Genomic DNA, 60,948 nt, shown 5'->3' with positions numbered 1-60,948 from the left:
GTCTGTTTTGTGATTTATTGAAACGTAATGCTGATGTACACAATATGTACTGAATTAGTACATACTTAAAAAAAATTGTACCTCAATAGATCGAGAGTACAATTAACTCAATTCGGACTTGCTCTAGAGCATCTCCCCAGCAACCCCAAAATTTATTTAAAGAAAATTCACGTAAATACCTACTTTTTAGCAAAAAAGACACTGAAAAAAATTGTACTGTGGTTTTTAACGTTGAATCATAACTGACTAACGCCATGGCTAGTTAAATTACCTAATTGTCGCCAGGACGCAAGCGCATCCAGCCGACTTCTCAAACGTACGAAACTTTGTATTTTTATATACAATGGGATACACACATTTTATTTATGTTATGAACTTGGTTTCTGGTGAGAGTTCCAATGTTTTCTTGTCAACCAGCAATGGTGCATTGATCATAAACGTACCTATTTATTTTTAGGGTTCCGTACCTCAAAAGGAAAAAACGGAACGGAACGGAAACTGCTGAACCAATTAAGTTGAAAATTGGTACACATATGTAAGTCTGTAACCCAAAGACGGACATGTAACGTAATTAAATGAATTTTAAACATAGGGGGCACTTTTGGGGGGTGAATGAGACCGTTAAAAAACAAAGTTTTGCAAACTATATCGTGTTATATATCATATTAAAGAGCTCATTGTGAGAATCTCAAATATATTTTTTTTGTTCCAGGGTTCCATACTGAGGTCTTATGAAACAAATGAGTTCTTTACTAAGATACATACAGATTTTAAAATGTGGAACTCAAGCCCTTTCATAAATGATACCCCACACTTGACCTAATAATAGTACCCAGTAACATTGCTGGTTGACAAGAAAACATTGGAACTCTCACCAGAAACCAAGTTCATAACATAAATAAAATGTGTGTATCCCATTGTATATAAAAATACAAAGTTTCGTACGTTTGAGAAGTCGGCTGGATGCGCTTGCGTCCTGGCGTCAATTAGGTAATTTAATTAGCCATGGCTAACTGATTCAACGTTAAAAACCACAGTACAATTTTTTTTCAGCGTCTTATTTGCTAAAAAGTAAGTATTTACGTGAACTTTCTTTAAATAAATTTTGGGGTTGCTGGGGAGATGCTCTACAGCAAGTCCGAATTGACTTAATTGTACTCTCGATCTATTGAGGTACAATTTTTTTTAAGTATGTACTAATTCAGTACATATTGTGTACATCAGCATTACGTTTCAATAAATCACAAAACAGACAGTGGGGTTGCCACGGAGCATGACGTAACTTTTAACACTGATTTCCCAGTGAAAATCGATGATATATTTTTTTTTTACTATTTTTCCTAGAAACGGCAATTATGTGATATATATATTAATTTCGGGCAAAACGAAAAAATCATGCATTTAAGGGTTAAAGCCGGTCAAACAAGTTTGTCAGTAGAAAAAGGCGCGAAATTATTTTTTTCTTTAGGTTAACCCTTGGCGCCTACATATTTTAAATTTGTCGCTCTTTTCTTTACTTATATTTCTCTATGGCGCTATGAGCTTTGTATTAGTCAGCATCAATGTAGCATCTCATTTTCGGTAACTAGCCCGTGCAGAGTTCATAACGGCTGACCGGAATCTCCGAATAGGTATATAGCCAGGGGAATGAGATTGCTCTAGCTAGAATAATCCGGCTATGAAGGCGGTGTAGACGTGCACGCCGAAAAAACAAAAGATTTTGTGGTCATATATTTTTATTATAAATGCACAATGGTTTAAGATTGCACAGTAGCAGCAGCAGCCGGGGCGGTGGTGGCGGCGGCTTCCTCCCTGATGCGGTCCTTCTTGAGGGTGCCCATGAAGGCGGCCTTGTCTGCCGGCGTCTGGAAACGACCATGACCGAACTTGGACGATGTGTCGATGAACTTCAGGTTGATCTTTTCAAGGGCAGCCCTCTTGGTGTGGACGCGAAGAGACTGAAAAAATAATAATAATGTGATATTGGCCTTTTTCATCATACTCAAAATGTGGTGTTTGCACACAAAGATAGTTAATTAGAAAAGGACCAGCTTAATTTCCCCTCAGACTTCTCAGTCTTAGCCTCCCCACCTGTCGAATCCCACGATATGACGTCACCATAAGCGTTCTGGCTCATATATGAGCCGTGGGAGCTGACAGATTAACATGGATATCTTAAATTACTAAAATGATTAATGTAGCTTAAACTTTCTTTAACGCCTATTTTAGTGTCTCTCTGCTAGGCAAAGGCCTCCCCTATTCATCCCTGTCGCGTTATTTGAACCAAACATGATGATCTGATAAGTAACTCATCTTACCTTCCTGAGGGTGATAACGCGTTTCTTGGGTCCCATGCAGCAACCCTTGATCATGACGAAGTCATTGTTGACCTCACCATAGTGGGGGAAACCACCCATGGGGGTGATGGATTTCTCGGACAGGTCGTACTCAGTGCTGGCATTGTTCTTGACAACCTTGCCATCCTTGGTGTGGATACCTGCGGAAATGCTCATAATTAGGCACTGAACATGTCTAGGCCGAGATTTATAGTTTGAATTGTAACATCAGTCCGCCCTAGTATAATCTTCACTTGAGATTCAGGTTCTAACCGTATTTTAGCGTGTAAGTTGGATCATCACTTGTTTTACTAGTAAATAATAGATATTATGACACAAGTACAAAACATGTCGTGTAGGAAGCCATTTTGTTGCCAGCTGAACATGGGTCAACAGTGTCAAGGTCAAGACACGCAAGCTAAAAAAATAATACCAAATTCACATGATCTCTAGTGAAAGTTGTCCACTATGACCTGAATTTCAGCTTGCACAGCATGAAAAAAAACATGCTGCTTACATGCTGTTCACAAAAAATTTGTCTTTGGTGTAATACTAAATGTATGGATTTGAGGGATTAATACACAGACAAGACATCCTCTAGACTGAGCATAGTAACGCTACACCCTCTGCCACTTATACGGTAGTTTTACTCCATCTTCGAATCAATCCCGTGCCGTGATTGGTCCGTGTCTTTGAATGGACCAATCACGGCACGGGATTCGCTCACCTCGTCCCCCCGCACCCCGGTATTTTTGGCAGTATCGGTTTCATTAAATAATTGCTCTAAACTCCGTCTAGAGGATTCCTAGTCTATGGATTAATACCATTAATCATAAACAATATATTTACCTTGTCCAATACGGTAAATCTTCTTGTTCATTTCAGTGCGGTGGTGGTATCCCTTCTGACCAGCACGGGCGACAGTGAAGGAAACTCTTGAAGGATGCCATGCTCCAATACAAGCAACCTTGCGCAGACCCTTGTGCGTCTTGCGAGGCAGCTTCTTCGTGTGCCAACGGGAAGTGACACCTGTGAACATTAACATCAGATTAAGCACCTTGTATTAAGAAAAACATGCTTACCAAATTATAACTACATTTAAAATAAATATCTGGCAGTATTTGGCAGGAATTAAATTATTGCTCAATGTTGATCTAATATTTGAAAACTAACCCACCTTTGTATCCCTTGCCCTTGGTGACACCAATGCAGTCAATCATCTCATCCTGAGTGAACACAGAGTCAATGGGGATGGGCTTCTCCAGATGTTCCCTGGCCCACTTGACCTTGTCTTCAATGGTGCCACCGTTAATCTGGATTTCCATGATGTGAGCTTTCTTTTGACGCTGCTTCAGCAGCTTCATCTGGGTGTGGGCGATGAGCCTCACCACAGTGCAGTAACGGATCATCTTCTTGAAGTCCTTCTCAATGGACTTGCGGCCGAGCTCATCTTGCCACCTCTTGCTGGACTTGGTGAAAGCCTTCTTCTTGCACTTGTACCTGATTGGGGCACAGAGTAAAGCAGCTGGCTGTAAGAGAATCCAGGCGGCCTCATCGTTGAGCGGAGACCACTTGGTAACAATATGCTCCAGGGCATACTTTTGGGTAAACTCTCATCCAGCGATAGGAGAGCTGATTTTGATTGGATTAGTAATGACAACAAAAAGAACAAATCAAATTAAGCTAAGATAACTTGGACTAAAGTGAGGTATTTTTCTGTAGCAGCTTTATGGAATTGGCAAATTATGCAGCTTAACCTAATATTTAATATAAAGTCCGTCAACCAAATCTTGTCAGTAGTAAAAGGCGGCAAATTTGAAAAATCGCGGGTTAGCAACACTGTGTTCAAATAATTCCAAAACGCGTGTCATCTGTGTTTTATCTGTGGAATGTGGATCGTGAATGACAGCCGTCACCTTATTTGTTTTCATTCTGAATCGTTTCTGTTTCAAGAGATATTTCTGCTGTCACCATTAAATACCAATACATTAAATAAGAATAAGCAAAGCTAAGGGGCCTACAATGTACAATCATGCTCGTTGATGGTAAACATTACTGAAACAAACAAACAAGTACTGGAAGAACTCTTTCGAACTTTTAAGATTATGTTCAGTTTTTTTTTTGTTTTAGGGTTAAAAGGCATAAATAAAATTAAAACGTATGCCTAAATCTATCCAACAAGACCATAAATTGTGTCCTGGAAACCGTCCATAGGCCCACATGTCTAATATTTTCAGCAATCAGTTGTGACTATTTACAAAGGTAAACCTTTTAAACAGTATTAAGAGCCTTGATTATATCGCCGTTCTTTCGCAATATCTACCTAATCCATACATGTTTGTTGCAGGATTAAATCTTGCCCAATATAAGGCGTTCGTAGTAGGTAGTATCTCTTCAGACAATACTTACCTATGGCGGTTTATGTACGTGTACAACGCAACCAAGTCGAAAAGTGACCCTTATCTTATTTACCTTTAAATTAAATAAACACCGAAATATCAGTTGTTTTATTTTTAATATGTATATTGTGCAATATATACCAATAAAAAAAAATACACAGGTATGTCATATTCATCCAGAACAGTACACTAATTTACATTAACAAGTGGCATATTATATTGTAAATAACAAATATATGCACTATCTAATTAATATCTGCATTTTGATATGATTTTATTTTAGTAAACTTAGAAGACATAGATAGGGAACAAAGAGAATATAAGCACTACGATAGGTAGTTGTTTTTGATATCTTCAAATTTGTTCATCATTTTGATTAACATTGTTTTAACATCGCTTTTAAATTGTCCGTCCATCGTCCATGTTTCAATTTTTTTCAATAAACCGCGAGTGACAATTTGAATTGACGTACGCAAGGCGCGCTCAGCGGAAAAAAAAAATCTTTTGGTTCGATGTACATTGCTGCTTTTCTTAGCGCAATACTGCTCTTTGAGTGTTGCCCTACTTTAGTTTGCTTTACATTGCTACTGACAAGATTTGGTTGACGGACTATAAATACACGATTTTTGCGAATTTATGAATTAACTCCAGTTACAACACTTATAATAAAAAAAAAGAAAATTTGTCGAATCTAATTAAGTATAGAACTTACCAGTTCTTGTAGAAGCGACGACGGCAGTCCTCAGACATGTGCTCGGCCCACACGGTGAGCAGAGCGCGGAGCCCGTGCGGAGTCTCGATGTAGCCGACAGCGCCCACCGCCACCATGGGGGGAGTCTCTATGATGGTTACTGCCTCTACGATCTCCTTTTTGTTGATCTCTGAAAAGTTAAACGGTAAGTATATTTAGTAGGCCACAGTCAAAATGTACAATCGAATGCTGTACAACATACACTTAATCATTTAGTACCTAAAACCTACTACGATTTAAGAACTGCGTGCATTTCAGAGAAGGAAAAAGCTAATCAACAGATACACGGAAAAAGCACTAAATGCAACTCGTGTGAACGAAAACGTGTAGTAGGCACATAAAACAAAGTTACTTACTTGATCCAGGACGGTCGGGTTCACGGACCACGTGGGTCATACCGGCCTTGTAGCCGATGAAAGCGGTAAGATGCACTGGTTTGCTGGGGTCATCTCTGGGGAAAGCCTTCACCTTGCCACGATGACGACGGGACCTCTTCTTGGGGTAGAATCCCATCGACCCATGACGGGGTGCTGAAAACTTCCTGTGCGACTGAAAGTAACAAAAATAGCATTTCTTTACTAAGATTCACGAAGATGTAGATGACACCTTTAGTGGAAATAGCATCAGTCCGCCCTAGTATAATCTTCACATAAGATTCAGGTTCTAACCGTATTTAAAAGCGTAAAAGTTGGATCATCATTTGAGGACGTGGTTAGCTTTTAAGCTACGAAATAATTAATGAACACTATAGCCGTCATAATACTATTTACTTGATTGCACTTGAAATTTATTAAATAAATAGATGATTTCGATATTTTACGATATAACAAACGGACACTTACCATGTCGTAAGACTGTCACAACGAAAATGGCCGAATGAGAAGTTTCGACTTTTCTATTTCAACTTGACATTTGTCCATAGACAAGTAGATATGCGCGTAGCTGTTCCAACCGCTAGTCATTGCAGACGAAAAAGTGAAACTTATTTTAATGATTATAATTTTCAGTCATTTAAAGCATCCATAAATACCCTGTTAATAAAATTATTATCATCTGAGTATCATCTGAGATTGAGGAAAATAGAAAATTATTACACAAAATGTCTTTCACAAAATACAGAAAAACATTGGAGCTACTCGAATAGTTTGACTTGAGACTGACGTCAAACTCGTGAAATCAAATCAAATCAATGATGACAAATGACATGTTATTGACCAAGGCGAGGATATGCATATGCGATTTTTTTTGTTTATAATTTATTCTTGATTGGACACAACAAACTGGGTTTATTCATATTAAAATATAATTAATAAACTTTGATTGTATTCTTCATTAGTATTATTTGATAATACGCATTTTTCGCAATGAATAATTCCGCTGCCAAGGTAAGGTATTTTCATAATACTACATGTTTTGTGTTTGGGTTTATTGATAAATTTAATAATGTCATATTTCTGTAGGTTGGTGAAATATTCACCGAAGCTGGAGCTGCATTCAATAAACTGGCCGAAATGACGATGATGCTCCATCCTATGGCTGAAAATACACCTACGTATGTTTATAGAATCTATCTTATGATACCTCTTCTATGAGCTTATTACTGGCAATGTGATTGTGATTTTATTGTTGATTTTGAGGCAATCACCAGGTTGGAATTGATACTATTGGTAGATGTCTGGAAAAGGCCTCATGGTTCCCCCCAGTTCTTTAAAACACACTTTGAGAATAACAGTAGAAGTTAGATTTTGGTAATTGATCCCTGGGTATTAAAATGGACCTGATAGTGATTACCTACCTTATACAATTGTTGTCTTGTGTGAGATTTTAAAATATGAAAGTAGTTTATGGAAAAGTGATGAGTTAAGACATTATTAAATTACTTGTTTACTCAATTACACATTTTATACACTTAATAGAAAACTGTATCAAAAATTTCACTAATATCTGGGTCCACCTTGCATTAAAACAATGACATGTATGTTTTCAGTGCACCAGCAAAAACACCTGTGAAGAGAAAAGCAGCGGATGACAGACCAGTTTTAGCCGGCACCACACCACAAACAACTCACAATGTTCACGCAGCACCCATATCACAGCAGGTTAGTGTTTTACTACAATTCAGTTGGTCAGAACTAGCAAAACCATAAAGTGGATGGTAATAGGTAAATCTTATGTTGAAATTGAGGAAAAAGATGTGTAATCCCATTTGTCGATGCCCCACATGAAAGGGGACAGGAACATTTCATTCCCATTTGTCCTTGCCGAGGACCAATGGCAATGGTTTAATTCCCATTTGTCCCAAGTACAGATTGTTGGAATAAATAATTCCTGTTTGGGACAAATGGGAATTTGCCAAAACAAACTGTGAAGCCGTTGTCTGAAATGAAACTCATTTACAATTTAAAAAAAAAGATAATTGGGTTGTTTTTAATTATATTTGACACACAAGATAGATTTCTTACAAAAATCTGTTAATACTTCAAATGTATAAAATTATTTTTAAATTGCTTATACAAGTGCCTGATACTAAGTGCTTCAAGTCAAGTGTTCATAGTGCATTATAATTCAAGAAAAAGGCAGGTTGTTTTTATCTTATCATTCTTATTTAGTATTTTTATTACTTTGAATATGTCATCCCATTATCATTTTGCTTATTAGGGATATAGCTGTTATTTGGTAGTGAAATCAAAATAATTTGAAATTCTGTAATATTCATCATACTGTTTCAGGTGACCCTAAACATGTTGAATGCTCATGAATCAGAAATGGATGGAGATGGCCTCAGCAATCAAGTCAAGCTGGAGTTTGAGTCCAGCACTGAGGAAGTTACTACTTAGGCAAGGTGTATTAAAAAAAAAACAAGTTTTAGATATATGTAGTCATTATCTATTAAGCTGGCCATACACACTAGGGTATGCCTGTGCAGTATTGCCTGTACAGTCAAACTGCACTGGTAAAAATGAGTGTATGTGGCATTTGACTGTGCAGTTTCCTAACTGGCTTTACATGTGCAGTTGAACTGTACAGGCGACACTGTGCAGGCCTACCCTGGTGTGTATTGCAAGCTTAAAGTTTTACTTAACTAGTAATTAGTTAGTAATACTTAATTTTGATAATGGTAGTGCAGTGTTTTCAACCTTTTTTAAAGCAACCCATATGCATGTAAAAAAAATGCACTTGGATCAATGAACTTGTTTTTTGCCATTGTGTTGTCCCATGAGTCATAGCAGTAACAGTTACAAAAAAATCTGCATACACATATTTCTTACATGAGTAGTAGATCAGTAGTAGATAGCCTAAAAAGTAAAGGTCTTAAAAATAGTACAACTGCTTGTATAAGGTCATAAAATTCCATACCATCATTTTAAAGGGTGACCCACATGACATAATCATGGTACAAAAAAGTTGGTTCTGGGCATGAAAAAAGATTGTTGTCATATTCTACCCTCTTCCATTTGTAATGTAACCTGAATTGCAAGTCTTCACAACTCCCTCAGTTCAGTTGACACACAGGTCAACTTTGAGGGACACTGTACCACAACTAATGTAGGATACTTCAAACACATGTACCCCTTAGAAATGAGTAGGTATTATCAATTGAAACTTAGCTGTTTTGATTTCTATACCTTATGATTATTATTATGAAGCCTGTCTGTGCCTGTGATTATTTTAAAGTGACATTGATTTATTTTAAATAATCATAAGTGCACTTGTATTACATACACATTTGGAGAGTTTTGTATATATTTAAACATATTAATGCAGGTCTTTTAATAAATATTAAATTTATGTTAACACATTCACTGCCAGCACGAGCTACATGATACGAGTAGCCACACCATATGTAGTGAAAAGCTAACAAATAGATAGAGAATTGAGAACTAGCAGGTCACTGGCAGTGAATGTGTTAACAGTAAAGAAGCTGAAGTAGAAGTACTGACCTAGAAAAAAGATGACCATGTTTTGTTTAAGTAATTAACTTGTCCGATCCCGCGACCCAAAAACTAATTTTGTCGTTGTCTCCCAGTATGGCTCACATTTGAGCGTGTGGGAGTTGAAATTTTGAATATCGTGGGAAATCTGGAAAATTTATTTACGGCTCCTATTTGAGCCCTTGGGATATGACAGGTTAATATTGTGTGATGTAGGTACTCAAATGTTTTGTAATAAAAAGGTTTATATTTATCTTACATTAAAGAAAACTAAAACAATAGTTCTCTTTATCCATAGTTTTTATTATAAATAAATAATAAAAATGATTATTATCTAAAAATAATTTTATTTATTTTGTAATCAATCCTTGTTATCATGAAAACTTAAAATTTTTCTATTCCATGATGGGTTCAGAGAACCACATGCTCTCTCATGTGTGCCTTCATTAACCTTATTTTCTATGAAAAACTCCACATCACTTCTGATTTTTAATGAATCATATAAGGGGAATGTGCTACCAGATTTTTTCAATCTTCTTTGAGCATTCCTGTAACATTTCCAAGGTTGTGGCTCTATAATGATTGATCTAGATATTTTTTTGATATAGTTGATAAAATCTATTAGACCATCATCTCCATTATTAAGATGTATCCACATTGTAACAGAAAAACAGAAAGTTACATCAAATCTCTTTTTCTGATAGCCTTTTAAATAGTCTTGAATTGATTTCTGATCACTATCAGACATAATATTGCAAGTCACAAATGTAATATTAGGGATCTGATTGGTTTCTTGTGCTCTTGCGATCAGTGTTGGGTCAATATCAACAGCCAGCATATGTATATCATTTTCTGGGTAAATTGTTTTCAAGTATTGATATAGGTCTTTTGTAAGTTCTCCCGTGTTACAGCCGATGTCTAGGCACAAGAATGGCTCAGCAGCAGCAGGTGCGGGGAACATTTGTTTGTTTAGGTTATTCGTTCTGTGCTCCACATTATGGAATGAGTAATAGTTGATAAAATTACCAAATTTTACAGCACCTGGATCATTACCCAGATGATTTAGATCTTCACTTGTCATGATAAAAAACTTATTTGGATCATTTGGATATAATTCTTGAGCTGTAATCAGTCCGTATTGGTATGCGAGTCGTAAACCTATCCTAATTTAATAACCTGAATATAATATATAAACGTAATATTTCCAATTTACATTAGAAAACTGTGTAAAATAGCTTTCCAAAGTTTTATTGTAGTTGCGCTAGACTTAACTTGACATTGACGTTTACTTACTACATTTCAAATACTATCAGATATTATTAATCGAATATGACTAACATCCAACTAACATCCCTTCCCAAGAGTAGACAACTTTTATCTCGTAGCTTAACTGTTTTATTTATAAAGTTTATCTTGTTTTGATTAAATTATTTAGACTGATTCGAAAAAAATGTAAATCAGCTATTACTTATGTACTTGAGGCGGGCTCGAGGCTATCATAAGAATTGAACGTACCCACTTTGACAGTCGCCCGGTGTACGTAGGCGAGTTTCGTTTCACGCAAAGCGAAGTTAGAGTCTGTGCGGAAAGAGAAGAGTCGTGGAATGAACTGGGCTCCATACATTCCACGGCTCTTCTTTTTCCGGACAAACTCTAACTCTTGCATATTCGTGCGATAGAGAGGTAAATAACGAAATTTCAATTTTCGCGCTAGACTCTCTGACCCGGTTCCAAGGAGCATTTGTATTATAATTTTATAAAGTTTGTTTACGGAAATGACGCCGTTACCTACTCGGAAGATGAGCAATACCTACTCTTCTTCACCAAGCAAGCAGGTCCTGTATTTCAGCTATTAGAGCGTTTTCACATTGTCCGATTCGATATCCGATGTTGGATGATCCTTGGAGAAATTCAGCTGCTAAGTAGGGAGTGCCCTACCATCAAGTCCTTCATTTTTGGTTGTCATGGCCATGTCATGATGTCCGCGCGAAACCGCCTTTTTAGGGTTCCGTAGCCAAATGGCAAAAAACGGAACCCTTATAGATTCGTCATGTCTGTCTGTCCGTCTGTCTGTCCGTCCGTATGTCACAGCCACTTTTCTCCGAAACTATAAGAACTATACTGTTGAAACTTGGTAAGTAGATGTATTCTGTGAACCGCATTAAGATTTTCACACAAAAATAGAAAAAAAACAATAAATTTTTGGGGTTCCCCATACTTCGAACTGAAACTCAAAATTTTTTTTTCATCAAACCCATACGTGTGGGGTATCTATGGATAGGTCTTCAAAAATGATATTGAGGTTTCTAATATCATTTTTTTCTAAACTGAATAGTTTGCGCGAGAGACACTTCCAAAGTGGTAAAATGTGTGTCCCCCCCCCTAACTTCTAAAATAAGAGAATGATAAAACTAAAAAAAATATATGATGAACATTACCTTGTAAACTTCCACCGAAAATTGGTTTGAACGAGATCTAGCAAGTAGTTTTTTTTAATACGTCATAAATCGCCTAAATACGGAACCCTTCATTGGCGAGTCCGACTCGCACTTGGCCGCTTTTATTAAAAGGTGTCCAATAATAGACGATTTACCCTCCACGTTATAAAAATTATGTTAACTCTCGTCCAAAGTCCTTGTGGTAACATATTTGATTTAGCAAGCCTGTAATTGATATCGATACACCTATCAATAACCACAGAATAGCAGCATAATGCACTAATGATAATTGAGCAATCGCCTGCAAGCGTAACTTTGCTATTTCCTAGTTTCCTGAGTCATTACACCTACAAAATACCAAACGTATACCTGCCTACTTATAATAAAAACTCAATCCATGAACGGAAGAACACTAAGGCAATCGTGCGAAACTGCATGACGTTCTGCACAGGAACGAACTGCGCATGCGATCGAGAACAGTTAACGTTACGGAGTTTGCCCACAATGCCCACTGCCATGCTTATCATTATGTCGCGACTACTTTCTTGTACTAAATCTGCCCAAATAGAAATAATTTGATTTTTATACCGATGTGAAAGGTAAGAACTACGAACGTGTGCGTACTGGATAGTGGGCGGCGTCGCAAACAAAAAAAAAACTGATTAATAAAAAAAGATCGCACTACAGTAGGTAATTTTTAAGCCAGTGAAATGAAACATAAAAAGTTCTGAATTTGCAAAGCGTCATATACTCGTACATAGTAAAAGCTATTGGATTTTGATATGTTGTTGAGATTAAGACGACTAAGCTAGGAGGCCGTTAAAGTGTAGGAGTAGGTATTTTGTGTGTTCTGGCAAGAAGTAAACCATATTGTAAATTGATTTCTAATTACATCTTTAGTTGCACGTCTTGTGGAAGAATGTGACATATTAATCATATTCTATCCGCCATTCTCTTCAGCAAAAAAGGAGTGCTAAGTTCCGTATGAAAATGAGAAACACAGAGGATAGCTGCGCGTGGGCCGGCTCAAGCATGATTACTTGGAAGGAGGGTAAAGCCCTCATTTCCACAGACGTACTTTTACGAACGTTTCACATGCCTGTCTGTATGTCACAGGAATTTGGCATAGGTACGGAAGATAGGGTTGGTCGGTAATATTATTAACTAGAATGGAATTTTAACCTCTTTACCCATACCTAATCGAGAGCAATGGAAACACTCGAGTACTTATTTTTCCGCATAAATATATAAAAAATCGCTATAGATACTGATAGATAACGCACAGTATTCAGTGCTCGGAGTGTTCATCGCAAACCAGGTATATCTCAAATAGAACAAGATTTACTTGTTTAAGTTGTATATGTACCTACCTACTAGTAGTATTTTGTTTTTCTAAATAATATTCATAACCGCAAGCCAAAATTGTTCATTGTAATGCATCTTGTAACTTGTTCTGTTATTTGTTATATTTGTTTTCGCGATAGGCTATTCAAGATATGAGATGAGGTACTTTTAAGTACTTAAATATTGTTTTCTTGGCCGGTAGACTATTTACAGAGTGGTGATTGGTGAATAGAATGTTGTAGAGCTCCACAAAGAAAGGATTATTTAAGATCGCACGAGAAAGTCGTGCCATGTACTTTATATTCCTAAAATGCTTATTAATGATTCCATCAATAGGAATGAAAATACATAAGAGTTTATTAGATCTATCCATTTGAATTTTTCAGGACACTTTTTATAAAGCAATTTTTGAAGCATTTAATTTGTAGTTACGCGCGTAGCACGATTTTTTGTTAGATGCGGCATTTACTTGCGCCGTAGCATAGCAAGGGCGTAGCGTCGGATATCCGTATGAATTTTCGCTACGCAACGTAACACTCATGATATGTAGTAGTCGATTTAGACTCTCGCGCGAGCCACGAGACGAGCCGCGAGCCGCGCCACGAGACGCGAGTCCACCGTTTACACTCGCGTTCGGCTTGTCATTCGGTTATAAACCTTATGCCGTGCCGTTAGTGTTTAAATTATATTAGCTCGACGAGCTTGCGAGCCACGAGACGAGCCGCGAGCCCACCGCTTACACTCTCGTCTCGTGGCTCGGCTCGCGGCTCGTCTCGTGGCTCGCGCGAGAGTCTAAATCGACTATAGGAGTGGCGCGACAGTTACTCGCCCGCAAGATAGACTACCCGTCCCTCTCTAATTAATACCTACAGTGAGAAAACACCGGGTAGTCTATCTCGCGGGCGAGATACTGCCGCGCTACTACAGTGCTACTTAGGCCTAATGACCTGGACACGACTCACAGTGCGTCTCACGCGAAGCAATAAGTGCGAGGAGATGCCTAATGCTACGACTCGCAGTACATTTCGCGTGCATCAATCAGCGCGAGCTATCGTGTTAGCTATATCCATATCAATCATATCACATTCACAACCCTAACAGATTTTAATATTAGAGTCCCGCTCCAATTTCGACAACGGTAACTATTTAGAAAAACCCTCCAGAGTTTGAGTTGGTTAGACTTGCATGCAGTTTAGGTAAAACTCATTATTTCTACTTATGCCTATTCAGGCAGGATGTGCTGAACATTCAAATAAATCAATAAATGATTGATTGATTGGAACTTTGCAAATATATTTTGCCTTTGAAAGCCAACTTACCTTTGAAAGCCAACTATGCGGCATTTGAACCCAATGTCAATTTGCATCTATTTCCTCAATATCTCAAACGCACAACAACACAACACCATAACACCCCACGTTGTTTCAATGATGATATACCTCGTATCTACAGCTAATGACCATTCTTACGGAAACCTAAATAACTATATAGCTTAACGACAGTGCGTTAGTATTAATGGGTGAATCCGCCGACACGGTTCGATTCCCTATGGCTTTTACTTTCTTTTTGTGGATAACAGATACAGTTCCTTATACGTATGTAGCGTTTGGAGCACGTACGTACTTACGTCCTCGGCCGCGCGCCACCGGCGCCGGCGCCGCGGGCACGCGCCGCCTGGTCCCGGAAATCCACTTGCACCCCGCGTAAGCGCAAGTTACTGATCGATTTAAGTACGACTCGATGGTACGAGAGCAACGGAGGATTGAACGATCCTCGTAGTGCACACCAACTTACCTGTATGTAATTATATTTTTCGCACACACTCAAACGCGATCTACTACACGAGCTGTAGATATAAGTCTTGCTTTTTGCCAAGCATTCTATCGGAGAAATTCACTTGGAAAATATTTCTCGATCATTTTCAAGTTCAGTTACGTAAGTACGCGTGCGGGAGAATTGGTGCGGAATGGCGGATGTTTGGTGGTGCTCGACGGCGAAGTGGCGCGCGGTTATAAGCTCGCACCCGCTCCTCCGGCTGTCAGTTGCCGATAGACCACCCTCGCAGACGTTGATTTCTAGTTATTAGTGCAGTGTGTGAACATACGTCAAAATAACAAAATGTGTTCCGCTTTTCGGATAGCCGTCGTGTCAGTTATCTGTGTGGTCGTCGCCTCCGGCCACGTGCACGGACCCCGCAGATCCCGCCGGATGGATGCCGAGGATTATGCACAAAACGAAATCGACAGTGGAAGAGCCGAAGAGAGCTCGTGGTGGCCTTCGGCAGAGTTCGCCGTTTTGCAGAAAGTTTATGACGACTGCAGTGCGCAAAAGCACCTGACGATGTGCTTAAAGGGCAAAGCCCTGCACGCCCTCACACGGGCCGTGGAACAGGTGAACAGTGAACCGAGTGCTCAGATTACCGTGATGTGCTATAAGAGTGTATTGTAATGTTTTGTTGTATTGTACAGGAGAGCGTGCAGCTCGCGGACGGGCTCACCCTGGTGAAGCAGGCGGACGCTCCCGCGGCGGTCGCGGAGCCGCGCTTCTTCCCTGGCATGTCCACGGAAGACAAGCTCGATATGGCTCTGCGCACTAAATTCGAGCAATTGATGAACTCGCACACCATTTCGATGGATTTGGCTTCGGAGGGTAGAGGTAGAGGTGAGTACAGTAATCGGGCAATCGGGGTGGATTTGATTTGAAATAAATTTGTGCTCACACGAAAATTATAATTGTGATTCAGGCAAGAAAGTGCTCCCCTACCTGCTGCTCGGTATCTTCACCACCGTAAGCGTGGTGGGAGGCATCGCCCTCAAGACGCTGGCCGCCATCGCTGGCAAGGCGCTGATCGCCAGCAAGGTCGCGCTCACGATAGCCGGTATCATCGCCCTGAAGAAACTCTTCAGCCACGACGGCGCTCCCGGCGAAACTACCTTCCAAGTGCACGCTGATGGACATCATAGGTAACACTAACAATAAATACATTATATTAAGCGATTATAAATACCTACTGGATGTATAGATTACACACAATTTAGGAAAGTATTAACTGCTCTGTTGTTGGGTACCTATTTTTAAACAATTGTTTATACCTCTCTCGAATCAAACGCAAAACCATATCAATTATATAAATACTCGTAAGATGGCAGCAAATTTGTCGCATTTTTACGGATTCCGAGGGTTTAGCCAAGATGCCATTCGTTGGCGCCGTAGCGGACAAAACGCTAATGTCTCTCTGTTTCACTTAAATATAGAAGAGTGATAAAGAGACATTACCTACTAGATTGGCTACTTGGCACAGCCCCCAGGCTGTCAAACAGCAATTAAAACGACAGAACTCCTACTTTCTAGACAGGGAAGGTGTAGATTTGTGCAAATCTTGGGCGGTAATCCAAATAATATCTCAGTTTTGTTTTACTTTATATCATAATTTAGGTATTATATTTGATACAATGTTTTATAATTCTTTATATTTCAATTCTAGTCTTTAATTCGAAGGCGGAATATGTACGTGGTGAGGCCAGCGAAAGCAAGCGCGGTGGACCCATACCGATACTACGGCGAGCAGACGACGTCCACCGCCGCCGCCAGCGCGTAGCCCGCGCCGTCTCACCCGCCCTGACCCGCCGCGCCCTCGCCCACACAAAAACCTCAAACCAAAGTACCGTCCATGCTATTGGACATCCTACTTAGACGATTGGTCGTCCGCTCTCGTTGTCAAATCTATGTCAATAAATTATTTAGTGTAATTTATTTATTCGTGACTACGGTTGTATGTTTAAAGTTAAATAATTGCAGAAGTGATGTAAGAGATAATAAAAACATGACACTGAATATGGTTTCATTTTCCGGACTGTCTTGTATGTAATTACAATAAACTCCTGGGGACGTTTTGTAAAAACTAACGAATTACTTAATAAAAAACTTTTTGCGCAGTTATTCTTTAATAATTAAATCCGAAAAGCATCTAACAGTGCATAATAAGTGATGTTTAGATAAGCATGGTTTGTTAGGCATGATAACAGCACCGTACAAATATGGGGCGTTCACTGTCAGTGCAGTAATTAAAATGTTGTTATTAACCTTACTTGCAACTTGCAATTATGCAGTCACTGCAATATCCTATAACTAAATGATTTCACTATTTCCACCGGTAAAATAAGTAACTTTCGTTGGCGAGTAGACTTTTTGGACATCTTGAATTTTGCGAAAGGTCCGGGATGGACCGGCTACCGCTTATAAGGCTGGTTTGAATACGTGCTTTAATTGATTGCATTAACCCGCTTTCTTTATTCGCTCTAGTGGAGAGGAGTCCGAGAAATATGTCGAGATTTTCCGTTAATGTGGGTGCACTGGGTACGAACGTGGAAAGTGGAAAGTTTTAATCGATTCACTGCACATGCACGCATAGTGGTGCAGCACGTAGCTTGTTATGATCTTTTCTGCCTTATTGCGCATCGAGGTAATGCAATTTATTGCTTTTCACGCTAGGTTTGCTCTTGATTTTGCTTATTCAATGCGAAGGTTACATGTTAAGGTTTAGGAACAATGTCCTGTTTGCTAGTGGGTACGTGGGTGTGCGTAGTAGGCATGGTAGGCGATGTGTGTGGTAGTGACAAAACAAGTAGTTAGGAACGCTGCCTAATTACAAATGAATAGATGAGTGGACTAGTGAGCTATTTTACAGCGAGGAGAGCGCTGCACCGGTGTGACGCGGCGCAATGTTTGTTCGGCTGCGGAAGGTCAGCTCGTTGATTAGTCTAGCGCCGGTAAAGGCCGACCACAGGGCGCGTTTGTGCGCCCGGACTGCTGTTTATAATGCAGATATGTGTTTGCCCAATCGCTGCACGCTACGCTGGCTATATGGCATCGTTAATGTGGCTGGCGTCTCTTTGCATACGCAAATATAGGGCGGGCGGTCCAGCGCTGACTAAGCGGTGCGCTGGCGGCCAGTGTACAGCGACTCATTCTCTATACCTCGCATTTTGCTACTTAAAAAATAGGGTGTTAGGTAATGATATTCATCCTAAAGTAATCAAAAAGTTCATATCGTATATTTGTCTCGTAGAATAATCAGATCAACAATGCGGAAAATTTAATAAGTATCCCGCATTCTATAAGTGGCGCATCTAATGTAAGCGACATTAATTGTTAGTTATGGTAGGATATATCGAGGTCCGGCATCACACCAATGCACCTAGTCGCGACAGCCATCTTCCCCCGAGACCTCGGCACCTGTCTGGGCGCCTGTCAGCTAATATAAGCTGGTGCTAGATGTAGGTGTCGGCCACAATCTGCGGGCTTCAATACTTGATGTCCATCTGCGCCTCGAATTAGGCCAACCGCCGCCTGACTGACTCGAGATTACTGATGGATGAGCCGTAATAGCGGCTCGCTCATACTATTACCGTAAATTATCCACTTACATTGTGTCCATAATTAGATGTAATGCCGCCATATGCTAACGTTTGTTGGCTAAAATAATGAAAACATTTCATAGCTTCGATACCGTCGTTATTATGTTTTATTTTATATGTTAGCTGCCGGTCCGCACGTGAGGTAGGATATGAGGCTGCGGGCGTCACTCGTATCGTAGAGCGAAGTTACTTTACGGGCGAATGGTCAAAGTATCCGACATAAACCTATTTTGTTCTCTTCTTATATTGGATGTACGCTCCCTTCTTCGCCCGCCTCTCCACCGTCCGCTGTCCTTTGGAACAGGGCTGAATCAACTTACCTTTAGATATATAAATTTAATTATAGTAGGTAGTAACAAAACAAAAGTACTTTTTTAAGAAACGTACCTATAGGTATCGTAAATTAAACTGTTCCGTACTTATAAGGAATACAACTTTAATAAACTTAAGGAGCATGTGCTGTTACTGTTAGCTAGGTCTTCTATCTTACCTACCTACCTATCTATCAATATAGTAAGTATCAATATTTTATTGCCCCTAAAAAACTATCAGACTTCGTGAACCTTAACAAATTATGAACCGCAATACTTATACTACTCTTATAATGTTAAATAGGCTTTCTAATGGAGTTTTAAATAAATTGGTCGGTACGGCGAGAGTAGCAACCCTGCAACAGCGGGGCGGGTCTCTGCGCGGAAGTTTTGCCCGGAATTATGTTGGTACGTGCCAAAGCCATTATTGCTCGAGAAAAGTTCATCAATTTCATTTCTAGCCCGGCACACGTCCCGGCCGCTCCCACCTTCCACACATGACTGATATACACGACCTTATTCCAACGGATATTTTAACCATCAGAAAGGAACTTCCTAATTGAATATGTCGGCATATCACAGGGATTTGAAAGGTTTTGATTGTGTTTGGAAAGCCGGCTTGGTACGTGGGTTTTATAAAGCGACACGAGTATTTATTTATTTAAGCGGTATAGCATAACATATCTTGATACCTACCTTTTATATTAGATACTTTTTCTATCCGTACTTTTATTTGTCATTTAAAGGGTCGTGCACACACCTTTAAAACCCTACTTTATAGTTGTCAAGACAAGTCTTTAGTCTATTCCCCAAAAAAGAATTTGTGCATACACGAAGTATCTTTTTGGCGATTTACGATACTTCGTGTAATGACCACTTAAAAAATATTGAATGAAATACAGTGTTTCAACCTTATTTTAAACGTCATCTCTGACAAATAAGTGAACCATAGAGATGTTTTTTTTTATTTCATTCATTCATTCATTCTTTTTCCGCCCGTACCCTCCATTTTTGCTACTTTTTGAATTAAAAATATTTGTTAAATTTACAATTTTATTTCAAAGTAAGTGCTTGGTCGTAGAAAAAGTATTGTATGCAACGTTGTTTAAGAGCCAACAGGAGTGGTCATTTCTCCATACAAACGTACTCGACTGTTTCCTCCGTGGGTTTTGAAGCTAGAGCAATGATTTTTTCAACACAGATTAATATCGTCAATATCTGTGTCGGACCGTTTTGCTTTTTTTGATACTTTTGTTTTTTAAGGCGCTAGAGTCCTTCAAAAAAGGCCAAAATGGCCGAATTGACTATGCCGCAATGAGATGCGTGGTATTCGAAACTGATATTAATTAGCCAAAAAAGCAAAACGGTCCGACACAGATAATTCATAGTCATTTAGATTTCCAAATTTGGTTACGATTGGTTAAGTTTTGGAGGAGGAAACAGTCGAGTACGAAACCGCGATTTTTGAGATTTGTACGCAGGATTTTTCGCCTTGTCCTTATCACACTAGTTTTAGGAGCCGCTGCCGTTAGCGAGACGGGTATATTTACCTAAAATATTTAAATCTCAGCTCCTGTTTCGTCTTAACTGAGTCAAAAAATGCTCGTGGCGTCTTTATTAACAATTTTCGGTTTCGCCTCAAATTGTTACTCACGCCACTCGCCTTTCTTGACCTCTCTTAAACAACGGTTGCATAAAATACTATAATAAACGACCAATTGAAATAATACTTTTAACGTATAACCAGAAAGTATAGTTACTATAGATAGTATAGTTAGGTACAAAGTAGATATTTAGCGTAGATTGGCCGGCCTATAACAGTGGCAGTAACTGTTATTTTATAAATGTTGCTATAGCTGGTCAACCAAATCTTGTCAGTAAAAAAAGGCGCGAAATTCAAATTTCCTATAGGACGACATCCCTTCCCGCCTACATTTTTCAAATTTGCCGTCCTTTTCTACTGAGAAGATCTGGTTGACCAAGTATAATATGTAAACGCATGCAGCATGGATATAACAGGGCCTAAATAGCAATTGTCGTTGAAGTGTTTGCAAGTCTATTGGTTCTCGAATATCAAAACTTTGCAATTTGTCGCTGAATTTGATTGTTGGCTGCCTAATCGAACTTCAAGATATTCACAAGAGACGACACGTATTAGATCCATTCTAGATACGTTATAGTTTAGATTTCAACTAGTTCTCTTTTGCAGCGCAATTCGGGCAACCAATGTCACTTTTACGTTAGATAGTGTTAGATATCTATTGGATGTGAATTGTCGCTCAGGATCGTGAAGGATCGCGGAAATGTCAAATTTGACAGGTTAGATCTTAAACATATCGTTATCGTATCTTGGTGATGTCTAAAAGATATCGAATAGATGTCTATTTCACAATCCGAATCGGGTCTTTAGTGGTAACTAACTACTATCATTTGCAGCTATAAATAGCAACACGAGTGCCGAAGCAGAGACGACTGCACATGCCGTATGATACGACAGCGTTATAAATCCTCGCCAAGTGGCGTGCTCGACCACATGACATATCGAATGCCAGCACAATCAAGAGAAACTGGACATATTATAAGAGAAACCAGTGCATCTAAAACATTGGTGTTCGTGGGTGACAAAAATTCAAAGCATTTGTTCCAGTAAACTATATCTATTCAGCAATAGGTGCTAATGAAGAAAAATATAATCTGAACTCGTATTACGAGGTCTAGTCTTAATAAGGACGAGTTCAGACTATATACCTGGTAAATAGCTTTAATAGACAGTAGGAACATGTTCCGGAAATCACTGAATAATGATGAAGAAGTTTTAGACGACACAACATTTTATGTTAGAGTCTGTGCGGAAAGAGAAGAGTCGTAGAATCTATGTTTATATGCGTTCACTGATGGGCCCCCTTACATTCCATGACTCTTCTCTTTCTGCACAGACTCTATATATATAAATTTAACGTAAATTGAAATTATGAATGAATGAATGAATATATATTTATTTCGTGTAACACATGGACACAATTTTATTAGTAGAGCTTACAAGCTAGGGGGTTACTAGGTACAAAAATTTAAAACAACACAAAGCTGATGGGGGAATGCAATCCCTCACAGTGCGTCAAGTAGGGACAGTCAACCCTGTCCGCTATCATTCGAAGGATGCTGTTGGGACTGCCACGCACACGGCGCACCAGGGATGCTGCGCGCGCACGCATGGTAGCATTATATTGCATTACTTTGATTACCTGCTTTAATGCTATAGAAAAGTGCAACTGAATGAAAGTCGGCGCACGCGCCGTCTGAAATGGAATGGTTGCAATCATTTGTGCAGTTCCAATCGATAATAGTAGACTTCACTTTCTAATGCTCACATGAAGCACGGGCATTTCACGTGTTTGCCGCATGCAAAAGATCTGACACGCGAGATAATTTTCACCTAGCATAGATATATTGCCAGATACTTTAATCGTTCGTAAATCGTGTGAAAAATACTGTACCTACTTAAATAAAACACAAGGTAATCCCTTTTTGCATATTTTCGTGTTCTTATTTACTTTTTTTTACCGCCTTGAGAAAATCTGTACCTAGATTTGTTTTTGCCATGAAATGTTAACGTTAGTAATTATCTACATATTATAATCTTATTATAGTTGTAGGTACTGAAACGTAAAGCAGGATGAGACAATTACAGACTAGAAGACGTGATTAATTGGAAATCGATATGAAAGTGAAGCAGATATAAGTGATGTTCAATGGCCTGTCCTAACGGTGCGGTGGTCGGGCATCAATTTTCTAGACGTGTGCGCAATAATGGGAGCATCGTGGGCGGGGCGGCGCGTGCGCGTGATCTTGCGCGCAGGCGTGGACAGGAACTGTTCTGAGGCTCGCATATCTGGAACAACTGTTTGATACTGATGATAAAGTGAGATTATTGAAGTATGAAATGTCTTGTTTATAGTTCTAGTATTTTATCTACCTATGCTTTTAGTTCGGTATTTTTTATCTCCCTTAATCTGAAAAATCACTTTTAGTATGTACCTATTATATGTAGAGCAAAGTAGAAACAGTTATTTGTTTTATAACCCCGGGCAAAAATGTTGTTTAACCCCTCGTGCTAATATTGATATCCACACAAGCGAAAGATTCCAAAATTGAACCACGAGCGTATCGTGTGGTTCGAAAAGTGGAATATTGAGCGTTGCAGGGATTTCAAGGCACGAGGGTTCGCTCTGCCATCCGCTCGCTCTCTGCATCGCTCTTAACCAACTGAGCTGCGGAACCCTGAGGCTGATTTCTTTTAACACTTCAATTCTAATACCAAACAGGATTTTTTCATAGAATCAGGACATTCTTTGAAAAAGATAATTTTACTTCTCAAACACTCAATAGAAAATACAAGTTTATGAAATTGTGGTCACTGCGTACATTAATTGCGTATGTATTTTAATAATTAAAGTCGTTTAAGAAGCACATAGCCCATGTCAAGCACTCTTGACCAAAGTGTCCAGACTAGGAGAATTCTTGGAGAAGTCCAATCGTCTAAGTCACTCTAACAAATTAGTAAACCTCTAATCCTTGCTGAGGGAATCAAATCCCAAAAAGCGGGGTTGTTAAACATACGGACAATAACAATTTTAAATGGATGATTTAATTGTGACAATCACAGATCATATCTGATCTGTCTTACAATTAGTTAGCCTCATTAACAAAATGAGCAAGTTACCTATTATAGTTTGTCAAAGGACTGTTTCATTTCAAACATCATAAAACATAAAGAGAATCATATTGTCTTTGTCTTACACTAGTACTAGCACCCAAAATAAAAGGATGAGTATAGTTTTTTTGTTCTTATTTACTGACAATTTGGTTTGACCAACTATTCAATCGAAACATCAGATTTCGGGGAACACAAGTTTACTTACGTGAATAAATAAGGTACCTATTAAAAAAACAATCATAGTTTGTAACGACGTTTTTTTTCCACTAATAATTAAATCTTTACAATCTTTGCAAATATTCAGCAGCTCGAACAAGGGTACTTTGTTACTTAAAAACAGTGAGCAAAATCGCATTTTGCTCACTTAGTGAGACAAAATGAGCATAATGCGATTTTGCTCACTCAGTGAGCAAAATGCGATTTTGCTCACTGTTTTTAAGTAGCAAAGTACCCTTGTTCGAGCTGCTGAGGTGAAAACTTAATTGTTGGTATATCTTAAGAAAACATGAGTGAATAGAGGTAAGTGATGAAGAAGGAATACATTTTTCGGGTTCTCTAATATGTTCTCACTGCTGAGGTGAAAAGTTTTGTGAACTACACGAGATCAAAGTTATTTACATCTCGTGCGCTTATGAGTACCTTACTACGCTCAAGATTCTAAATTAGATTCACTCGCTACGCTCGTGAATCTATTATAGAATCTTTCGCTTGCACGGGACTCAAAATAAGCATTCGAAGAAATATCAAACTTTGATCTCTTGTTGTACAAATAACTATTTTACTATTATACAAATACCTGTATATACTATTTCATTACAAAAAAATAATTCCTATCAGTTGTCGAATTTATTACCCTCGCAAAAATAATGCCACAGACGTCAAAGTCAATTCTAAAATATGTGATATCGTGCGCCGTAGGGAGCAGCAATTAGCCGTAGCTCTGGTCAGGTGGTCGAGCTCGCGACTGCACCGAGCACCGACCCGACAAGACCTCCCTCGCAGCCAACAAACCTTGACTGATGCTTCTACGCACAGCTTCACCCTTATCACCTAGCTCCAAAGTCTATATTGCCTAGAATCAGGTCCACTTTATCGTTGTCCGAGCAGTACACCCCCGGCCGTTAGCCCGGCCGTCATTATGTGTCATTAGTTTTGCGACACTGACCAAATGACTGGTCTGCGATATCGAATGACTCATTCTATCCGTGATTAGTCTCCGTGGTTTTCTCAATGTTCATGTATAAAAGTAATTTGAACTATCTCGTTACGTTAATACGAGCGCGGAGTGAAAGAACGGTGGCGTGACTGAAAGTAAAGTTTTACGCTTCTTTCCAATACTTCCTTTACTGGTACGGACAAAGTGCCAATATTGCGCGTGTAATTAGAAATTTATAGCAAGTACGGCTACTGACAGGTAAGTTAAAAAGAAGTCTGAATATAAACCGTACATAGCAACAAAAACACATCACACATAAGTCACCCATTTTCATTGCTCTAACTAAAGTTACACTCCCGGCCGAAGTATGGAAACAAGCTTATATTTCAATAGGAAAGTGTGGTTTTTTTAAGCGATGGATCTACTCATTAACAATTTAAAAACAAAAGAGTAAAAATAATAATATAACATTTTAAAAGTAGGTAAGCTACTCAAATTCTGGCTAAGATAGATGCTAATTCAACATTTAGTAAGGCAATTATAAAATATCCAACTGTTTCGGTCTGCTCAGCATTCTTTAGAAGTTTAGCCAGTAGTCAGTACATATTAAGTCAACATCACAAGAGGACTGTCAAGACTCGTGGTCAAAACCATTTGTAGCAGTTTTTGAGCAGAAGTCCGTATATTTCTACAGCAATGGAGTAATGTCAAATGGAGTGTGGAGTAATCTACAAAATGGCAACAAGTTACCGAACAAAATGGCACATACTTAACTAAATTTAAACTATGTTATGAATGTTTTGGATTTCTACATAAAATACGAAAAAGATATTTCCCCTACAATTATTTTGTACTATCTTGAACTGATCTTATCTTAAGTCAGCCTACTTACGTACCTTAAAATATTTGTAATAATGATTTAATTTGTGTGTGTCGGTAAGCTTTCTGCAAAATTTAGAATTTAACTTGTATTTCATCTGACCCAAGGGTCACCCAGTCTTATGTGCTCAACGAGCGCTCCGCCGCCCTAATTATACCATAAATTTCACTTCCAGGATCAATGAGATGTTATTGGAAATTTTCCATTAGCTCTTCCATTGCTAGTGGGGATACATTACTGGCAATAAGTTAATGAAATTAGTTTTGTTAAGTTTTAGATTACGATGTTTGGTATTTAAGATTGGTATTAGGTATTGTCCAAATACTTAAACGCGTTTTAGGTTAGGTTAGGTAGGCTTAATTGACTGAGTGCTACAATTTTCTTTTTATATTCAGAATGCGCTTAAAACACGTTTACAGTAGGTAGTTTAGTACCTAAGTTCCGGAGAGTTACTCATAGTTAGAATAAGCACTTTTTAAAAATTGCAAAAATCAAAAAAGGAGGGATTCCACAGTGATATATTATCACATTTGGTTCTTCAAAAAAAGGTGTGTAGGTTGGAGGCGTCTCTGATTAGCCACCAACGTGGTAGATACTTAAGCTCTTAGTTTATCGCACCTCCTATGGCATGTAAATCCAGTAGCCCGTATAGTTAGAGCGATTGGACCGCTGTTGCAGAAAATAGTAAGTTCGAATCTCGATCGAGGCGCTGAATTAAACTATTTTTCATTTAACACATTCACTTCCGCGCGACCTACGCGCTACGAGTGTAGCCGATAACACGTACATATTTCCGCATCGTAGCGAAAATCACCTACAAACAGAGAACCCGTCTAGTGACTTGGCAGTGAATGTGTTAATCCATTCAGCGCTAATCACGGTAGGTTGTCGCTTTGCTTCTACGACGCATTTTCGCTACTTACTACGAAACCCATGGTATCGACTAAGACCGTAGCTAAACGGTGCAACATGATGATAATGCATCCTGTTGTCCCTCATCAGGGAATTAGGGCGGTCAGAAGGGATTTCCATCGTTCACGGTCCTGAGCGTCCTCCTCCAGCTCCGCTAGCTAAGGTTAGCTGAGGCAGCTTCCTTTCCAACTGTGCGCCTCCAGGTGGGACGACGGCGACCCTTGCCCCTTTTTCCAGAAATTTGCCAAGTCAGCCCTTGCTAGGATAGGTTGAGAACATCCAGTGAATGAGTTAAAATAATATAATTAGCAGACTGTTCTTTTTAGTAGACAACAAAAATACTACTTAGTAGGAAAGTAACATTTTCAGACGACAAAGGTAAAATTCCCATATCAAATTGGTTCCAATGTCTTTGTTTTTCTCTTTGATCACGAAGCGAACTCTTGCAAGACCACTCTATGTTGATGTCTGTGTGCCTAATAGTTATGTAGAAAAAGAGATCTGTTTACACTAGTTCTTTGTAGGATAAAATTCAAGGGTAAAGGCCTAAAGCAGTGCGACTTTAAATGCGGCTAGTAGAATTTTATGTTCGGGTAAAATGTAGTTGGTCGGGTTTCACTGAATAAAAGTTGTCACTTCTCTTCTCGATTAGACTGGAGCTTAATTCTGGTTGTGACTTATATGGGCCAATACGACCCCGACTTAGTTTTTGGCTGTACCAAATTATGGTCGTTTGTTCCAGGGTTGTTCGGGTTCTTGAGTCATATACTTACAGGTAAGTTAGGTTTCATTTAATGAAAAGTAAATTTTTTGTTGCATCATAAAATAAAATAAAAACCGGCCAAGAGCGGCCAAAGCACATTGTCGGACATGTCCCAGACGAGAGCCAAAAGTCACGAAAAATGTGACTTTTTTGCAATACTGTTTTTTTATATCTTATGTTCCTAACTATTGGATACAGAAAAGACAACATCGAAGCTAAATCTGGATATATCGACAAAGACCACGCCGCAGCCACGACACACAAGCAAAATGAACAAAGCGAGTTGTCTAGTCTTGCAGCAGTAGCGATTCACTTTAAAGCTCGGGCAAGGAAGGCCGGCTTTCAAACTACTCATATTAAGTACATATTTCACTTATGTAGCTTAGTGCCTCGCTGAATATGACTTGTAGACGTTTCTTCAACCGAAAACCTCACTTTTGACACTCGAAACTCGAATTGGCCTGTTGGTGACGTAAATGATGGTGCTGATAAAGTGGAAATTTAATAATCTCAGTAAAGCGACGTGACTCTCATGACGTGAGGCCAATTCGAACTTACATTTTCATGTCAAAATAATGTCACTTTGTTATCATTCGCTTATGTGTCTCCATTGTGTCAATACACGTATCAACAAAGAGCGAAATTCACGCGCGAAGTTAGCAAAATGACATAATTTTGATACCAAAATGTAAGTTCCAATTCCCTCCTTACCTATTTGTTACTGAGGATCGGCACGATTCGTGACGTTTCTTCAGCTAGTTGAATCGCGAACCTTCTCTGCATTATAACTATTGTTTTAAGTTCATACAAATATATATTTCATATGATAATAAAAAAATATTAGACAATATAAATCCATCAGAGTCTGTAATAAAATATAATTCGGAACGGGAGAGCAATGTAAAGTGTATCTGAAAGAAAGCGTTTCATTCCCGGCGGAATATAATCGTCCGCTCGTAATTTATATTGTCTGCTGCAGAGGCGAGTCCCGCTGCACATTCATTTATTTTATGTGCCATTTACAATTGTCGGTCGATGGTCAAGGGAGCGGGCGACCGAGCCGAGGGCCGAGGAGGCTGCAGGGAGACCGGACGATGCCTTCGCATTATAAAACGGTGCGGTCATCTGCGAACGCCGTAATGGTATTTGTAATAGTAGCGGGCCGCATGAATTGTGACGGCCGGCGAGCACATGGGTCTGATGATTTATTTATAAGATTAATTTAGACCGCACGGACACCGGACGCCCGGACCGGAACGCTCCAGTAAACTGTTTCCTGACGTAAATAAATAGAATAATTTTGGAGGGATTTTTGAGAATTTTACTTTAATACATTTTGAAGGTGCTACATGATACATATATTATGCTTATGAGTCAGTTGCCCCATTTTAACCACTTTAACTACAATCGGTTTTCAAATGGTTTTGACTAATTTTATTTTATCTTATTCCAATATGTTATTCCAGTATTCCAATATGCAAAAAAGCGCTGGTGGCCTAGCGGTAAGAGCGTGCGACTTGCAATCCGGAGGTCGCGGGTTCAAACCCCGGCTCGTACCAATGAGTTTTTCGGAACTTATGTACGAAATATCATTTGATATTTACCGGTCGCTTTTCGGTGAAGGAAAACATCGTGAGGAAACCGGACTAATCCCAATAAGGCCTAGTTTACCCTCTGGGTTGGAAGGTCAGATGGCAGTCGCTTTCGTAAAAACTAGTACCTACGCCAATTCCTGGGATTAGTTGCCAAGCGGACCCCAGGCTCCAATGAGCCGTGGCCAAAATGCCGGGACAACGCGAGGAAGAAGAAGAAGAAGAAGATTCCAATATGTTTGCGTTAATGATAAAAAAACAAAAAGTAAATAAATTATTCTTCAATTTAATTTTGTTTATGTCAGCCGTTGCATTTTTCGTATGAAATTGGAAGCGGTGGCGGCGGCCAAGAGGCTGAGTGGCTCTGTATTCTTTTGTTTTTTAATTAGATATAACGGCGCGGGTGGGGTGGCGCGTCCCCCTTGCCAAGTTCTGATGGAGGTGCTTTCTTGTTAAAGGCAACCGGCGCTCGCCTCCTACGTGCCTCGGCCATTCATTTCGTAGAAACTTATAACCTGACCCGCGTACTTATGAGCGTCGCCAATAAATATAGCAATGACCGGAGGCGAGCGCGGGCATCCCTGTCGAGGGCAGCCTCGAGCGGGCGTAGGAGCGGGATGGCGAGGCATTGTTAGCTAAATATCTAGGTGGTCAGTTGGGCGGGCGTGTGGGGGGCTCGGGGCAGCTAGAAGACGGGCCGGTGGGGGCGGACGTGCCGGGCCCGGCGCCGGCCGATGTATTGAGCGCGTATTGCAGACGCGGTCACGCGCTGCAATATTGCGTTCGCTCTGCGATATTGCCCCTCGGTAACTCAATTTGATAAATTGTGCAAACTTCTCTTGCGCTGCGCTGCTATAAGCTCGGCGGATATTGTGCGGTGGTAGGTATTGCTGTCGATGCACGATTACAACACTAAATCCTTCACTATTGAAATTGATGACTAAATACTAACCAGGTATCTATGCTTGGAGTCAGCGTGTTACTTATACTTTAACATTGTACATAGGTACCATGTTATTTTTAAAATAAACATAGCACCAATTAAAAACGCGTTTTTTACACGTAGGGGTATGTTTATGTTGCGTATGATTCGACCATGTTTAACGCATGTTCTATGGTCGGATCGCATGTTCTATGGGCCATGGTATTATGATTTGTACGACAGGAAATGCACGGGAAGTTCTTAAAACTTCTAATTACCACGGGTATGCACATAATACTATAATTATGCATGCATAGGTATGCAACTAGTTGATTTTATTCTATCAGCTTTCAGGGCTTCTTACTCTGTTTGTTGAAAGGTTTCATGAAATTAAATACATAAGTACTAAATTTGATTTACACACAAGAATGTAAAATGAAAAAATAAAGACATTTCTTTAGATGTTTTTTGATTTGGTGATATTTCTCTATTGACTCCAGCCAGCCTATTATGGATAGCTTTATCCATCTTTATCCACGTGATAAAATAACTGTCACTGTTTAACACCGTGGGAAAGAAAGTGACGGACACCGTTTTATCACGCTGTCACGTAGACAAGAACGACCATCATATCCGTACAGATATGTAGGTGGGTAGATAGATACTAACCATTCTACCTATTCATCATATCAGCCTTTTATCGCCCACTGCTGAGCATAGGCCTCTCTTCGAGTACGCCAAATTCTATTTATTAATACAATATAACACGATGTTCTGGAACCGTATATTCAGCATCATCCATTAATGTTTTAATTATAGTGGAACCGCTATAAAGCCTATATATTGAATACCTACAGGTATCGTTATCGAGAGTTTTCTTTTGATCGCAACGTCGGGCGCGCGGGGCGCGCGGCGTTTACGGCAGCGAGGCTTTGGCTGGAAAATGATTTATTGTTTGTAGAGCGGCGCGAGCTTTCTCAAGCAGATCCAGTCCACTGCAGATATGGGCGAGTATTATATTGATCCGGCTCGGGCGGTGGTCGGCATTTCCTACCGCTCATACTCGGCGCGGGGGCGCGGGCGGCCGACATATTTATTGAGGCCCGAGGGCGCGATGCGGGAACACACGGACATAAAACTTATTATAACGACGCAGACCGACTCTTACGGTGCACAAACCTTTAATAAGGGCGCGCGGGGTGAGGCGGCTCGCCTCGCCCAATCCCGGCTCGATATGATATTATATCAGCCATATTAGCCAATCGCGGCGCGTTATGATATTGTAGGCGGGCGGATGCGAGTGCAAGCAGCAGTTTTTCCTTGTTGGGCGGGCGGTTTTATGATATTCGGTTATGATTATATTATATTAACGGGGTGCTTAGGGGGTGTATCCTCCAATCCAAAGCCTTAACTTGAGGTTTGTTTGAGTTATGAGTTAAATAAACAGATTGTCTTGGTACTTAGGTACTTAGACACACTTTTGATTGTTATTGCATTTACATGTATACGCTTGTTTACAGCAATGGTAATGATAGATATAAACTAATAGGTATATCACAAATATTAAGTTAGAATCACATTAGATACTGCAGACAAGCGGCTACGCGAGTCTAGACTAGTGCCGCAGCCGCCGCGGATATGATCTGGGGTGTCATCGGCAGCGAGCGTGCAATATCGCATTTTCCATTTCCACAAATGCGGAGCGTGGAGCGTTTGATTTTATTTTCGCCGATTTTGCAGAATCGTGACCTGAAACGAAGATAAGGATTTGTTGCGCAGTTTTCATCTCCGCCTTTAGTTGTGCGAGAAATGATTAAATAGACGCCAACCTAATAGTGGAGTCAATATAAAGTTAAAGTTACATTAATTGCACAGTCAAATGTTTCTACACGGGTGAATTATATATCATATTGAATACCCGGCTGCGAATTAAGAACTTGATATCTGTTCCCGTTTTTGAGAAATAACATTTTTTTTATTTTTTATTTTATACTACCTAAACAGTAATTTCACACTAGAGATTTTTTGAAGAATGGGCTATGAAGCTTACACGACTACACGGTCAGAATTTCTCCCGACAATAATATTAATTATAGATTTAATGAAAAAAACAATAACTTTGTAAGTTTTTGATGACCGAGAATATCCCACACTGAGAGAAAAGTTTACTATTGTGGTTAATAGTATTTGTTTCGATCATGTTTAATTTATCTGCCTGAGGAACTGCTATATTCGCAGAATAGCAGCATGATATTGGAAACAAACAGCAAATAATGTTCTACACAATTAATGGACACTTCTAGTTTTTTGACAGTAACTGTACAAGTTATTGAAGAATAACATACTTATTTTTCTCGCAATTATTAAATCAATTTCCAGCATAAAAAGTCAATGAAGTATGCTGTATTTCCAGGCTTCCACAGAGGCCAAGTCAAACTTTGTTTAAGATGTCAAAAAGATATCATTTTGTTATCATTCGCCCAACCGTCTCGCTCGCACCAATACATATTTCATCTAGTATGAGTGAAATGCACGCGCGAATGATATAAAATGACATCTTTTATAACAAAGTTCGAATTAGCATCAAGGTATATTAGGAAAATATACCTTATGACTTATGGCATTGCGTTAAGGTTTAATAATTCAATGCATAAAGTGTCTGTGTTTATGTGAAAAATGATAGGTGTCAATTTTTATATCTATTCACAAAACGTTTAGATTACAGGATGCACAGTCAGATATAAATAGACCCTTGAAGTCTTACAACTATCTATGATACTGGATCTCAAGCTTATTTGGTTAGTAAGTACCGTCCACCAAGTTATACTTCGAATAGCCACCCGGACAAATTCCAAAGCTAATTTCGAATTTTAAAATTTGACAATTCACGAGAAGAGTAACGTAACGTCAAAGGATATGTTTGTCCCTTTTCAACGATCCTGTCATCCGATGCTTGAGTAGAGTGAAACTAAAAGAAGCAAATGTCAGCAATTCGTAACGCTTAGTTTTTGTTAGCGTTAGCGCATCGCGACATGAGAACTAGTATGAGCCTGGCCCTCGATTACGTATAATTGCAAGGAAACTTGGGATCAAGTTATCTTAGTCAATTTAGAGCAGTTGGAATTCAACTCATTGTGAAATTTTTGAACGTTTTCAAATAATTTGTTGGATTAAGTAGTAAAAGTGTTACAGTGTGTTATATATTTGTGATCTACTCACAAGGCCCTTTCATTTGGTACCCCACATGGTATGTTTAAAAGAAAAATGGTAAAAACTTTGCGTCATAGCAACTACCCTCACAACTTTCGCGCTTGTCATCTCATATACTTATTTGTGTTCAGGATATTATACTGAATGCACTGATACCAAATATACTCATATCCGAGACGACATGAGCGTAAATTTTTCTAGAAGACTTTTCGAGAAAAGGCCAGGCTACAATATCTTTACAGGTTGATTGATACTGAGTGTATTAACACCATGTTCACCCATATCCAAGACGATATGAACGAAAAGTAACCTAAAGCCACCCTACCAACATTTTCGTAACAATGAGAGATTATTTCTTGGAAATAATGTTGTAATATAAACTCCTTGTAGAGCACCTACCTGCGAAGAGATCGTGCTGTCAAAGTTGTTAATGATTTAATATAATATTGTTAATTAACTAAAGTTTTATTAATGCATCATTTCATATTATACACCGCGGGATTTAATAACCCGAAAGATTTAAATCACGTATTTTTGACGACAGTACGAGTAAATAATGTTATATCAACATGGGTCCAATTATATATTTTAATTAAACTACTATTTCAGTACAAATTAAATCATATTAATTTACCGCTTCTTTGTGAACAAACCTTTATTCAGAGAGTGAGCGAGTTTAATTAATCTCAAGTAGAGAAACAGAGAGCGAGCATGACATTTCATGAATCACTCCGATATCATACGATGCACGGCGAATGCAGTGACATGTGTTCCATGACAAGAAGTGTCAAGTTATGTCTAGGATCATGTTTACGTTGAAATTATTTCAATTGATTGGCACCTCAAAATACCACAAATTGTATCAAAACTTTATTAATTACTACAACAGTAGGTATAGTGCAGTTATTATTGTTGAAACTTTGCGATAAAATCTTTTCCTTTGAGTGAGGTAACCAAAGCCATTAACCATGATTATATCCGAAAGAAATCATGCCTCTTATTGTTTTAACTTATACTACAGCTGGAAAGGGATGATTACTTGAATGACCTTTTGTTAAAATATCGATCATGCTTATCAGTACGTATTTTAAATTCTCGATGTGTTGATTTATACTGAGTAAAGTAAAATAAACAACTATGTTAAACAATTACGCTTTTTTATTAATTTAATGAATTAGGTTTTCGAAGTGTGTACCACCGTTTTCAGCACAAAGATTTAATTTTAAACGGATTTCATTATTTAGGTTTACAAAAGTGTTCTTTATTTCTTCGGAAGCCGTTCGAATTTTTATTAATAATTCTTCTCCAGAGTTCACTGGTGTTGAGTATTCCTTCCTTATCTTTCAGAGTTCCCCATAGAAAAAAACCAATGGCGTTAAGTCGGGTGACCGGGCGGGCCAGGTTAGGACGTTGCTTCCACGGCCAATCCACCTCTCAGGGTATTGTTCGTCTAGCCAATTTACGAACTTCTAGGCTGAAGTGGGTCCGTCGTGCCGGAAGCACATAGTTCTTCGGGTTTCCAAATCCGTACACAAAGTGAATATCCGCTAAATGAATTTTATTTATTACAGTCAATCAAATTTAAAGATGTTATCTTGCGCATATCTTGTGTGACATATGAAATATGTCATTTTATTGACATCAATTTCGTCATTTTCGTCAAACTATCAGCCAGTTATCGTAAAGGTAAATAGTTTGTACTCTCGTGATTGAGAACAGAACAAAATTTCGGTAGTGAAACCTTTTTGTAGGATATCAAACTTAATTAAGTGAAACTGGCTAATAACCATGTAGTTAGTGCGTCTGCGTGTAAAATTAGTTGGTGGCTACGTCACGCATAAGGGTGTGTTAGAATTGAGATTTTTTTACTTGTGATTTGTTTTAAATAATTAATATCTCTTAAATTAAGGGTTTTTGGACTATGTGTTATATAACTTTATATACTCTAATTAGGCTCTAAAATCGTTGGTTTAAATCTTTCGGGTTATTAAATCCCGCAGTGTATATAACCCTATTACCCTTTGAATGACCTTTTTCACGTTTTCTACAGCAATGCAGTCGACTGCAGCAATTTTGAAGCGCGACATTGCTACCGACTGCATTACTGTGGTAAATGTCAAAATCGAAGTTCCTGTCTGGATTTTGGCGTCCATTAAAAATAAATAATCAAAGGAGGTCATCGATCAAATGGGCCGGAGGACAAGCCATCGTTAACTGGTAGAGAATGCCTTATGGCATTAAGTCCGCCTCTTGTACTATAAGGTTTTTCTTTTGTGCAATAAAGATTAACCACTTTATTCATAAACTTTACGGGCCTGATTTAGTTCAATTATGTTTATCCCTTATTTACAAATACATAAGTTAAAGTGACAGATAAGGACAAACGATTATTACTATTATTAGCTAATTGAGGTTTGTAGCGCGTTTATGAATAACGGGGGTTAAAGAAATAAAATAAATACAGATGATGACAGTAATTATATACGCATTTTATTACGGAAAAAGATTTAATATTGGGTGTAAATGAAACGGGAATTGGAAATATAAAATAAAATGATATTATATTATTCATTTCCGTAAGTCAAACCATCATCTTTATTAGCATTGACATAACGCTCAACTTCGCACAAACCGTATGGTTTTTCACTAAGGAGTGATATATTCTCTTTACGCTAAACTTTATGGTGGGTAGACAAGTCTGTATACTTGTTTGGAACTAACTGCCACAGTCTGTCATAGCCATGTCATAGCCTCATAGCTGACATATGTGACGTATAGGAGATAACGCAATGCATGCATGCATTGCGCGTTTTATAGGAGCTTGGCCTGAGGTGTGTTAAGTAAGCGCGCAAAGCATACCGATGAAACTGGGTAAGATAGTCATGGGAGAATTAACGGTCGACCGGATCGCGAACTCTCGGCTGTTGAAGCGGAACAATCGTCTGCCGCGAACATTGAAGTGAGACGGAGATATGGAAGTCGATAAAACGTTCTCTACAGTGAATCAGTACCCGCCATTTAGGGTAATTTAAATAGCTTGGATGATTTAATAATGGTTTTATTCCATACAATATTACATATACGTGGGAGATTTTTTGTTGTTACACTAACATGAGAAAGAGATTTGAGAAAGTGAAAAACAAACCCACTGTCCATTTTCTCGAAGCAACGAAAACATTTTCAAAACAAAAATGGTTAATAGTAATTAAATGGATTAATTTACGTGAGAGATTTTTTTGTAGGATATAGTAAATATACAGAGCTTAATTAACATGTAATTGTTATGTACACATAGTTGTTATTTTTATATAAAAAAATATTTTTAATAAAGAAAATTATTGGGAGCTGGTTTTGGTGTCAAGCTGGGAGAAAATATAAATACATAATGAGTATATGTTTGAGAACTGCATATTAAAAAATCTCGAGTGTCGGATTCATGTTTTGATATATTTTTTCTATTTTAATAATAGTTTGGATTTATTAAAACCATGTGACATATTTTGTGGAGATTTTTTTTTAAATATAGTATTTGCAACATAGGTTATCACATCTCAAAAAATCTCTAGTGTGAGAATTCATGTAGAGCTCTCATACATTATGAACTGTACTGACCCGCCTATAAATTCACCTTTGAATTTGTATCGGCATCCCGAGTACAACCGGTTATTTTCATTTTTTAAAGTCGCTAAGGCTGCGTAAAAAACCTTTACTTACGTTTTGTAGTTATGGATTATGTTTCAAGTTCAATATTATTAAAGTTCATGTATATTTATTTGGCCAAGTAAGAAAGGAACGTTACATCTAGCAGGTGACATATGTCATTGCTAAAACCACACTAAAACTAATCTCATTCATCAAACAAATTGCATAAAACAAAATATATTTTAAATGAAAAATTAAATACGTCAATGTTACCTACCTACACCTATCTACTCGTAACAATCTTCTATTCTAGCCACAGTCGCAGACAGGATAGATGGCGCTTTCTGGAAGTACCTACTGGAGTAGCCTACAATAATCAATGCACATCACATAACATACACAGATTACAATATTGTCACTAACATAGGTTAAAGTATTATCGAAATTGAATTTCTGAAATAAATAGGTTTAATTTTTACTTTAATTTTATATTACTACATAACATTGACGTATTTAAAAGTATTGTATATGCTTACAATTATTTTAAGTATATAAAAAAAATATCATTTTTCATTTTGTGTGTAATTAATTCATTATGTAAACGTAAGTTTACTTCTCAATTGATGCACGTAAAATTCGATATGTTAAGTCAATAGATTGTAGAGGGTAATTAAGTATTGTAGGTAATGTTTTGGCTACCTAGCTCTGTTGCAGGAACGCATAGATAGCTTAAAAAGTTTATACTTACATACTTATCCTTAATAAGCGTGTTATTATTATTTCTGTGAATTTATAACTCCAAATAAATATAAATAATGAAATGAAATGACTGTCGTGATTTGGCTATTTATAAATAATTCTTAACTAGGCTAAAAATAATTCTAACAACTCGTTCCTGTGATATGTGAATTTTTTTATATTCTCCAACAGTATGGTACCTACCCTAACTACCTCATGTAGTTACGGCTTAGTTAGATTCCCTCCGGATTGGAAGGTCAGATGGCAGTCACATTCCTAAAAAATATTGACTACGCCAGTTCTTAGGATTATTCGCAAAGACTATGCTAGGATGATGATGATGTGTGATTACTTGATTAGACAGTTAAGGTTTAACTGTGTGGTGTTTTGTATGTCGTGGAACTCAATTTAATTCTGGAAATAGGAATTAAAAAAATAAACAAACGCGTTCGGAATACCACGAGCTTGTCGCAACATTTGTTTTCTTTCTTGCAAGCTGCCAACGAAAAAATTACCTAGACATGCGCTTCTGTATTTTTAACCATCGTTTTGGTTCTTTCTGAGTAGACAAAATCACTTGTTAAATTTAATTGAACGTATTTTGAGAACAATAAAAGCGTATTGAATAAAATGGCGTCCGAGTTGAGTAAATGAGTTGCTAATAAAAAGATAATAAACAAGCGCCTTGTAACAAACTATAACAGATCGGTAATTGCTTCCACGATGCCTCCTCGCGTTATTACGCCTTTTACGACGCCGTATGGGGTGAATAAAACATTTTTACGGCCGGCCATGGGTGTTATTATATGTACCTATATGTACATGCGTGGATACAGTAAATGGCCTCAGGTAATAAAGCATCTATACGGAATTTAGGTACGAAGATACCTCCGGCCAGCCCTGTAATAAATGATAATGCAAAACAGAGCAACCTCAATATCAGAATGAAGGAGGATACTGTGTCCACCATATTTTTTTTAAATTAAACTTTTCATTATTTTAGTAGGTACGCGTCTGTATTTGGGTCTATGGTTGTCTGGTACGGTAGGTATGGTACAGTCAGCGTCAAATATGTAGATAGTTACGGTCAAAGTGGTAGAATAGATAATCGACACTATCTATTTGACGCCGAGTGTACCTGTCGGTCATTCAGAAAGTTTATTCCTAGGCCGCGTAGATTATTAAAATTGCTAAAGCTACTATTTAATTAAAATCTAAACAATTTTAAACATTACTACGCGATACAATGAAATAGTAGAAAATGGACCCCAACGAACAGACGGCGCTCAGCCGAAACAGGCGGCACATGACTCCGGTCACTCAAATAGATTGCGTCATAGCGTAATGCCGTCCCAGAGCGCAAAACAATTATCGAGACAAAATGAATAAAATATCCGCCGTCCTCTCCCGCGTGCGCCCGTTTCATCTCAGGCGACTTTTTCTTTGTCATCCACCGTACACATGTAACATTCGGTAACGATACAATACTTACGTAGACATATATTTTTATTTTTTACTCTAGGGACACTTTTTCGACCCTCGTCCGAGCGGCCTCTTTGAAAAGTGGACATCGGAACGCGAGGGAAGGCGCCCCCGAGGACACGACAGAAAATGCGTTGTAAACATTGCGACTACATTCAATTTCCCGTCATTTTTCAAACTGATAAATAATTCTGTCATCGAACGTTCGGACAGGGGTCGCTATGAAGTGATTGTCGACGGAAGGACGCCGTAAAAAATAGCGGCCGATGAGCTCGCAAGCTCAAGCTCGCACCCGCGCGCCTCCTTGTGTGCGATAAATTTCATTTTATTATCAGATATCGAGGGACTTCGGAATCGAATAAAGCGCTCATATTTAATTCATAAGATACCGGCCATATAGCACTATTCACAACTTTGTTATTTAAGATATACCTTTGGAATCATCGCTGACCCTTTGGACGATACCTACTTAAATATAACTACGAGACTTTTATCTATTTTGAGAGTGCTGCTGAGGATATAGTATTTCAACTTATTTATTATTAATAACGAAATGTTTATTTGTAAAAAATACACTCCTTTTTTGGGGCAATCGTGTAAAAATTCAATAACATAAAGGTAAATAATTAAAATAAATAACAGAGACAAAACTAAAATAACTTAAATAACAAACTTATAATTTCAAAATTGTATAATAGGTATATGTTAAAATGGGTCTAGGAAAATGTCATGTGGCAACTCTGTAGTATAGTAAAGGTACTTACCTACTTTGAGAGTCCGTATATCATTTTGTCAAGGAAATTAACAGTGACAGCGCCCGTGAGGTTACCGCAGTAATGCCGTAATAGTAATGCAGCTGCAGTTGCCATCCGAGCGTCACCATAACTTTCAAACCAGACGTTGCAGGTTCGAATCCCGGCTCTGAACGAAACGTCATTTGATACCAGTCGAGGGACTAGGGATAACATCGTGAAGAAACCGGATGAATCCTAATAAGGCCTTATTTTCCCTTCTAAGTCCTAAGCTCCGATGACAGTAGTTCTCGTAAATATTAGATTAAACTAAACCTTTTTAAAGGTACAAATATTATTTAGTACCGAAAGACAGATTATAAATGTTTGTACCTGTTTGAATTTTTATATAGTTATATGGTTCAATTTATCAAAAGGAAATTCGGTACTTCCGAAATTAAATATGGTAATCTGAATGTTACCTCTCTGATAGAGTCTAACTACATATAATGAAGATTTTATCCGTATATGTCTATTCCCACAGTGTTCTATGCACCATTTGACCAACTATTTAAACCATTTTCCATGCTTGCTTACCTAGAAATGTCCGGCAAATGTGCAGTGCATTTCCAACGTCCACTTTAGGACGAGGCAAGACACAGGCTGGGGTCACTCGCGGTATTAAATAACTCTCCGACAGCTAAATGAGGAGGGGATGCGAATAACATCCCGGATTTGTAGCCACCGCCCGAGTCGGCTACCAAACAATAAAGAAAATTACGATACCGACTACCGACCCATTGCACCCATGTACCTTTTGTTTATTGAGGTTGGCTTTATAATAAACGGAGTTAAAAGTTATTTCTAAAGTTCAAAATGTTTGCCTACCTTAAATCTCTAGTCAAAGTTAAAACTTACCCTCGAGTCATATCCTCGTTGTATTTAAATGATAACGAAATAGCTATGAAGCAACTCCAGTCAACCGAAACTAGTGTATCGAAACTTGTCTAAAAAGTAAGTTTGTCAATACAATGTTACTTTGCTTGCAGACGCAGTTGTTTACCCTTAAAATTTGCACCAAACTGTAACTTATCGTATCATGTTTAGAAACAATAAGAGAATACACGTAATGTTGAGCGTATTTCCTGTCGAATAAATAATAAACTAAATCACACCGAAGCTTTTGTTGTCATAACAAAAGATTTCGACAAAACACGCGGCGATCGCAACATTCACAACACGGCTGATAGAGCTCAGTTTATATTTTATTCATACATTGTATTGTTGGAATATCAATTGGCTCGCCCGGCGGTAGGTAAAGGGTACATTTCCAATCCGCACGGGATTCACTTAGATTTGAAGGAAAATAGATTTCGATTTCCAAAGCTGCGACAAAGCAATCCGATATATTTTTCAGACAGATATTGCTAGCGATTTCTTTTGAGCTTTGGAATATAAGGGAGGGGATTTAAAAAATAAAGCTTATATGTTTCCCTTCCTATTTCAGTAGGGTATGATGACTTTGAGTATTTACAAAACTATTTTGTTGCTATTTCGGGGTAGGTTGTCATGTAATTATTTAAGTAGGTAGGTACACTCATATTGATATTTTTGTGTTCTCGTGGATGCCTGATAAAAATAATTAGAGTATCTAGCATGTGTTGACTATGACCATGGTTCCGACTTTCAAGACGACGTGCTATGCGGTTTAAGTTAAGTAAAATTAGAAACACTCACAATGGTTATATTTTTGATTTAACGAATCCCACAGACCACCGCAACTACTAGACGGAGCACATAATAAGTCAATCGAGGTCACCACACATATGCTCTCCCGTACAAATTTAGTTGGACAGAGCGACCACTTATTTCAGTTGCGACCTCAATTAGGATCACTCGAGTATTTAAAAAATATTTATAATTGTAAGCTTTATTTTTATTTATTTATTTAACCCTTATTGCACAATACAAGAAAGTACAAATGGCGAACTTAATGCCATAAGGGATTCTCTACAAGCTAAGCTTTAGCTTTAACTAGCGACCCGCCTCGGCTTCGCACGGGTTAACAAATTATACGTACATAAACCTTCCTCTTGAATCACTCTATCTATTAAAAAAAACCGCATCAAAATCCGTTGCGTACTTTTAAAGATCTAAGCATACAGACAGACAGACAGGGAAGCGACTTTGTTTTATACTATGTAGTGATGGTGTTCTTGGGTTATTATAGTATAAAATAGCGTAGAATACAACTCTATTGTGCTGTTGGATTCGTCGCATTTTACAAGTAAAATTGTACAATGTGTGGTGACCTCGTGCTCCTTGTAAACGCTTCATAATGCAGTGTCTGTGTAAGTAGTGTAAAGGTAAACAAAATCTCGGATAGATACATTTACCCAAAAGGTTGATGTCATTAAAAACCTAGACGGGTCGTTTCCTTTTTTAATTTTGGCAGGCAGACAATGCACTAAAGGAAAACATTAAAGGGGGCCGACCCCTTTTCGAAGTGATTAATTTATTACGTTCTTTGTTTCTGTTTTGATTTTGGTACTCGGATAATAACACGGATCTTAACCAGGAGCCCGATTAGGAATTACAAATTGACATCAAACTCTCAAGTCATCCCATTTTGACATCATCCACTGTGCATCTGCTCGTGCTATACGGGGTGATTCATGAGATGTAAGCAGGACTAAGCCTACACAATCAGTACATGTGAAAGAATCGTTCACCACAATATTTAAGTAAAACGACCACGCTTTTTTTTTCTGTTGTTACACTTTTTGGTAAGGACAAATTTAATTATCTACAATCATGGATACCCTACAACATTTAATTAACATAGATAAAACCTTCTTAACCGTTATGACAGCACTTTTGAGTATGAAGAAAATAAAAGTCACTGTTGCGGCTCCTACCAACGAAGGGGAAGCGGGGACCGTACACCACTAAACCAGTTGGCCCATCGGCCGCGCCCCCCGCCGTCTCTATAGACGCCTAGCGAGCCATTAGGCTCTGAGATACAAGCTCATGTGCGCGTCACACTCGCAAATATATTTTTCATACATACAATGTAATCTTAAGTGCCTTTGTGGAACTTTAATTAGAAGCTTTTTAAGTATCTGCGATTTTTATTTAATACTCAAGACATCCAAGCTTGAACATGGTGACCCATCGACGTGATTAATACGCAACGATTGCTTCTGCCCGAGTCGAACGGAATTTCTACGTGTGAAGAGAGCAAAGGTCACGACAGCTACAACGTGGCAGAAATTGGACATCCCGGCGTCAACGCAGTATTCTGGACTTACGACGCCTATTGTACCTATCTACGACGCCAGTTGAACTGTACAAATATATATTCGGAGATTTACGACGCCATTTTGGAAGCTGCAGACACCCTTACTTCAAGCCCGCCGCCGGTCAGAACGACGCCGCCGCAGCCAAGGTTTAGCAAGGGAAGTGCACCATTCCTTCATATTTCCTATCTTTCTGCTCGTACTTTCCTCCACCTACTTGACTATTTAGCTTTGCCATCTTCACCCTTCGCCGTACTTAAGTTTAATTGTATGCCATTTTATTGCACTAGTGACGTAAACATTTTTTAGCACGTATCCTCATTTAATAGCTAGTGTCAGTGAAATAATCTGATCGCTGCTTTATAGCCAAACTTAAAACCTATAGTCTTTCACGACAATTTAAGAACTTAAAACTATTAAAGAACAGAACGCTTATTTGAGTGACATTCTTATTAGTTAATTTCTTCAACTTAATTTAAACATTCCGTTATTTCATAAAGCATACTCCCACTTTGTGCTATATAGAATACTGTCTAGCGATTTTACTAATTACGCACAGTTAAATCTCAACGCAAAAAATTCCATTGCATTCCATAGTAACACAAGTGTTCACCGTGTTACAGATAAGAACCGGTCGCATCGCTCCCGGCAACAGCCACTACTCAGCTGCAGCTGCGGTGCGTTTTCCGCTGACTCCTGCATTCCGCATAGCACTGTTGCCGACCGAGCCAACCACTGTGACTGTGAACATAGGCCGGAAAAATTTACGTATTTATTCCAATATTTTATTTTTTGATTTCTCATTTCCTCATTCGCTGTTTTTAATTGAAATCGGATCTTTTTTCATATAATGGCTACGTTGATCCCTACTAGGACGTCCATTAAGGGGCGTATTACTAAATTTAAAAATTACATTGTCGAATTGAATGCTCAGGAAAATATTTCCTCGAAAGATGTAGACGAACTTTCGTTGAAGTTGGATCGTTTTCGTAATATGTTCACACAATTCGACCAGATCCAAACTCAAATAGAAATTGCGACTACATCTGATATGCAGTCCGAAATTGACATAAGAGAAGAGATGGAAAATGATTTTATTTCTCTTATTGCAACGGCGCAGAAAATTATTGATAAGATAGCCGAAAGATCTGATTTCGCCAGCGTAAAGTCTGAAGTTCAAAGTAACTGTGGTCATGACAATGTTTGCAACGGTTTAAACTTTCGTTTGCCTGTGATTAAAATCGCTAGTTTCGATGGTTCGTATTTTAAGTGGCTCGAATTTAGAGACACATTTGATTCACTCATTCACAGTTCCGACCACATCAAGCCGATTCACAAATTTCACTATCTAAATTCTTATTTGGACGGTGAAGCGGCTCAGGTGATAAGTAATTTAGAAGTGTCGGACAATAATTATGCTGAGGCATGGCGTCTACTCTGCGAGAGATATGACAACAAAAAACAGCTGATTAGCAACCATTTAAACTCATTGTTTAACTTACAACAGATTGGTCGCGAATCGGCAAAGTCCTTGCGCTATTTAGTGGATCATGTGTCCAAAAACCTACGGGCTTTAAATACGTTGGGCCAGCCCACTGATAAGTGGGACACGCTTCTTATACATATGGTCGCGAATAAACTTGATAGTAATACGAGTTTAAAATGGGAGGAATTTAAAAGTAATTCATTTTCAAATGATGATATGCCGTCATTGGCCGATTTTAATCGCTTTTTAAAGGGACGTGCGGATGTTTTGGAATCGGTTCAGCGTAATAAATCTGATAAGCCTATCACTAATAATAATAATAAACGCGAACCTATTGCCTCGCCTCATAATAAACGCGAGAAGTCTAGCACCAAATGTTTTGCGGTTTCAGCCACTCCTGCTGCTTCGGCCTCGGCCTCTCCTCCTGCCTGTGTGTTCTGCAGCGGCGAGCACCGGATTTACGATTGCTCGTCATTCCTGTCCCTGCCAGTTGAAGACCGGATCTCCGGAGCGTCAAGGTTACGCCTTTGTCTCAACTGTTTGCGGAAGGGGCACACTTCTCATCGCTGCAGAGTAGCTCCGTGTCACACTTGTAAGAAGCGCCATAATACTTTGTTGCATAGGGAGACTCCTCAGGTTGCCGCTGCGCCCGTAGATGCGCCTCCGCCGCGTTCGGAGCCCGAGCTCGGGCTGTCGTCGAATGTGACCGTGTCGCGCTCAAATCAAATACTCTTGCCTACCGCGTACATAGACATATATAGCCCGGCTATTAATGATTATGTAACAGCGCGCGCGTTTTTAGATTGCGGAAGCATGCCTTCTATTGTTACAAGCAGTTTTAAACAGAAATTGCAACTCGCACCGCTGCCCAGTAATTCCAAGCTTTTCGGATTGTCCGACGTTCCTATATCTAGTAATCCGGAGCGCTGCTTTGTGCAAATTCGGTCTAAACATGATAAAAAATCCAAATTCGATATCGCATGTTTAGCGCTGCCTGTAATTAATAGCTCTTTGCCACTAGAGTATATCGATGTGTCGAGCGTCAAGTTGCCACGTAATAAAACACTCGCTGATCCTAATTTTAATCAGCCCGGACCTGTAGATATTTTACTTGGCGGTGACGTTTTTTGGAGTCTGGTTGAAGGTCAGCAAATTGACATAGGGCACGATTCGCTTGTTTTGCGCAAATCGAAACTAGGTTGGTTAGTGGTAAGTAAGTACAATGCATTTTCAATGTTAAACGATAAGTCGTTCAATTCCTCTTTACAATGCAATCACTTGTACACAAGTGATAATCTCGACGACTCGCTTACCAAATTCTGGCAGCTGGAGCAGGTGCCCCAACCTAGTCAACCGTTTACCGATTTAGAGGCGGAATGTGAGCAACACTTTGTCACTCACACTTATCGTGACGATAACGGTAGGTTTTACGTGCGTTTGCCATTAGTTACGGAACCCGATTGTTTAGGGGATTCGTATCGATTTGCTAAAAAACGGTTCTTTGCATTAGAGAAACGATTCAAACGCAACCCTGATTTGAAAACAGCTTACCAGCAATTTATAAATGAATATGCCGAATTAGGCCATCTCTCTGTGTCCGATTCTGACATTCCGGATCCTTCTTTTTTTGTGTCACATCATTCTGTGCAAAAGCCCTCCAGCGAATCTACAAAATTAAGGGTCGTATTCAATGGCAGTGCCCCCACCACGTCTGGCTATTCTATAAACGACCTACAGATGGTTGGGCCGACGATCCAAGATTCGTTGTTTAACATTCTTCTGAGGTTTCGTACTTACAAATATGTTTTAACTGGGGATGTCGCTAAGATGTATCGGCAGGTCCTGGTTCAGGAATGCGACCGCGATTTACAATTAATCCTCTGGCGCTCCAATGAGAACGAACCTTTAAAGACTTTAAGGCTTAACACGGTCACTTACGGATTTTCAAGTGCTAGTTTTTTGAGTACACGCTGTTTGTGGCAGTTGGGCGAGGAATGTGCAGATGAAAAAATTAAGATCATCATTCAAAATGATTTTTTAGTTGACGATTTATTAACGGGATCAGACACAGAGGAGGAATTGCGTTATATTAAAGAGTCGGTTGAGCGTGCGCTGGCAGCTGGTTGTTTTCCCTTGCGCAAATATCGCACAAATTTACCGTCAATTTTGCATGACTCACAAAACGATAGTGTAGGTGAAAATAAAGGTAGCTTGATCATTAGCTCGTCGTCGCACACGCTAGGAGTGGGCTGGGACTCTGAGGCAGATGTCATTCATTTTCCTACTCAATACTCTGCCAAGGACGGCCACCCTACGAAACGTTCAATTTTATCGGACTCGTGTAAAATATTTGATCCCCTAGGCCTCTTGTGTTTGCTGACGATTATACCTAAAGTTTTAATTCAAAAATTATGGATTGAAAAAATCGACTGGGATGTTCCCGTGCCGAGTTACATAAACGAGTCTTGGCAGGACTTTGTTAACGGGTTAGCGTCTTTAACTTCGCTCCAAATACCTCGTAATGTACTTTGCGACTCGCCGATCGAGATGCACGTCTTTTGTGATGCAAGCTCAGTTGCATACGCCGCCTGTATTTATTTAAAGTCCAATAATGAGAGGGGCGATGTTGTAGTCAGGTTGCTGTGCGCCAAGGCCAAGGTCGCGCCGGTCCAGGCTACGACTATTCCGCGATTGGAATTATGCGCTTGCCTTCTAGGCGCGCAGCTCGCGTCAGCTGTTTCTAAGACGTTGCGCTGCCAGATTGCGCAGAAATTTTATTGGACTGACTCGTCAATTGTAATCGCATGGCTTAAAACTAATCAAACCAAATTAAAAACGTTTGTTGCCAATCGCGTGGCTCATATTTTAGAACTCACCGATGGCAGTGAGTTTCGTCACGTTCCAACCGCGTTAAATCCGGCTGACTACCCATCTAGAGGGGTCGAAGCGCGTCGCTTACCTGATTTGCACATGTGGTGGACCGGGCCATCTTTCTTATACGAGCCACAAAATAACTGGCCTCAGTTTTCCTCAAACTCGGAACTCGATTTACCCGAGCTAAAGGTTAACGTCGCGATTACTGACGATTCGCAAAAAAACAATGTTATTGATTTCGATCGATATTCGAAACTTACACGTTTACAACGTGCGGTAGCTTATATGCTTAGGTTTGCGCATAACTGCCGCCCTTCATCCAATAAAACTACGGGTGTGCTACAACCTGAGGAGCTCGAGGTTTCGTTTAAAAAACTGGTCGCTTTGTCACAACAGGCTAGTTTCCCCCTTGAATTGAATTTGTTGCGTGACAAGCAACCTCTAGGCCCTAAAAGCCCTATTTTATCATTGAACCCATTTTACGATGAAGACGACAAGCTTCTCAGAGTTGGTGGACGTCTGTCCTCGTCGTTTTATCCATTTGACAAACGCCACCCAATGCTGTTACACTCTAAACATAGATTGACTAGATTGCTGTTTCAACAGGAACACATCCGTCTCCTGCACGCTCCTCCTCAGCTGCTTCTAGCCGCCGTTCGCGAGACGGTATGGCCCGTATCGGGGCGCACGCTTGCGCGCACCGTATCGCAACAATGCGTCACCTGTCGCCGCGCAGCTGGCAACACTTCTGCTCCTTTGATGGGCGCTCTGCCTTCTCAGCGCGTAACGCCTGATTTTCCTTTCCTTAGTGTCGGCGTAGACTTCGCCGGTCCCTTTATGATTACAGACAGGCATGGCAGAGGTTGCAAAATAACAAAGTGCTATTTAGCTATATTTGTTTGTTTCCGGTACAAATGTTTGCATTTAGAGGCAGTAAGCACGCTGTCGACGGATTCGTTCATACTTTCGCTGCGACGTTTTATCTCTCGTAGAGGGCGACCTCGCGAAATATTCTGCGATAATGGACGTTATTTTGTAGGAGCGGCCAAGGAAATTAGCGATTACCTTACTTCAAACTCAGACACGGTTTGCAATTTTGCAGCAAATGAGGGAATACAATTTAAATTCCAACCGGCATATGCTCCTCACTTTGGTGGTTTGTGGGAAGCAGGAGTCAAATCGGCAAAATTTCACCTCAATCGTATATTAGGTAACGCTCATTTAACCTATGAAGAATTGGCAACTCTCTTCAGTCAGGTAGAATCTATCCTTAACAGTCGTCCTTTATGTCCTTTGTCGTCTTCACCAAACGATTTCCAACCCTTAACCCCAGGTCACTTCATCATCGGCCGCGCGCTCACTTCGTTGCCGTCGCCCCACCTCGCGGATATAAACCCAAACCGTTTAGATAGGTTTCAGAGGCTCGAGGCATTAAGACAGCAATTCTGGCGGCGCTGGCAATTGGAATACGTCTGCGAGCTCCAACAACGGACGAAGTGGCGTGTTCCAGGACGAGATCTTCAACTGGGTGACCTGGTCCTCATCAAGGAAGAGAATACTCCTCCCCTACACTGGCGGCTTGGACGAATCGCCAAATTGTTTCCTGGCGCCGACGGGATTTCGCGAGTGGCCGAAGTTGCCACAGTAACGGGCACTTATAAACGAGGTGTGAAGTACCTCTGCCCACTGCTGGACGACACTCATGAAGCCTTGAAGGCTGACGCCTCCAAGGGCCCCCAGGATGTTGCGGCTCCTACCAACGAAGGGGAAGCGGGGACCGTACACCACTAAACCAGTTGGCCCATCGGCCGCGCCCCCCGCCGTCTCTATAGACGCCTAGCGAGCCATTAGGCTCTGAGATACAAGCTCATGTGCGCGTCACACTCGCAAATATATTTTTCATACATACAATGTAATCTTAAGTGCCTTTGTGGAACTTTAATTAGAAGCTTTTTAAGTATCTGCGATTTTTATTTAATACTCAAGACATCCAAGCTTGAACAGTCACACTTGAGTGAGATACGATTTTTCAAAAGTAACCAGACTCCGATGACATTCGATTTGGCACTTGTTATGGATAAAACAAAGAGGGTGACCATTAATGTCGTAAATAAATTATAAACTTATTTTTTAAACAGTATAAAGTATATAAAAGTTAATCTCACAAATACTCTACGAAATAGTAGGTACTTTATAACTGTATGCGTAGGCTAGATCCTGCTCACGTCTCATGAATCACTCTGTATATTGGTGTAATTCGGATGTGATGTGAGTAACTAATAACCATAGATATAATAACATAACTATAATCAATTTCGACAACCTGTGCGTATACTCGTACTCATGTAACCTACTGATAGTGGCATTATGTTAGTCAAGGTCTACTTTAACCGACTTATAAAGGAAGATGGTCCTAAATTTTTCGGAATCTTTTTTTTTTATACAGGTTGGAATTTTTAACGGAGACACTGAAGGTATATAGGTAGGTACCTGATCCTGTGCTGCTACTCTAAAATGGTCTTAGAAAACGTTCCCTAATATTTAATTAACTAAAGACGATTGACATACACATTATCGAAAATATGTGCAGACAACGACACAATCGTAATTATTGATTTTTTTCATGCCATTCAATTCCATTTCCACCAAGGGTCAATATTTACCTAGTAGTTTATTAATAAAGTTTTATTTCAAAACTTTTATTATGAAAAACCATAAAAGAATTTGCATCCTCTTTTGAACGCGTGTCAATTAGTTCTATTACTCTTAAGGACCATAACATTTTACGAGCACATCACAATGTAAGTACCTAGACATGTCAAAAAACTAACAGTTCTATATTTTCCATATACTTATCGCCTTTATCTTTATCATTTTTTTGTGATGGCAGTCACTTTCGTAACAACTAGTGCCTTACGCCAATTCCTGGGATTAGTTGCCAAGCGAACCCCAGGCTCCCATGGGCCGTGGTGAAAACGCCGGGACAACGCGAGGACGATGATGATGATATCTCGTCCTTTATCTAGATCTATCTGCTCCGATTTACGAAATTTCTATTGCTCTAATTGCTTCATACAATTATTATTAGTGGCTTCTCTCAGTGCCTCTTTTAAAAATTCCACCCTGTATGTGTTCACCTTTTAGGTACTCGGAGACTATTAGCCCGGTTTTGATTTTTTTTGTATAAAAAGATATATGCTGTCTGATGCTCTCATGATGGTGCTGTTTGGTGGATCTGAGTATTTTATTTTATCCTGTTTGAAGTTAGTTTTTTTAAAGGGTATTTTTTTTTCATTTTTAGTTTTAAGATTTTGTTATGAGTGAGAAAGAAGTATGCATAGAAATTTGTTTGCAGGGGGGTCATTTAACTCTGCAGCTTACTGTACAGTACTGTACAGTTCTCTACAGCATTTTTGTTAAAATCCAGTTCTGGTGATGAAATCGTAGGAAATCCTCAAATATTATAGGCATACAAATTGCTTTTTGTATTTTCATCAAAAAATCTAGCAGTTACCTACATTGGCTACATTCAAGAAAGTCACATTTGACGAAGTGGAATTTCTGATGATGATCAGAACGGAACCTTTCAACGACGCATAAGTTCACATTTGTCGATTTGTCCTCTTCGTTATGTTTCTTAAGCAAGTTAGGTTTTTAAGCAACATTTTTGTCAAGGTCGAGTTCCACGAGGAATTGAGGAAACTCCTCAACTCTTTAAACATACTTATAGCAATTTTTTTAAATCTAAAAACCAAGCATTTGAATTTAATTAGTGCTATTTAGTGAAATGGAACTCATGAAGACCAGAATGGAACTCCTCTATGGAAAGCTTTTTACGTCTTGGGGTTAATTGTACTTAATTGTTGTTAATGCACTACGGTTGTAAATAATTTAAACGGCATTTCAAAATGTTGAAGTGGGTTTTTTTTTCTGTTTTATTTACACAGTACCTATTTGTACATCGTGCATTTGCTCCCGGCAAGTATCATTTGATGTTTTTAAATTTTAACTGATGATTTCAACATTTCAAAAGGAGGAGGTTTTCAATTTTTTTTAAATATTTGTTACTTCATATACTGAAACACACTCAACTTGTCAGCAGAAAAAGCGCGAAATCCAAATTTTATTTTTAAATTTTTATAAATATTTAAATTTAGCGTACGGAAAGTTAATGTGTTTGTATTAACGTAGCCAGATTGCGAGGTTGAGAATGGTAATGCATTTATCGCTGTTTCTTTTTCAATTGAAATTGAATTTGCTCTAAAAGCTCCACCATAAGTTATGTATCAAACCCGTAAAAGTATCACTCGTGCAATATAAAAGTTAACGACACAAGAAAACGCGTTTTCCACAACATTAAAGATAACAACAATACGGGGGCGAGCGAGTATAGAGCCTCCCGGAGGGTGGCGGGCGGGGGTCGAGAAAAATTCAATATTAATATGAAGGAGGTGTGAGGGAGAGACGGCCGCCGTCTCGCTCGCGCGGCCAATGGCGAGCGCTGCCGCCGTTGGGATATGATGAATTTATGGATGTAATAAAAGCGAGGTGCGCGATTGGAGGAGCGGTCAGGGAGAGAGCTTATTTTCTTTATTTTCATATTTGGAATGTCGGTCTTAAGACATCGACGGCACTTCGGACATTTTTACTATGGGGTTATGACCCCCATTATGTAGAGAGCCAGGTACCTACTAACGTATATACTTGTACATAAATATAAACACAAAATGTCGGTTTCGTAGAGTTGAAAGCCGGTAGTGGGTCGCAAGAGCACTTGTGGCACAAAGGCTCGTCGCTAGCAGTTGATTGAGGCGTGAGGCGCACCGGCCGCGGCCGCTGGGTTTCTTTCTTGATTTGTTACTCGAGTGGCCGAAAACGAGCCTTCAATTTGCATCAGTCTTTAGAGCTGCTTGATGTTTCCTGCTGCTCACTTGTTTAGCTATTGGCTGACTAGAGAATGGTTTAGAATACTTAAGTTTGAACTTAACTAGGTACATGTATTTTCTACGTATGTATGTATTTACTCGTAATTATTAGAGCGTACAGAACAGCGTATTAAAGCAACGATCAGTCAATACTTAATAGGGGAATTTACGTAAGTTCGTAGAAAAAGTGATTAACTATGTGTAACTCATTTTATTACATATTCTTCATTAAATATGCCTAGGCTATACGGGATACTGATCCACTATTAGTAAAAGGTTCGAGTCGAAACAAAGGAGAAATAAATATTCAGGAATCAAAATACTACCCTGTCGCATGCTGAGAAACGATTCGTAAGGCGCTTATTCAACGACTCGCTTTATCTGAAGGGAATTGATACCGTCAATATAATGCGTCGGATAGAAATAGCGTTCAAAAGGCAGAATCCTGACAGCGGCAAAGACAACGCAGACAAAATAAATAGGGGGGCGGCAGCGTGCGGCGAGCCAGCGAGGCGTAAGTATTGGGGATCTGCCGTGAGCGCGCAGTTTTGAAGTCCAATTATATCGCAGTGTTGGTAGACAGGTGTCACGGCAAGTCGCGATCCGCGCCCGCGCCCGCGCCGCCCGAGGCGACGCGTGCAGCCGCCTCATCCTCTTGACAGCATGTGCTGCCAACATCGGCGCAGTCTATGTGCGTCTCGGATTTGTTTGATCTTCTGCTATTTCAAATAGGTACAATGATTTGCCATCTAACATTAATTTAAAAGTGGGTGCGTTATTATTACTCAGTTTGACAAGATTTTGGTAATGTTTTTACTATAGCTATATTGATGATATTTATATAAACTTTTGGAGGGCTTTAGTTAAGTCACAAAAAGAAAATAATAATTAATGTAATGGGTCAATTTGTGAGAGATCCCATAAAAGAAAAAAAAAACTTTTTCGCTATTAGGAGTTTGTAAAAAGTTAAACATCCGACTCAATCCTGACAATTAGATTTTTATTCCTTTAAATGTAAAGAGGTAAATAAGTTTATGGAATTATAATTTAAGGTATAATGACTATATAACTACTACATCGTCTGAGATGAACTTTCTTCTTTATTCAAACAAACAGTGATACAGGTACTTAATAACATTTCCCTCAATAAATAAAGACTCAATACCTATCCCATAGCAAATCCTGAATATAGATGGTCCACGTAAACACAAACACTTCACTGTAGCAGTGTACTAGCGCACAAAAGCAGAACTTTTCTCCGCAACGAGATTCCTTTTTCTTTGTTTGGTGTATTTATTGTAAATCCACTCATACCAGCCGCCGCCCGAACGTTAAAAGTATTTCAACATAACTTTTGGCTCGAGCACCTTTGTATGTGTACGCTCAGTAACATTCTCTTCGAATTCATGTTATGTCTCGGTAATTTGCTTTTCAGTTACGTACCTACTATATAAAGTAACTTTGGTAATTTGGAAGCTTACTGGATACTCGCACGACCTGTCGGGATTCGCATGTAATCTCAAGTTTCCACTGGAAATGCAATTTTTATTACATAATACTTAAATCTATTATAACGAAGTATAATGTAACACTAATAAGCTTTTTATGAGGATGGTCGAAAAAGGTTCTTGCGGGTAAATATTTTTGGATGTTTTATTTTTATACCTATTTTGCCTTCACATCACACCGAAACGGCTATTGATGTCAGCTATTTTGGGATGGGGTTAACCACGGGAAACAGAGAATTATTTTTGCCAACTTCCTCGAATTTATTAATCATAAGCTAATTCTATTTTTTAGGACGAAATAAGAGATTAAACTAATTCTCGATGAGTAAATAGTTGTTGTTAAAGTTTAGGTACCTACATTTAGTAATGGAATCCCAATGAAAGGTGACACATATTATCTCTTTGTGCGTTAAAACCTATACCGGAGTACAAAGGTCCCGCTACAATTTAGTTCCAATTCGCATGCGGTCCATTTTAGCAAGTGTAATAGCGGGCTGCAGCGTCCTGCGACATGCCGTCCTGGTAATATGATTTACTCCGGCATCGAAGCCACGTCCTGACGTTTCAGCCAACCTAATAAACCAGAACGATTTGTTCTCTTTGCATCTCCCAAATATACTAGGATTTTTAGGGACTTGTCCTTTTAGAAGGAGCTTTTTACACCACCAGGAATCGGATCCTCAGAAGTTTAGGGAAGATTTGATGAATAATTAAGTGACGTTAGGGATGAAGGCTTCGTAGAACAGAGCCTACATCAGTATTATGATAAAGTTACACAATAACATAAAGGCCCATTAGAGTCCGATGCGGCCACGGGAAGTGCTACAGAAGACGTGTAGTGGGCAGGGGGCGGTGGAGGTCCAGTCTTGGAGATACTTATGAGGGTGTCGCCTCCCTCGCCCCCCGGCGCCGGACGACTTGCTTATTCTATCAAGCGTGGCCACACATGCACCCGCGTGTGTACGGGCGCACACCGACGCACGGCATTATACGGCCGGCCACCACTCCACTATGTCAATACAATACTCTTCGGCTGGACTTAGATTATTTAGAAAGCACTTGTAACGCTCATATAAGAAGCGCCACGGAAGACGGATTCCACGTCACAATGGCCGGTACGTGTCGGAGCGGACTAAGGCGGGATACGCAAGGAGATTACGATCCTAAAAAAACATAGCTAAGGCGCGGATATAATATTCTCACCGCAATTGACTTAGCTGCTGGGAAAGGTTTGGTTTCATTCCATTATTGGGGGCGAATTGAGGCAACAGACGGAAACTGCAAAAAGGTAATGTGTCAAGGGGAAAAAGAACGAAAATTCTGAAGCGAATTCTGTAATGCACAAAAAAAACATTGCATTGTGTTGTGTCATTGAATATATATATAATATAATAATACTATTAATTCCATATATCTCCCCACCTTTCGTTCGTCAATATATGTTTTCATTTACTGGAAACTATTACAGAAGTTATCAACTAACCTTTTAAGTTTCAGTGAAGCCACGCTGGTTTTCTAGCTCCATGAACGTTGAAACAGACGTGGAACAAATGAATTTATTAGTGTACGCGGAAGCAACTTCGTTTCTGGTAATGCCTGATTGATTGTAAGGAATAAATTGTAGGTACATATTATACGTACACTATTTACCTATTATATTTTAAAAGTACATTGCTTACTTAATTCAAATAATAAATAAATATTGAGGACATTATTATATGTATACACAAATTGACTAAGTCCCACAGTAAGCTCAATAAGGCTTGTGTTGTGGGTACTTAGACAACGATTAACATCACATATATAATTGTTGTTAATCTGCCAATGCGTCATAGGCTTTTAAAAACAGTTAAGGCCTATAAACTTTTTGAGTTTTTCTTACCTACATAATATTTTAGGAAAAACTCAGCGCATTGTCGAATGGGTGGACCGCTACTGTTAAAAAAAATCCAACTTTTGATTAATACTTTACGAAGAATGTGCATTATATTATACATGTGTGTGTGTGTTTTAAAGCTGTGTGGTATTAACAAATGCATCAGTCATATGATGTGCTACGGAAAGCGTGTGACTACGCCGCTGGAGGCGGATAATCCTCTACGCGGCTACGTCGTAGCACCCCGCGCGTAGCATTAGCTCGCCAGAAAGTTGCCATTATAAATATTATAATGGACTAAAAATAATTACTTTTTTATAAAAACAACTGCACCACTATGGGCGTGTTGTCATCGATTTCATCATTCTATATTAAGATATATTCAACATTTCCTGTATGAAAAAAAAAAATGCATGACTTATCTTTTGTTCAAAAATTAAAACCAAAACATTAGAAAAGGGCATGTGGAAACATATTATATATTTAATTAACCAAGTTTGTCATTATGATCAGAAAAAAAGTAGGGCTTGTTATATACTTTTACAAAGTAAAAGGCGGTATCGTAATTTAGCGGTCTTCACATCATTACAATAACCGGAATGCTACAACACTTTGACGTCTGTCATCTAGAGATCGGTTTTTGCGCGTGATCGGCGTCGCGTATTACCTAAGTCCAAAACTCTGATTATTATTGTGATTCCCTAATAAATATTGTTTAAAATGGTGCTCTGGTGTTTTTACCCTTACAGCTTCAGAAGTGCGATAGTGGATTCCCGCCTACTACAATATAATTTGTCGAAATTGACATTACGAAATTTACCGCGCGTAGTCCTTCCTTGTTTCATTGTTCTGATCGTTAATCTGATTGTAATGAGTAAATGCACCAACACCACTCATGAGAGTCAGACTTAAATATACAAAGTCCAAGATTGGTGTCAAAATTATATCTAAAAGGATACTTAACCTACAAAACTAACCTGTGCCGGCTATTGGCTGCTGGCGTACCTATCGTGTCTTTGCCTTGTTTTGTGTTTGATTTCAGATACCTATTTCAGTTTATGTACATCAGTGATCATGACTGTCAAAAATAATACATAATTGACAGTGTAATAAAGCTGCTGGCATGTATGTATTACAATATTCACAGCAGAAGATCACAAGACATAAGCTGACAGATACCATTAGGTACAATTGAATTTTGATATTGGTATGAATGAAATAAATCCTTGGGATTACAGAGTAACTCAGGTAAAAGTTAACTCAGGTAAGAAGTCTGTCGATCCAACACCTAACAGTGCTCCGGGGCCATAGTGGTAAATATTCACTGCCTCACTTATATGTTGTGTTATTTTTGTAATCCATGTGTTTTCAGATACATAACATAATGTGATTAAGTATGTCTACATTGTCTACATGACATATTAACAAAATACTATGAACATTTTCTAAAGTTTGTGTCGTGGTGAAATTTACATTCAAGTAAAAAGCATATTATAAAACAAGTTTGGTAATGTAAATTTAGACTTGATTGATGATATATGTATGGTGGTATTATGCTTTCATGATTAACAATGAGTGCTATTTAATACTTTATCCTTTCAGTCAAATTAAAATAGATTACAAGTTTTCAAAAACACTGGAATATTGGTTACAACAACAATAAGGAGAAATTACTCGTTGTTTCATATGTGTGTGTGTGTGATATTACACATGCTTATTGCAACTGAAATAATGTTTTTTTTTGGTGTGTTTTTGGTTTGTGTAATTTCCAGAAATTTAACAGCAATGATTCTTGAATTGAACGACCATACCGTCGTTGAAGGTACTAGAGTGGCTATCGGGTCAGGCCTCTATAATGTGCCTGGATGGACATGGATAATATTTCAAAGTTAGTTGGTTATGGATGCCAGGTATAATATGTCCAAGTGTTCAACTAATTCATTATATGGAGAAAATATGTTGATACTTAATCTCTGATGTCATGGAGAATGAGGTATTTATTTAGAAATAAAATGCTTGTTCATGTTGTACATGTATACTAACGGTTAGTATGTGTTACATTGACTGTGGGTTGGTAAAGTGCGCTTTGTGAATAAGCGAAAGGTGACAGTTATTTGTAGCTGGTTAGTATTGTCTGTGACAAAAGTAGTCGCTCCATGTTTCCGGAGCCTCCTCGGACTGAATATTTTAAAAGACAGTTCATATCACATATAACCTCCTGCATCTTTGCAATTAACATTAAGCTGCAGACATACTGATAAATAAGGCAGTAAATCATTTGAGATGTTGAGAAAATTTCTGTCTGTACATATTATTGATTGGTTCTATGTATGAAAAATCTTATGAATGTTTATACAAATTAATTGCATACAGCTTATAGTATGTTGTGGTTGTTGTTTTGTTCATTGGGATGTTGGTTTAAGTTTGCATTGCAAATATTTTTCACAAAATGTCATGTTATAAAATGAACCAAAGACATATAATTTAAACAGACTTACCAAACTAATGAAAGTTTTATTGGCATGACATCGTCAAGTGTTTGAGTTATTGACAATGATAATCATTTGTGTTCTAACAGTATGTTTCAGATGCATTTCATTATAACAAAACTTTATTACTGATGAAGTTTGATGAATTTCCAAGGTTAAAATCTTGTCAAAGAGATGGACATATTGAACAAGATATTTACTGAGCTGAGTATGACACTGGTAAAGCAGGTTGTTGCTAATGGTAAGCGAGGTAAATACTTTCAGGAGTCAATATGGATATTGACGGTCTACATGATACATGTCTTTTACATACAAGTGCGACTGGACTCTAAACGTTCCAGTCCGATAAGTGTTTTATGGGTGAATATTAAACGAAGGTAAACAGCTTGGTTAAAGCTTTCCAAATAACTATTTTAACCCATTCACTGCTAATGAACATTGACCGAAGAATATCATGTCATGAGCTACTGTTTGAAGTTATTGACGGTTTTCGTCTGAACTTGTAGTGTGTAATGGTACCGTTTGCATTAATAAACAGTACACTTTTATTACTTCTGGGTTTCATAAATCAGAAGTTATAAATAATAATATGTTTCACAAATTTTGTGGGTTCACTAAGTATGTATTTCATTGTTTTGAAAAATGCATAAATTGTGGTTTATTATGTTATGAACTCATTTATCTTACAATGTGTGCTTGCATGGCATTTAACAAAATTATTTAGTTTTGTGCAGGTATAAGTTAACCTGGATGATGATGTGTTGAGTTATCTACACATAAAATGCACATGCACAGCTGGAGAAAATCAACCATGTGTGTCTTGGGATTGGAAGCTTTATGGTTTAAGCATATGTGCCATGATTTGACTGATTGGTCATTATCAATATACACTTCATGATGGTTGAAAAATACAATTTGTGAAACCTCGATAAGGCGAACCTGGGTAAGAGAGGAACCTCGATAACATGAACTTCTGTTCAGGCTCTACTGTAGTTCAATGTTGGTATAGTAAGAGTGTTGCCTTTATTTAGGGGCACGGAAGAGGCAAGCCAAGTTGCACATGATCATTTACAATTGGTTGCATAGTAGCAACTGCTTATTATTTTATATTTCCCATGTTAAGGGCAAATGCTGTTATTTCAGGTACCGTTTTCAGATTAAGAACTGACTACGAGTATATTCTCAGATTAGGAACTGAGATATAATTTTATGAGACACTCGGATTGAGAACTGAGTGATTATTTTATTTATATTACTTACTCTCGAGTTTGGAATCGAGTTGTGATTTTGTTTTATCCCAGATTTAGAACTGGGTTACTGTTGTCATACTTATGTGTTTTGTTAACAGGTTTGCCGACTAAAATAAACACATTGTTCTTGATTAATTTTATTAGACACTCGGATTGAGAACTGAGTGATTATTTTATTTATATTACTTACTCTCGAGTTTGGAATCGAGTTGTGATTTTGTTTATCCCAGATTTAGAACTGGGTTACTGTTGTCATACTTATGTGTTTTGTTAACAGGTTTGGCGACTAAAATAAACACGTTGTGCTTGATTAATTTTATTAGACACTCGGATTGAGAACTGAGTGATTATTTTATTTATATTACTTACTCTCGAGTTTGGAATCGAGTTGTGATTTTGTTTTATCCCAGATTTAGAACTGGGTTACTGTTGTCATACTTATGTGTTTTGTTAACGGGTTTGCCGACTAGAATAAACACATTGTGCTTGATTAATTTTATTAGACACTCGGATTGAGAACTGAGTGATTATTTTATTTATATTACTTACTCTCTTCAATGTCTGCTATAGAGCTTTAATTATTATGTGCTCTTTAAGAAGGGCTGTTACTTTAGTCTTGGCAAGGGATGCTATCCTTAATAGGCTACTTCCTGGCGCCGGTAATCGCAACAGAGGCTTTAAGGAGCGGCCTGTTGCTTGTCACTATCCTTGAGAGGGTGGTTGTTGCTGATATTTGCAGTGTAGGCCTTAAGAGGTGGACCATTGCATGTGATATAAGACTATCCTTCAGGGGATGGTTGTTACTGGTATTTGCGGTGTAGGCCTTAAGAGGCGGACCATTGCATGTGATATAAGACATCCTTAAGAGGATGGTTGTTTACTGGTATATCTGCAGTGCAGGCCTTAAGCGGCGGACCATTGCATGTGATATAAGACTTTCCTTAAGAGGATGGTTTTTTACTGGTATTTGCAGTGTAGGCTTTAAGAGGCGGACCATTGCATGTCATATAAGACTATCTTTAAGAGGATGGTTGTGACTGGTGTTTGCAGTGTAGGCCTTAAGAGGCGGACCATTGCATGTGATATAGACTATCCTTGGGAGGATGGTTGTTACTGGTATTTGCAGTGTAGGCTTTAAGAGGCGGACCATTGCATGTGATATAAGACTATCCTTAAGAGGATGGTTGTTTACTGGTATTTGCAGTGTAGGCTTTAAGAAGCGGACCATTGCATGTGATATAAGACTATCCTTAAGAGGATGGTTGTTTACTGGTATTTGCAGTGTAGGCTTTAAGAGGCGGACCATTGCATTCCTTAAGAGGATGGTTGTTTACTGGTATTGCAGTGTAGGCGTTAAGAGGCGGACCATTGCATGTCATATAAGACTATCTTTAAGAGGATGGTTGTTACTGGTATTTGCTGCAATGCAGGCCTTAAAAGGCGGACCGTTGCATGTGAGCTTAGATTATCCTTAATAGGCTAATTTTGTTACTGGTATATCTGCAGTGCAGGCCTTAAGAGGCGGACCATTGCATGTGATACAAGACTATCTTTAACAGGCTAGTTTGTTC

At 38.8% G+C, this 60,948-nt stretch overlaps 5 protein-coding genes across 6 annotated transcripts; 3 read left to right on the top strand and 2 right to left on the bottom strand.

Moving 5' to 3' along the window:
• Positions 1-1,726: 1,726 nt before the first annotated feature.
• On the bottom strand, positions 1,727-6,443 carry LOC134647987 (large ribosomal subunit protein uL3). The gene is made up of 7 exons (XM_063502413.1): positions 6,329-6,443; positions 5,843-6,035; positions 5,448-5,616; positions 3,514-3,836; positions 3,186-3,365; positions 2,319-2,497; positions 1,727-1,958 (listed from the first exon to the last, which is right to left on the bottom strand). Exons 1-7 carry the CDS (start codon positions 6,329-6,331, stop codon positions 1,758-1,760), a joined length of 1,248 nt encoding a protein of 415 aa, XP_063358483.1. The 5' UTR covers positions 6,332-6,443; the 3' UTR covers positions 1,727-1,757.
• A 358-nt stretch (positions 6,444-6,801) lies between these two features.
• Positions 6,802-8,532, top strand: LOC134648007 (uncharacterized). Its single transcript, XM_063502440.1, has 4 exons — positions 6,802-6,871; positions 6,947-7,038; positions 7,474-7,585; positions 8,216-8,532. Exons 1-4 carry the CDS (start codon positions 6,851-6,853, stop codon positions 8,321-8,323), a joined length of 333 nt encoding a protein of 110 aa, XP_063358510.1. The 5' UTR covers positions 6,802-6,850; the 3' UTR covers positions 8,324-8,532.
• Positions 8,533-9,700: 1,168 nt separating this feature from the next.
• On the bottom strand, positions 9,701-10,537 carry LOC134648471 (probable RNA methyltransferase CG11342). The gene has a single exon (XM_063502991.1). It carries the CDS (start codon positions 10,497-10,499, stop codon positions 9,780-9,782), a length of 720 nt encoding a protein of 239 aa, XP_063359061.1. The 5' UTR covers positions 10,500-10,537; the 3' UTR covers positions 9,701-9,779.
• Positions 10,538-14,953: 4,416 nt separating this feature from the next.
• Positions 14,954-17,034, top strand: LOC134648470 (uncharacterized). 2 transcript variants are annotated; one of them, XM_063502990.1, is made up of 4 exons: positions 14,954-15,591; positions 15,669-15,861; positions 15,944-16,163; positions 16,685-17,034. In XM_063502990.1, exons 1-4 carry the CDS (start codon positions 15,319-15,321, stop codon positions 16,689-16,691), a joined length of 693 nt encoding a protein of 230 aa, XP_063359060.1. In that variant the 5' UTR covers positions 14,954-15,318; the 3' UTR covers positions 16,692-17,034. The 2 variants fall into 2 exon arrangements, with proteins under 2 accessions (XP_063359060.1, XP_063359059.1); XM_063502989.1 differs by having other exon boundaries at positions 14,955-15,591; positions 16,699-17,034.
• A 29,248-nt stretch (positions 17,035-46,282) lies between these two features.
• LOC134648179 (uncharacterized) lies at positions 46,283-49,169 on the top strand. Its single transcript, XM_063502660.1, has 2 exons — positions 46,283-46,384; positions 47,936-49,169. Exons 1-2 carry the CDS (start codon positions 46,283-46,285, stop codon positions 49,118-49,120), a joined length of 1,287 nt encoding a protein of 428 aa, XP_063358730.1. The 3' UTR covers positions 49,121-49,169.
• The last annotated feature ends 11,779 nt before the right edge of the window (positions 49,170-60,948 follow it).

Source organism: Cydia amplana, chromosome 5, assembly GCF_948474715.1.
Source record: "Cydia amplana chromosome 5, ilCydAmpl1.1, whole genome shotgun sequence".
Lineage (NCBI taxonomy): Eukaryota > Metazoa > Arthropoda > Insecta > Lepidoptera > Tortricidae > Cydia > Cydia amplana.
This window is presented reverse-complemented; position numbering and strand designations above follow the sequence as displayed.

Coding starts and splice junctions, on each gene's coding strand:
- LOC134647987 (XM_063502413.1), bottom strand. Junction 3,366..3,513: donor CAAGGGCAAGGGATACAAAG/GTGGGTTAGTTT, acceptor TAATGTTCACAG/GTGTCACTTCCCGTTGGCAC. Junction 1,959..2,318: donor GCGTTATCACCCTCAGGAAG/GTAAGATGAGTT, acceptor TTATTTTTTCAG/TCTCTTCGCGTCCACACCAA.
- LOC134648007 (XM_063502440.1), top strand. CDS start 6,851: ATGAATAATTCCGCTGCCAAG. Junction 6,872..6,946: donor TGAATAATTCCGCTGCCAAG/GTAAGGTATTTT, acceptor ATATTTCTGTAG/GTTGGTGAAATATTCACCGA. Junction 7,039..7,473: donor ATGGCTGAAAATACACCTAC/GTATGTTTATAG, acceptor GTATGTTTTCAG/TGCACCAGCAAAAACACCTG.
- LOC134648471 (XM_063502991.1), bottom strand. CDS start 10,499: ATGACAAGTGAAGATCTAAATCATCTGGGTAATGATCCAGGTGCTGTA.
- LOC134648470 (XM_063502989.1), top strand. CDS start 15,319: ATGTGTTCCGCTTTTCGGATAGCCGTCGTGTCAGTTATCTGTGTGGTC. Junction 15,592..15,668: donor TCACACGGGCCGTGGAACAG/GTGAACAGTGAA, acceptor TGTATTGTACAG/GAGAGCGTGCAGCTCGCGGA. Junction 15,862..15,943: donor TTCGGAGGGTAGAGGTAGAG/GTGAGTACAGTA, acceptor ATTGTGATTCAG/GCAAGAAAGTGCTCCCCTAC.
- LOC134648179 (XM_063502660.1), top strand. CDS start 46,283: ATGTATCGGCAGGTCCTGGTTCAGGAATGCGACCGCGATTTACAATTA. Junction 46,385..47,935: donor AGACTTTAAGGCTTAACACG/GTCACTTACGGA, acceptor CTGTTTCAACAG/GAACACATCCGTCTCCTGCA.